General features: G+C 32.9%; 8 protein-coding genes across 26 annotated transcripts in view; 5 read left to right on the forward strand and 3 right to left on the reverse strand.

Moving 5' to 3' along the window:
- Window positions 1-258: 258 nt before the first annotated feature.
- LOC110621026 (protein prenyltransferase alpha subunit repeat-containing protein 1) lies at window positions 259-8,444 on the reverse strand. 5 transcript variants are annotated; one of them, XM_043959123.1, is made up of 12 exons: window positions 8,257-8,444; window positions 7,417-7,537; window positions 6,517-6,614; window positions 6,048-6,413; window positions 5,786-5,896; window positions 3,549-3,639; window positions 3,089-3,157; window positions 2,746-2,823; window positions 2,120-2,209; window positions 1,634-1,684; window positions 990-1,226; window positions 259-896 (listed from the first exon to the last, which is right to left on the reverse strand). In XM_043959123.1, exons 3-12 carry the CDS (start codon window positions 6,600-6,602, stop codon window positions 768-770), a joined length of 1,308 nt encoding a protein of 435 aa, XP_043815058.1. In that variant the 5' UTR covers window positions 6,603-6,614; window positions 7,417-7,537; window positions 8,257-8,444; the 3' UTR covers window positions 259-767. The 5 variants fall into 5 exon arrangements, with proteins under 5 accessions (XP_043815058.1, XP_021620728.1, XP_021620724.1 ...); XM_021765036.2 differs by lacking the exon at window positions 7,417-7,537; XM_021765032.2 differs by having other exon boundaries at window positions 6,517-8,083.
- A 678-nt stretch (window positions 8,445-9,122) lies between these two features.
- On the forward strand, window positions 9,123-15,651 carry LOC110621161 (casein kinase 1-like protein 10). Of its 4 annotated transcripts, none has more exons than XM_021765284.2 (14): window positions 9,123-9,844; window positions 9,942-9,982; window positions 11,007-11,076; window positions 11,193-11,341; window positions 11,438-11,533; window positions 12,432-12,502; window positions 13,034-13,095; window positions 13,204-13,267; window positions 13,406-13,490; window positions 13,640-13,766; window positions 14,065-14,138; window positions 14,226-14,289; window positions 14,705-14,841; window positions 14,945-15,651. In XM_021765284.2, the coding sequence occupies exons 1-14, from the start codon at window positions 9,769-9,771 to the stop codon at window positions 15,212-15,214; spliced, it is 1,386 nt and encodes a 461-aa protein (XP_021620976.1). In that variant the 5' UTR covers window positions 9,123-9,768; the 3' UTR covers window positions 15,215-15,651. The 4 variants fall into 4 exon arrangements, with proteins under 4 accessions (XP_021620976.1, XP_021620978.1, XP_021620979.1 ...); XM_021765286.2 differs by having other exon boundaries at window positions 14,229-14,289; XM_021765287.2 differs by having other exon boundaries at window positions 14,229-14,289; window positions 14,708-14,841.
- Window positions 15,652-22,925: 7,274 nt separating this feature from the next.
- Window positions 22,926-36,813, forward strand: LOC110621654 (probable serine/threonine protein phosphatase 2A regulatory subunit B''gamma). Of its 2 annotated transcripts, none has more exons than XM_021765922.2 (13): window positions 22,926-23,486; window positions 30,729-30,971; window positions 31,117-31,222; window positions 31,299-31,398; window positions 31,867-31,972; window positions 32,139-32,229; window positions 32,708-32,849; window positions 33,098-33,245; window positions 33,419-33,528; window positions 34,111-34,267; window positions 34,626-34,751; window positions 34,865-35,014; window positions 35,641-36,813. In XM_021765922.2, exons 1-12 carry the CDS (start codon window positions 23,343-23,345, stop codon window positions 35,003-35,005), a joined length of 1,614 nt encoding a protein of 537 aa, XP_021621614.1. In that variant the 5' UTR covers window positions 22,926-23,342; the 3' UTR covers window positions 35,006-35,014; window positions 35,641-36,813. The 2 variants fall into 2 exon arrangements, with proteins under 2 accessions (XP_021621614.1, XP_021621615.1); XM_021765923.2 differs by lacking the exon at window positions 22,926-23,486 and adding an exon at window positions 23,499-30,097.
- Window positions 36,814-39,218: 2,405 nt separating this feature from the next.
- Window positions 39,219-44,245, forward strand: LOC110621217 (diphthine--ammonia ligase). 3 transcript variants are annotated; one of them, XM_021765403.2, is made up of 12 exons: window positions 39,219-39,457; window positions 39,566-39,637; window positions 39,838-39,917; window positions 40,261-40,486; window positions 40,572-40,604; window positions 41,034-41,116; window positions 41,209-41,281; window positions 41,422-41,767; window positions 41,884-42,215; window positions 42,568-42,905; window positions 43,238-43,586; window positions 43,891-44,245. In XM_021765403.2, exons 1-12 carry the CDS (start codon window positions 39,380-39,382, stop codon window positions 44,098-44,100), a joined length of 2,220 nt encoding a protein of 739 aa, XP_021621095.1. In that variant the 5' UTR covers window positions 39,219-39,379; the 3' UTR covers window positions 44,101-44,245. The 3 variants fall into 3 exon arrangements, with proteins under 3 accessions (XP_021621095.1, XP_021621096.1, XP_043815204.1); XM_021765404.2 differs by having other exon boundaries at window positions 39,386-39,457; window positions 39,838-39,927; XM_043959269.1 differs by lacking the exons at window positions 39,219-39,457; window positions 39,566-39,637; window positions 39,838-39,917 and adding an exon at window positions 39,967-40,120.
- A 6,530-nt stretch (window positions 44,246-50,775) lies between these two features.
- LOC110620684 lies at window positions 50,776-57,090 on the forward strand. The gene is made up of 3 exons (XM_021764496.2): window positions 50,776-51,117; window positions 51,491-53,448; window positions 56,328-57,090. The coding sequence occupies exons 2-3, from the start codon at window positions 51,853-51,855 to the stop codon at window positions 56,709-56,711; spliced, it is 1,980 nt and encodes a 659-aa protein (XP_021620188.1). The 5' UTR covers window positions 50,776-51,117; window positions 51,491-51,852; the 3' UTR covers window positions 56,712-57,090.
- Window positions 57,091-57,325: 235 nt separating this feature from the next.
- On the reverse strand, window positions 57,326-62,187 carry LOC110620685. Of its 8 annotated transcripts, none has more exons than XM_021764497.2 (11): window positions 62,099-62,181; window positions 61,849-61,921; window positions 61,377-61,477; window positions 60,920-61,177; window positions 59,498-59,871; window positions 59,140-59,389; window positions 58,650-58,815; window positions 58,464-58,566; window positions 58,171-58,299; window positions 57,827-58,042; window positions 57,326-57,738 (listed from the first exon to the last, which is right to left on the reverse strand). In XM_021764497.2, exons 4-11 carry the CDS (start codon window positions 61,152-61,154, stop codon window positions 57,460-57,462), a joined length of 1,752 nt encoding a protein of 583 aa, XP_021620189.1. In that variant the 5' UTR covers window positions 61,155-61,177; window positions 61,377-61,477; window positions 61,849-61,921; window positions 62,099-62,181; the 3' UTR covers window positions 57,326-57,459. The 8 variants fall into 8 exon arrangements, with proteins under 8 accessions (XP_021620189.1, XP_021620190.1, XP_043815035.1 ...); XM_021764498.2 differs by having other exon boundaries at window positions 61,377-61,471; window positions 62,099-62,166; XM_043959100.1 differs by having other exon boundaries at window positions 60,920-61,173; window positions 61,377-61,471; window positions 61,849-62,187.
- Window positions 62,188-65,428: 3,241 nt separating this feature from the next.
- Window positions 65,429-67,278, forward strand: LOC110620687. The gene is made up of 4 exons (XM_021764508.2): window positions 65,429-65,627; window positions 65,714-65,802; window positions 65,930-66,961; window positions 67,035-67,278. Exons 1-3 carry the CDS (start codon window positions 65,544-65,546, stop codon window positions 66,945-66,947), a joined length of 1,191 nt encoding a protein of 396 aa, XP_021620200.1. The 5' UTR covers window positions 65,429-65,543; the 3' UTR covers window positions 66,948-66,961; window positions 67,035-67,278.
- Window positions 67,279-67,490: 212 nt separating this feature from the next.
- Window positions 67,491-68,410, reverse strand: part of LOC110620686 (peroxisome biogenesis protein 12) — a 7,286-nt gene continuing 6,366 nt past the window's right edge. Inside the window, exons 8-10 of one of the 2 annotated variants that reach the window (XM_021764507.2) lie at window positions 68,371-68,410; window positions 67,877-68,014; window positions 67,491-67,794 (exon numbers count right to left, since the gene is read on the reverse strand). The exon at window positions 68,371-68,410 is cut by the window's right edge and continues 47 nt beyond it. In XM_021764507.2, coding sequence (XP_021620199.1) covers window positions 67,723-67,794; window positions 67,877-68,014; window positions 68,371-68,410 — 250 coding nt within the window. In that variant the 3' untranslated portion in view covers window positions 67,491-67,722. Of the gene's footprint in view, window positions 68,015-68,370 lie in introns of both variants that reach the window. The other variant, XM_021764506.1, reaches the window with a different exon arrangement.

Consider the following 68,410-nt stretch of genomic DNA (forward strand, 5'->3'; position numbering starts at 1 on the left):
TTTGAGGCGCTATTAAAAAGGTCTTGTGATATTTTTGCGTTGACGTCTCACCGTGTGCAACTGTTAACATTTGCAATTTTTTATGTTAATTTTTAACTCTAATTTTTATAAAAATATAATTATTTAATATTTAAATTTTATAAATTATAACTATTGAACCTTTAAATTTCATAAAATATAACTATTTAATTATTAAAAATTTAAAACATACACACATAAAAATTATTTAAATAATTATATTTTTATAAAAATTAAGTATTAAAAAAATTAAAATACCATTAAACCTTTTGAACAAAAGTTAAAAGTTAAATTATATATTCAGTTAATCTAATTATTTTGATAAATACAAGTACATCGAGAAACCAGAATTCATAAGCCTTCAACACGTGATCTTTCCTTTATGCCTTTTAGCTGCCTACTCTAATTCACAGCGATGCTGGTTCAACAACAAAGACATTCATATGCTCTATAACGCTTCCTATATTCGCTGAAATTACTAAGGCAATACTAGCTCAACAACACGAGTGACATAGGACACGAAACATCCTACATTTGTGAGCTTTAGAGAGGATATGTGGAGCCTTGTTCTTGGTTTGCAGGGAAACTATGTTCACGGCTCGAACACGAGCCCGTGTCATCCAAATTCCGAATGGAGTAATTTCAATGTGACACCCAATCTATCCTCTAACTTAATAACGCAAAATTCAACAACAGAAAAACTTTGACACTGGTATCTAAGTTATTATTTGTTCTCGTTCAGCCACCAGTTAGATGCTTCCATGTAGGCAGTTGCTCCAGAGTGGGGATCGTTCAGGACAAGCTTCATTCATCATGGTCAACAAGCTTCCAGCATTTAGCTTCTTTTTCAGTTCAATCTCCTGGGATTTGGGAAGTTGCTGATGCACAAAACCAGTGGCATAAGCATTCAACTAATGAATTAAGAAAAGAAAGTCTTGCAACATTAGATATTTGAAGAGAAACATTACAACCTTTGTCAACCATAATATGTAAGTAGCAGCATGTATTGATTGTGCATGAAAATCCTCAAACTTGTTGTCAGGTATAGTTGAGCAAGAATTTACAAGACGCAGCTCATTATCTAAAAAGATATTGACATCATCAGCTACACACGAAGTGTGCCTGGATTGATGGGTTGCATCACCAACATTAGTTGCGAAATGCCTTGTCCAATACAGGGAAAGGAACCGGCGATACAGCCACAGAGCCTGCAATTCAAGGATAAGTGAAATTCAGTTTGAAGTTGACTATGGTGGCTTAAAGACCATTTGCGAATTCCCCAGAAAACTCTCTCTCTCTCTCTCTCTCTCTCCCCCTTTTACGAGAGAAACAGAGGGAAAACAATTTATCTAAAACCAGCGAATCAATAATATACTGTCACAACATGACGCTGTTGTAAATTGTAATGATGAATTGAAATGTTAGAATGCCAGAATTCCTTCCTGGATCTATGAAATAATACCAAACATAACAATGAAGGTGTTCTTGCCTATAAAGGGTACTTTGGATAAGTCATGAATATTCTGTTCATCCTGCATATCTCACCACAGAGAGGGAGAGGGATAGAGAGAGAGAGAGAGAGAAAATAAGCTCTGGGTCTGAGAGCAAGAGTTACCTCTCTTCCTACATAACGTTTGATTAAATCTTCATTCCAGAGAAGCTCTTCCTGTCATGTATCCAGGTTATCAAGAAGTCAAATAAACCAAGTCAAAGTATGGGCATGCAACTATTTTCTTAATTGGTTGCACTATGATTTTCACACAACTGAACGGGACAAGCAACAAACAATTTTTGTCTTGCTTACTTATTAAAACACAGATCAACACGAGGAAAAAAAATCATAAACACAAGGACAACTATCAACTAGAGCTTGACGAATGACTAGCAACATAAATTAACATGTGTACAACTGTACATATAGGGCCCAACGTGTATATGCACATATCTGTTAACTTGATAAATGACAATTACGAGATGTTGTACCTGGGAAGGCATCAAGAGTTTAGCTACATGCATACACACGATGTACAAGTTGGAAGACTAGCTTTCAAAAGAAGAGATAAATGATGATAATTACATCATAGTATGGAAAACCATTTACCTTCCATATTTGATAAACCTCAACATCGTGATCAGAAGTTTCATCTTCTTGTTTGTGCCAGGACAGGTCTAAAATCGTGAGCATCAGTTGCTGCAATTTGACAAGAATTCAAATGATGGAAACAAATTTTATAAACTTGTTAAGCAATATATAGAATTTTGCAAAGTTATTAATGTTTCACACATCATGTCTAACTTTGTAGAAAGAGCTATTCTACTCCAGCAAAATTCAGCTGCTGCTACCATCAATAGGGAAGTCGTGCTATATTAAAATATCCAAGCCCCACCGACGAGTGTTGGATGAGTGGTAAGGCACTCTTCTCCCTTAAGTGTCGAGGGTTCGATCCTCATGAATGGAGGAATGGAGCAAATTCTCGCTAGGAGCACTTTAGCCCTTAAATGGGCCAATGCGATGCGAATAGGATTTAGTTCTAGTCTAATGGATTTTGGAGATACCTGTGGTTATACCCAAAAAAGAAAAAAAAAAAATCCAAGTCCCCATGCAAGATGTCCTCAAGCCACTACATAGTGCTGCAATTCTTCTTCTTTCTAAATTGAATTCATTTTTGTTTTTATCCTGCTCTACATGATTCAATAGAAGTTTCAGAATTTAAGGTGAGAACTCACTGCGCGATAATGGAAGCAAGAATTGTCAGCAACATGTAACCCAGCCCATTTTCTGGATTTGTTCAACTCAAGTAGCACCTGAAGGCAGATATTTGGATTATATAGTTTAGAAGAACCATGAAGAAGTTAAAAATGATAATTTCTAAAATAGTAAGAACCTCATTAAAAGGGAAACTGATCAGAACCAGAAAATACAGGCAATAGGTTTTTCTAGAGTCAGTCTGAGAGTGAATCTAACATACAATTGCAAAAAAATCTGACCTTCCATGCACACTAAGGGAGAGAATGGAGAAAAAAAGATATAATAACACTCTAAAAACATTCATACAATCTGAACACTAACCTGTTCTCTTGTCATGTAAAAAACTAACCAGCAGCGGTGATTCCATGCTCTGTAGTTCATTTTTGATCTCTGCAAAAGGTGAACATCAAGTTAACGGTACACTCTCTATGCCAACATTTGCTTATAGAGAATGTCCCCAAAAACTGAGGTGCCAAAAGTTATTAGTTTGCTGGGAAAAGACAAAATGGTTCCAAAAATAAAAAAAGAGCAAGATGGCTTGCACAGTTATAACTTCTATGGTCATAGTACACTCCGATTTGAAGATATGCTTCTAAAAATTTGTTTGCAAAACCACTATCATCGATTTAGCTTCAATTAAAATAACTGGCATGTCCTTGCAAAGGGTAATGAGAAATTAACTCAAAATGCAACTGCAAAAGAAAATTATAGTTTATCACTACGAAAAGTTTATGAACCTTCATTAATTAATAGTATCCAATTCCTTGAACTGAATTTAAACCTCGGCTATCTTTTCCACTAGATCAGATTCTTTCCCAACAATCTCTTGCACAGCTGAATATTGCCCAGCAATCATCTTGATCACCCACCGCCTGTCAATTTAATATGAGCATAAAAATTAGGTTCTTTATTGGGCTTTTTGCAAAATAAAGTTAAAAAAAAAAATATTTCCTAAATCCTGGTTTGTGGAAAAAATTTTCCCAAATCAAGGTAAATCAAGGCTTTACCGCATTTTATAAGTGCGGTAGTCTTTACCGCACTTATAAAATGCGGTAGAGAGTAAAATTATTATTTTTTTTAAATAAAAAATTTCTACCGCACTTTAAGTAAAATTATTATTTTTTTTAAATAAAAAATTTCTACCGCACTTTTAAAGTGCGGTAGAATTTTTAATAATTTTTTAAAAAAATCTACCGCACTTTAAAAGTGCGGTAAAGAGGTGAGTGATATAAAAATAATTTTTTTTTAAAAAATAAAATTCTACCGCACTTTTGAAGTGCGGTAAAATTTTATTTAAATTTATTTTTAATAATTAAAATATTACCGCAATCTTAAATAAATTGCGGTTGGAACGGAGAACGTATTACCGCACTTTAAAAGTGTGGTAATACGTTCACTTTACACATTACCGCACTTTTGAAGAGCGGTAATGTGTAAAGTTTATTTAATATATATTATATTAATTATATTTATTTATTTATAAAATTTATAGGTAATTATAAAAATTATATTAATATTAATTATTTAATATAATTAAAATTTAATATAATAATCATCATATATAAATTTATTTTAATAATTAAAATTATATATATAATATTATAATTATATTTATTTAAATATAATTTAATATAATTAAAATTTATTTTAATTATATTCCTTCATCTAGTCTAGGCACACAACCATTCTCTGGCAATTTTGTACAGTACACATCGGGGCAGCAGTACTCCACTTTTGCATCTGATGATATCTATTTACCATCGCATTATACTGCAACACGAGATCCGAGCTCGGTAGCTCCTGATCTTAATATTAATCCTGCTGCTGCTGAAGGTGAGGGTACAAGTGGTGACCGTCGGCCATATAGAACTCGACGTCCACATGAACGAAAGGGACGTCCATGTGGCACGGGAGGACATTTGGGACATCATTAGCATTATTTTTTTTATTTTATCATTTATAATTATATTGTTCTATTTTTATTACATTCTATAATTTTAATTATTTATATATTTTTTTAAATTTTTATGATTCTTAAATATTTAAATATTATTTATAAATATAATTTTAATAAAAATAATAAATTCTATGAATAAATAAAATATATGATATTATTTATAAAATAAATATAATTATGATATTATATTTAAATAAATATAATTATAATGTTATATATATAATTTTAATTATTAAAATAAATTTATATATGATTATTATTATATTAAATTTTAATTATATTAAATAATATTTAAATAAATATAATTATAATATTATATATATAATTTTAATTATTAAAATAAATTTATATATGATCATTATTATATTAAATTTTAATTATATTAAATAATTAATATTAATATAATTTTTATAATTATCTATAAATTTTATAAATAAATAAATATAATTAAATAATATATATTAAATAAACTTTACACATTACCGCACTTCAAAAGTGCGGTAATATGTAAAGTGAACGTATTACCGCACTTTTAAAGTGCGGTAATACGTAATTTATTTAAGATTGCGGTAATATTTTAATTATTAAAAATAAATTTAAATAAAATTCTACCGCACTTTTGAAGTGCGGTAGAATTTTATTTTTTTTAAAAAAATTATTTTTATATCACTCACCCTTTACTGCACTTTTAAAGTGCGGTAGATTTTTTTAAAAAATTATTAAAAATTCTACCGCACTTTAAAAGTGCGGTAGAAATTTTTTATTTAAAAAAAAAAATAATTTTACTCTCTACCGCATTTTATAAGTGCGGTAAAGACTACCGCACTTATAAAATGCGGTAAAGCCCTGATTTACCCTGATTTGGAAAAATTTTTTCCGTAAACCAGGATTTAGGAAATTTTTTTTTTTTTTAACTTTATTTTGCAAAAAGCCCTTCTTTATTATGGGAGAAAAAGTTCCTAATAGTTATATTGGTCAATTATCCAGAAATTTCTAAAAGCTGAGACAATAAAAGTAAGCAACATCAAATTAAGAGCAAGAGAACACATCAGGTATGTTACCTATGGCACCAAGCTTGTTCACTTTTAGGTGAATATGAAAGAACAAGGCCTGAGAAGAGAAGTTCGTCACTAAACAAAGACATGTGTCGCTTCTTTGACAAAATTAACTTCCTGGGAGATGCATACAAGCAACAAGCAAAACAAGCAATATATGTAAAATAGTATTATTTGTATATCCATGCTAAGACAAAAACTGAAAGTAGCCAACTTTCAGATTGTGAAAGATGTTTTAACTAGAACAGATTATAACAAGGAAGAATACCTGGAATTCCATGCAGTGCCAAAGTCACAGCTCAACAATAAGAGCGCCTTGCTATGCTTCATGACCTCACTTTCCATAGCTGAAGACCTAGGTGAATCCATCTCATCCTCAGATGCGCCTGGCAAATTCTCAACTATCTTATATTGTCTAATTGAATCCATAAAAGCATCTTTGGCAGCCTTATACAAAGGAAGAAGTACGTGCGCTGAAATCCCCAACTTATGATCTCTGTTCCAAAAATTGGAATCCTCATGATCCAAGGAATTGTCGGAGCTCCAGATCTCATCTTTTGATTGTTGTTTGCTACTCTCCGCTTCTTTATTTAGAATCACGAATTGGGAAGGGTGAATAAACCCTACTTCATCACTGTACCGGATTAGAAACCCATAATAAAGGATTAACATGCATAATTACAGATCATAATAGGATGCATGGAAAACTGGAAAGAATAAGGACGATAAATGCTTACATCAGAGGATCGGAATCCAATATGTGCTCGAATTGATCCAGCAGATCAAAACCATTTCCTTTCGAAATCAAATCACCTTTGCTCATCCTCGGTTCTAACTGCCACCAAAAAAGTAAAAAGGTGTAATCGAATCGAAACAAACTGAGCCGAATTGGAAAGCTTAGGCTTGATTAGCAAAAGCATTTGGAAGCTCGAGCTCGATTCGTGAAAATTTTATTGAACTAGAACTCAGCTTATAATGAGCTCTTTTAACATATTAACAAGCCTAATTCGAGCTCGGCTTGTTAACATGTTTTTGGGCTTCAGATTAGCTCGTTTAGATGGTAAATGCACTCGTTTAAAAGATAAAGCTTGAGCTCAATTTCAAGCTCAATCAAAGAGCTGGAGCTCGATCTAAGAGATCAAAAAGCTTGAGTTTGAGCTCGAGCTTGAATTTCATATTAAAAACACAATATTTGCAACACATCTTAATCTGTCATTAGTCATTATTGATATAAAAGCAAATTATAGAAAGATTAAATACATACAAACTACAACAATATAAAACAGATAAAAATAAATTTCATCAAACGACACAAATTTGAATATCAAATATATCAAAGCAAACTAAATTTGAAAACATGCTAAATAACCCAATCTTGGATAGTCCTCGCTTGCTCAATTTGAAGTGAGGAAAACAAACTGACCTAATTGCATGAATAAGCATTGAAATAGCAGAAGATGACAACATCTTCTATACCAAGAACTACAATTTAAATGAAACATTTTCTGTTCCTTGGCATTGAGGGCATGTGCATAGTCCATTTTTACCACAGCCATGTGCATTGAGAACATGGTGCCTATACCGATATACACTCAGCAAGAGGACCATATTGATATACAGTGGGTAAGGGGAAATACCCAAAGATGTTCAACTCAGCTGAATAAACTATGTTATTGAGAAAATATTGCATAGAAGCATAGCACATCTTGAAGCCAACAAAAAAAGTGCTTGAATTTCCATTGTATACCCATAAACACCCTGCCGAAATAAATAATAAAGAATTACATTCATGAACTAACAGATAAGAGAAGAACAAAACTACCAATCAGATCTATATTAGGGTTATCATAACAGTTCTAGTATTGCAAAATACTTCCCCATGAAATTATTTTACAAGAAAAAGCAAAAGCAGTTCTTCGAGCATTACCTAACAAATCTGATATAAGATCAAATTATAGTCAAATACATAGGAGAAGAACTTCTCTGATAGTAATCCAAGTCAAGTGGAAATCAGCAATCTAAGAGATTAAATAATAATCGATTTCGTTGAAGCATAAGTTTTATGACAGTAAGCCAAGTACAGTGGTACTAAGTAAGACCATAACCATAACTGCTTGGCTAAAACAGTTGTATCATAATTCTTTCTCAGCAGATGCATCCCTTGTCACTCTTAGGTTCACTTAGAACAAGTGCGCAGCCGTATTGAATTCCCATCTAGGCAATAGACTGTTAGCCAATTACATACCAACAACTTGACTTATCTAGACACATGATCAGCATCTAAAGGCCAAAATTATAACCAGGCTGTGGAGACATCAATTTGAATTTGTGTAAGAAAGATGGTATTTAATCAAAAACAAACGAAGCACATGAAATCCAATAGTGAGGAAGCTGTTGCAGTCAAGATTAGTCAATGGAAATGAACACCATAAACAACTAAAATTTCTCAAAACAACTAATAGATTTAGGATACTAACCCTACTGCCAAAAAATGATAAATAGATATCAAGGTAGCTGAGACGAAGCAACAGATAAATGGAAGAAAAGAGCTGAATCAAATAATGGAAGGTCTTCTCGTTGAATCGGGCTACACGGTGAAGGGAGGCGTGCGGCGCAGCTGGGCTGGAGAATGTGGAGAGCTGCTGAACTCCTCCTCAAAGACGACGTAGTTTTGCTTGATAGGTTTTAAAGATATTTTTCATAATAAATTATTAATATATTATCATTTTATATTGTCATTTAAACACTCATTAAAATACTAATTTTTTCTAATGTGTATTCTTATATATTTATGATTTAATTTTTTTTATATAATTTTTAATTAGATTTTGTAACCAATTAAATATATTACTTCCTTATTATAATATGAAAATCCCATAATTGTGTATTTTGAAAAATCCCACTTTTAATCTTTTATATACTTTTTTATATGATATAAATTATAGATAGATTATTAATTCAAAAAATTATTAAATGTAACACAAATACACCATATTATATGAAATAATTATATAAATATAAATATAATTTATTTTTTTTACTAATTTATTAACAAAACTTAAAAAAAATAGATGAAAGGATTAAGCTGTTGATAAAGTTAAAAATAAAAAATATTTTAATTAATTTAAAAATATATAGAAATTAATTTATAAATAATGATAATATTAGAAATTAAACGGTAAGACTTCCTAAATTTAAAAACATAAAATTAATTTATGATATATTAAGAAAAGCTCACTTTTGTTAATAATGGCATATAATGGAGTTTTTAGTAAATCACCTTTGCCAGGTGAATTCGCACGTGCATTTCGAGCCATCTACTAAACCGCGAATGTGAGAAAGAGATGTTACAGTGTCAAAATGGATAGAAGAAAAAGGAGGAAAATTGAAGGCGGAGAGAGAAAACAATGAAAACTGCTTTCATTGTACTAACAAAACAAAAAAAAATATACTTTTTTTTTTCTTCTTCTTTTTTTCCCTGTTCTCTTTCATTTGAAATCAAAAGCTTCAAATGAAAAACATTTCTGCAAAACTCCTTTTTCTCATATCTTCTATCAGCTGTCCTTTTTTAAAAATCTATTTTCGATTTGATTTAATTTCGTGAAAATTTTATTGAATTTGCGGAAATTTTCCTCTTATTTTTTTACCCCTAGTTCATGATTATTATGAAATGCGGTTTCATGTTCTTATTTATTAGTACTCAGGGTTTTGATCTCCATTTATTTCATCCGTGGGGCAAATCCTTTATTGAGTTTTGATTTTCTTTTTTTATTGATTAATTTGTTTGTATAATCATCAAGTTGGTTTTGAATTCATACTGCATTAGATTTTTTTTTTCGGTTGATTGTTGTTGAAATAGTTAAAGCTGAGATAACTCCAAAATTCTTGCCACTCAAAGAGATTTTGGATTTTGAGTGTTGAAATAATTAGATTTTTTAGAATCCCCCCTCCGCAACCTCCACAATTGGTTATACAAATCAAATTTAGTGATGGATCATATAATTGGGGGTAAATTCAAAATGGGTCGGAAGATCGGTGGTGGATCCTTCGGCGAGCTATTTCTTGGTCAGCTATTTTCTCTTAATGCGTTAACTATTTGCATACGGATGCTTGCAATTTCTTTTGCTACAAAGTAATGTGGTTTGCGGCTTTATTGGTACAGGGGTTAATGTACAGAATGGAGAGGAAGTTGGTATAAAGCTGGTATGAGACCAATTTTCTCTTTGAGTTTTTATTGGTTAACGCTTTCTTGTGTTGGATTACCACTGAAGGGAAAGAAAAAGTCCTTAGCAATAGAAATAAATTTGGCCAAATATTCTCTATTTGTGGCTTTTAATTGGTTTCTTGGTTTATGCAATGTGCTTTGAGTTGGCATATCTTTTGCTTTTTTACTTTAAATTGTTGTATCTGCTTTGCCATTAGCGCATTGCTGCAACTTGAAAGTTATGGCTTAAGCTCTTGGTACCTCAGATGTTGACCAGGGAATTATAAAAAAGTAAAAAAGATGAGCCATTATATTGTTGAGAAAAAGATTTTGACGACATTATAGCATTCAAAGAGCTCTTGGCTACTGACAAGAAATACCTAGCATGATTTGTTTCAGAAAGATTATAGTCCAAACTTTTTCCAGAGTTAAAAGAGGCAGTTAAATCATAATGTTCTGGCACATAGACATTGAACTTATGACAGCACCTATGAGTAGATGTTAGATGGATAATCTGGTTATTTGCTCAGCAATTTATTTGAAAATAAATTTATGGTGAAGTAGGAAGTTGAGGTGGCATCTCAAACTTAAAAGTATCTTCCATAGTAGCTAAACTACTGCACTAATCCTGTGCATATAGGGATATGCATATAGTGAAAGGTTCTACCTGGCCCTGGATCTTGTAGACTATGTTACCCTGTGACAGTGACCTATATATCATTCTGGGGATTGTGGCTCCTCCAACTCACAGTTATTATAAGGTTGAATCAACACTTCTTCCTGAGGGATGGGTGTGACTGATGTTTATTCAGCACTGCTTATTGTCCCTTTCTTATGAAATAATTGTCTTTTTTGTTCTTGGAGCTGTATGTCATTGAAGATTACGTACTTTTAAGTGGTGTGGCACTGATAATAGTGGAAACATATGAGATCAACGGATAATGTATGTACTTTATTATTTTGGAGCATGTTTAATGTTCTCTGTCTCACAACAATACTTCTTTTCTCCTTCTTAATACTCAGGAACCTGCAAAGACCAAGCATCCTCAGCTTCACTATGAATCTAAAATTTATATGCTTCTTCAAGGAGGAAGTAATTTCTCATTCTCATGTTATTTATAACAATGTGCTCTGACTAAGTAATCCTTTAACTGGCATATTTGCACTAAAATTGACCTGAGTGGTTGTCTGTTTTGTTGTTTAATGAAGCGGGAATTCCTCAACTCAAGTGGTATGGTGTTGAGGGCGAGTACAATGTCATGGTCATTGACCTTCTAGGGCCAAGTCTTGAAGACTTGTTCAATTATTGCAATAGGAAGTTTTCCTTGAAAACAGTGTTGATGCTTGCAGATCAGTTGGTTTGTATTCACTTCTCATTGTAGAAAGTAGTTTGCCTGCCTAAATGAATATGTGCTGCTGGAATTTCTTTCACTAATCTTTTGATTGCTTCTCAGATTAACAGAGTCGAGTATATGCACTCAAAGGGTTTTCTTCATCGTGATATAAAGCCTGACAACTTTCTTATGGGTTTAGGACGAAAAGCCAATCAGGTAATATACTTGCAGAGGCTTTTAGTTGATGCAGCACTTGTGCGTTCCAAGGTCCAACTCATGATATTAATTTTTCATGCGTTGTTCATTATGCAAGCCCAACTCTTTCTGAAGTAGCTGTACAGCGGAAAGGATCTGATATCTAGTTAACATTGACCTTTTTCCTGTTTTATTTTTATTATTATTTTTTTCCCTTTTTTTAATTTTGAGATCACTTAGTTCAAAAGTGATACTGTTGGTTATCTCATCATTATTGTTCTAATTCCAGTAAATCTTCTCTGATATGAAATGACAGCCACTAGTTTTGTCCTTGCTATATGTTTTTTAGGGTGTGCATCCCTGCAGGGTGTGAAGTAATGTTCACTCTTTGCAATGTTGTGTGACTTCATTTTATTCCATCCTCTACATTGCCTGTAAATTTTAACAAACAGTATCCATGTGAGGGATGTCTAAACCTCAATACATAAGTACAGCAGTAAATCGTGTTAATTGTATTTACATTCAACAGATACTATTTCATATTGGTAATATAGTTGAATGTGTAACATTTGTAATGAGCACTGGACTCATGATATTAGATCATGGTATAGTTATTTGAATCAGACATGGAAAATAAGCTAATGATATGGTTATTATTATCTATGTTCCTGAAATATGTAAGACAAGTGTGTTACTTGATCAAAGGTGTCAAGTATCAACTGCTGCAATTGCAAAGTTATTATAGTTGCCTTTGTTTTGACTTTGAGAGAGATTTCATGTTACTTGCACCAATAGCTACTAATTAAACCGTTTTGTTTCCCCACTTCCTGGTTAATATTGAAATGAGGACATTTTCTTTTCTTTTCTTTTCTTTTTTCCCATTAAGTTGCTATCTAATAACTGGTTGACTATGCAACAGGTTTACGTCATTGACTATGGGCTTGCAAAAAAGTATAGGGATCTTCAAACACATAAGCACATACCCTACAGGTGTTCTGTGGCTTTTCTTTTTCTTTTGTTTGTTTGCCCTTCTCTAGGGAAGTTTCAGAGTCTGTATCAGCTTGCGTTTTTCCCTTTGTCATCTTATTTCTGTGTGTAGCAATTTATGTGAATTTTTTGATGTTGAAAAAGTTGGAAGAGAATGCTGTAATAGATTGATCTTTCTTGTGTCATTTTGAATAACGCTGATTACTTTCCAGGAAGGTACTATAGGAAAACCTTTATGTGGCATTAGATGAACTATCTTACAAGGGTATCAGTATTGTTAATAACACAGTATTCAAATAATGATAATACTTGGATTTATTTTGCTTACTTCTAATCTCTTTTTAGATGCATAGGCAGTTATCAATTTAATTGAAGCGGGATATAAATTTATGACAATTGGCACTTACCTGAATGTTTTTCTAGAAATATTTAAATGATTTACAAAAATTCTAGCTGGCTTTCCTCTGATTTGGTATTGGGACAGTTCTGGACAATGGACATGTTATGGTTGCTTATGTTGGTTTTGAATTCTAGGGAAAATAAAAATCTCACCGGCACAGCTCGATATGCTAGTGTGAACACTCACCTTGGAGTTGGTGAGTAAACTATTACGTTGGTTATTGAATGTTAATTACCAGGCGAAGAATTTCAGAAATTTTTCTGTGCATCAAGTTCCATTCTTACTGCTTTTTGCTTGTCTGCAGAACAAAGCAGAAGAGACGACTTGGAATCTCTTGGTTATGTACTAATGTATTTCCTAAGGGGAAGGTTGAAAAATATTGTAGCTATTATCCTAGAGTTATTTAATATTTCTTCTGAAGTTTTTCTCTCTTTTTTTTTTTTTAATTTAAGAATGAGAGATTATTTATTTTCTGCATTTCTAAGTTTGTGTACCATTGGTTCCAGCCTTCCCTGGCAGGGTCTTAAAGCAGGGACAAAGAAGCAAAAATATGATAAAATCAGTGAAAAGAAGATGTTGACTCCTGTTGAGGTATTGGAATTTTCAAACCTGACACCTACACGTGGAATCTTGTACCTTAAGTTGTTGTGCAGATTGCATTTCTTTCAATATATAATTCCAGGCTGGTTTGGTGATGCTGTTGTTTTTGTTGGCCTTATCATAGCAAAATTCTTTCCCAGGTTCTCTGCAAATCATATCCACCTGAATTCATATCATACTTCCACTACTGTCGAGCAATGCGTTTTGAAGACAAGCCCGATTATTCCTATTTGAAAAGGCTTTTCCGCGATTTATTTGTTAGAGAAGGTAAATAAAAGAAGGTTATATTTGTTAAATTTGGGTTTTGTTCATGTAATGTCAGAATGTTACAAGCTAATGATCTTTTCATTGGAAAAGTTATTTGCTATTTATTACTTCTGCCTCTTTTTAATAGCTACAACTGCAAGCTTGCGTTTTTATGACTGTTGTACTCTTGATGATGTCTAGTTGAGAGCAAAATGTTACTTCTTCCTCTCTAGCCTATTGTGTGAGAACAACACACGTTATCTAGGCTATAGCAAATTGCATGGTCTAGTCTGGTTATTAACATGGGTTACCTATTCAGGTTATCAGTTTGACTTTATCTTTGACTGGACTATATTAAAGTATCCTCAGATTGGTTCCAGCTCCAGACAGCGGGTTAGCTCTTGTCGCTTTTCTGTACTGTGGATTTCTTCTTTGCCTTTTGTTTTGTATTCATTATTCTGTTTCTTCTTTCATATTCAGCAGTCTAGTGGGAAAGCTGGTACTAAACCACGGCAATCTGTTGAACAAACAGAAAAGGCTCCAGGTTTGTTTTGTTCCTTCTCAAAATATAGGAAGGTATAGAGGGACTGCTAAGAGTGTTTATTGATATGTCCAACTCTGTTAAAGTAACATAAACTTGTTTCTTGAGCTGACTTCTAACAAACAGCTGCTAGATTAACATTTGTGGTAATGGCCATTTAATATTTCCCCCCCCATCCCCAAAATTCTATGTTGCTTGGACTCGTGTATGAGTATCTGATGTGGGTATGTGGTCAGATGCACCTGTTTTCCTCTCTTTTTGAAGTGTCCAAGTATACTTATTCAGCTCGGATACCTAAGGGTTTATTAACATCAAACTTTGCATGCATAATTTTTTTCCCTCTGTTAATTTGTCAAGCTATTTTGCTTCTCTCCTCTCAGACTTTTAAACGCCTTCCTGTTTATGTTTGTGTTTTAAGTAGTAAAACAAGAGACTCGTGATAGATCTTCAGGTGCACTTGAAGCATTCGGTAGAAGAACTGCTTCTGGTGCCATACAGCAGGGCGACCGCTTGAAGCATAGGACATCAGAGGATGCATCAGCATCCAAGGATGCCGTAAGTAATGAAAAGCAAAAACTGCATCACTTTTGTGCTTGCACACCTCCTAAATTCCTCTCCTGTAATGCTAAACTCAAATGTGAACGTCCATCTTTTTCAGCGATCTCATACAGAAAGAGCTCGAAATACTCGTAATGGCAGTGTGTCGAAGAAGGCTGTTGCTTCGAGCAGCAGGCTTTCTACTGTTGCTGGCAGTGAGAGTAGATCAAGTTGGCTGTTCTCAAATAATAGTCGTCTGTCTACCACCCACAGAATTCATTCGAGACCCGAGTCCAAAGTCTCCCAAGCCGCTGCCACAAAAGACACTCCTGACAATCTGCTTAGGAGCTTTGAGAAGCTCAACACTGGCATGGATAAGAGCAAGCGATGAACATTGATGCAATACATTTAGTTAAAAAATGATGCTGCTTTATTCAGGGCAAGTGTTCGTTTTCCACTCTGATTCGAGTAATCATAAATAAAATTTATATAGCTAAATTACGGTACACTTTGCCATTTTACGAAAGTAATATTCACCGGCATTCCCTATGAGCTGTTCTGATGTAGTTCTGTAAATTGACCACGAAGAAGACACAAATTTACCCAGAAACTGTTGCACATTTGAGGCTTAGTCATATAATGTTGCAACTATGGGTAGAATACTGAGTCTGCAATCTGCTTGTAGCATTTCTGTAGCACTCATCAGATTAAACTGTTCACAATTGACTCTTTATGATCATTATCTGTGTAAATAAGTGTACCTCAAGGGAAGCAAAATGGCTTCAAACCTATCAGATTTGAATAAGAATTAAGAAATGTCTTACTTAATTTATTTCATTTTGACTTAAATTGGTCAAAATTGTCAGCTTGAATAATAAAAAGGGTCTGGGACCTGGTGGATACCTAAATTAATTGAGAAAAACAAATTATAAATATTTATTTGAAATGAAGAATTTAATTCAATTTTTTTTTTTTACTTTTTATCAATTCTCTTATTTGAAATGAACATATTTAATTTTTTTTAATTTAAAAAAGTTCATTTAAAAAGGCATGACAGCACATAAAAGCTGCCAATATACTAACTAAATTGAACTAAGAACGTATTGATTATAATTGAATTAACATAAAATATTATACATTTTTAGATGAATAACTATTAATAAAAATACACTTATAATTACTAACTTATTTTTAGTAAAATAATGAATATAAATTAAATATTATTTTTAAAAATAATAATTATAAACTAACATTTTATAATATATTATAATTATCATATTCTTAAAACAAAACTTAATTATTTGATTGCTTTCATTACGTAAGTAAAGATAATTTATGTAAAAACTATTGGTAAAATATTTTAATTAATGCAATTTAATCATTTAATTATAACTAAATCATTGGGAAGAATAATTCGGGTTCATAAGAAGGATTATTAAACTAAACACTTCTTCAAAAAGATTATGATAATAAAATGAATAAATCAATTAGCATAATTTTCTTTTTTTTAGATTTTACAGGAGAGATGATAAATTTTATTGAAATTGCATATTGATATGAGGCTCAAGGTTCACATCTCTATTACTACATGCTCTTACAAAGGATTTGAGAAGTTTTTTTAAAATTATTTTAATACTTTTATTTTTTTTATTAGTCCACTTATATATTTTATATTTATTGTTGGTGAGTTATTATTTTCATAATCTTGTTCGTTTAATTTATTTTTTGAATTTTTTTTATACTTTTTCAGTTTGTTTAATTTGTTTTTTAACTTTTTTATATAATCTAAATTTGTTTAATTTATCTTTTGAATTTTTTTGCATAATTTAGGTTCGTTTAATTTGTCAATTAAATTTTTTTATATAATCTAAGTTCATTTGATCTATCTTTTAGATTTTTTTATAGTTCGTTTAATTTGTCTTTTAAATTTTTAATAAAAAATAATTTGTATTTATATATTTATTTTGTTATATATATATATATATACTGAATTACCGTCATTTTGAAGTGCTATATTTTTTTTAAAAAAAATAAAAATTCATTTATTTATAAAAAAAATATAACATTTAAATTGCATAACAAACCTATAAATAGGGGTGAGCAGTATTCAGTTCAAATTGAAAAAATCGATCGAACCGAATCGATTTAAAAATTTAGTTCGGTTTTTTATATATTTCGGTTTGGTTCGGTTTTTAATTTCAAAAATTTTAGTTATTTCGGTTCGGTTCGGTTCGGTTTTGATCAGAAAAAACCAAAAAAATCGAACTGAATCGATTAGTGATAATAATATATTTTTTTAATAATATAGAGAAATTAAATCATATTAAAATTAAAATATTTTAATTAAATTTTAAAATATTAAAAAAATGTAAAAAATAAAAAAAAATTATTAAAAATCGAAACCGAACCGAATCGAACCGAATCGAACCGAATCATACCGGTTCAGTTCGATTCGGTTTCTGATCAAAATCGGTTCGGTTCAGTTTTCATAAATACTAAAATTTCGATTTTTGGTTTATTTGGTTCGGTTCGGTTTTGAACCGAACCGACCGAATGCTCACCACTACCTATAAATATTAAAACTTAAGAACATATCAAATATTTTTTAATTAAAAATTACTATTATATAATTATAAAAATAATTATATTATATATCATTTTTTAATAAATAAACTAGTTTAGCACCATTTAAGGAATTAGAAGTACTTTATGAATCTAAGTGATTTAATTGGTAATAAAATTTATCTGTACTGTTATTCAAAATAAATGTAAAAGAAATAATTTTAAAATAATAATTAAAAAAATTTACATTTAAAATTATTTATACATTACAAAATTTAATAACTTTGTAGCACATTTGACTGAAAATTTTGATTTTAAATTTTGTAAAAGAAATTTGGGGTTTTGTTTATCCTTACTGCAATTTCGATCGTTATGAACAAATTAAAGATGATGTATACTGTTTAATCATAAAAAAAATTTATTTTTTATTATTTATCAATAAAATTAATAGCTATATAATTAAAGTTCGTGCAAAATGCAAATGCAGACTAATTAAAAATTAAAGGTTTTTAGATGTCGATAGCTAAAGTCAATTAAATTATAGAGATTGAGAAAAATCTCCTGCTAAAAATAGATATTTTTAATTATAAAAAACTCGCTAAAAATTGAAGAAAAAAAAAAAAAGAATGTCTATATCAAAATAAGATACGAAGAGACTGATGTACAACAAGAAAACAAACTCCTAGATAAAGAGGCTTTATTGAAAGAAAATTCTCTTATCTAATTATCTAAAGAAAAAAGATCCATAAGTGTAGCATAATTTTTTTGCCTAGATTTAGCATAAGAATTTACTGCAAAATACATATGAAATCTACATTAGTCAATTATTATAAGAGGTAATTATGTCTTCTCTTTCTCTATCTATGGGAATTTTCTCTTTTTTTGAGGTTCTTATCTCTTTTTTGTTAGAATATGTAATACCCGGCTAGATTCCGGTATCGGAATCCCTACCTTCCGGCGGAATCTTCGTTGGAATCTGAAATTTCTGAAGATGCCAGAGGCTTTTAGAGGGGTAAAATGTGTTTTCTAAAAGGTTTTTACTGATTTCATGGTTTTAAATGAAAAAGAATTGAGTTTTAAAAAGAAAAGACCAAGGAGGCGTTTGCCAGGTTCGGCCGCCGAAAGTGAAGTTCGGTCGCCGAACATGGAAAGGCTTCAAGAGCGCCTTTGGCCTCCGAAAGTCTTGTTTGAACGAGCCAAGGTTCGGCCGCCGAACATGCATGAGTTTAGGGGACACGTTAGGCTGCTGAAGGTGGTTCAGCAGGCCACCTATAAAGGGCCATCAGATCGGAAATGGGCGAGTTTTCTCCCCATTCTCGAGCTCAGGTGAGTTTTTGTCTTCCCTTGGCCGTTTTTATGTTTTTCTTCATCTCCTTCATGTTTTCATGAGTTCCATGGTTATTTTGAAGAGTTTTCAAGCTTAGATCAAGTTTTGGGAACTTGGAGACCTAAGGAGTTGATTTCTCCCATCTCCAAGTTAGAGCTCGCACAAACCCTCGATCTTCAAGAGGTAAGTGTGGATCTATGCTTTCTTTTACGTTTCATGAAGTTTTAAGTAAGTTTTAAGAAGTCTTGATGGTTGAGTATGGGTAGATATGCATGTTAGGGTCTATGTGGGTTTTATGCCCATTGTATGTTATGTGATGATATGTTGGAAGTTTATGCTCCTCTATGCATGTGGGAGTGAGTATGCATGATGGGGAGAGAGAGCATGTGAGAATTTTGGTTGTTTCCGGTTTATGTTACCCTTTATGTAAATGTGTGTTTTTACATGATAAATGTAATGTTGTTGGGGGTTTAGGATAGTTTGGGGACCCCTATGTGCTTGGTTGCATGTTGTAGAATAGTTAATGCATGTTTTAGGAGGTTGGATGCTTGTTTTGGGGTGTTTGGAAGGTTTGGGAGGCTTGAATACATGGGAAGCTGAGTTCTGCCCTTCTAGGAAGAACTCAGGTTCGGCCGCCGAAAGTAGTTTCGGCCGCCGAACCTGCCTTTGGGTGCATGGATTGGCCGCCTAACCTTGCCCCCGAAAGTTGAGTTTTGGCTTGAAAGCAGACTTTCGGCCGCCGAAGGAAGGATTCGGCCGCCGAAAGTGCCTAACTTTCGTCTCTGGAGTGGGACTTTCGGCCGCCGAAGGTGCAGCCGAAAGTGCCCGAGTTTCGTCTCTGGAGGAAGGGTTCGGCCGCCGAAAGTGCCCTGTCCAGCCTTTTCAAGGTTGTTTTCTATGCATGTTTAAGTGATGTTTTAAGGGGTTTTTGGGTAGTTGTTTATGAGTTGTTTAGAGTGTGTTGGCACCTCATTCGAGTCCACCTGTGTAGGATCGGACCCGAGGGATCGAGGAGGCCATCAGTATTAGCAGTTGCAGAGTCAGTTCAGCGTCTGCCAGAGGTGAGTAGAACTAAACTTAATCTTTTATTTTACGAAATCAAATGCCTAAAGCATGTTCACGCATCATGTTTATATGTAATAGGTTGATTGCACTAGTTACACGAATATGACGCCTTGCATTATTTATTGTTGATGTGGATGGACCAAGGCAACCCCAATAGCCCATGTTATGTATGAAAGACCTGGGTAAGTCCCTTCGTGGGCCAGACACTATGTTATGTATGAAAGACCTGGGTAAGTCCCTTCATGGGCCAGGCACTATGCAGAGGGAGTTTTGGTGGTCATGTCCGTCTGTTATGTGGAATGTTTGTGCTGTGACGCATTTCATGAAAGCATGTAGTTAATGAACTGTTTTCTTTGTTTCTACTCACTGGCCTTTTTAGCTCACCCCTCTCCCTTAACCCCAGTGTTGCAGGTATGAGGTCGATCGGGAAGTCTCAAGAGCAAAGGTTTTGCTTATGTAATAGTATTAGATTAGTACTTTTAGTGTGGACATGTATTGTAAATTGAGATAATGGATTGTAAGATAATAAGATGTAATGTAAGGCAAGTATAGTAGAGTATTGGATTAGTACTGTGCTTGGTCCTAAGACTTGGTTAGTCCCTGTTTAATACATGATGTATGTTATGTTTAGTGTTGAGTTATGTTTGAACTAAACTGGTGGCATGTGTTGTTTACCATGCTAGTGTTTGATGAGGACCCTAGTGGAGGTCTTATGTTTGTGGTTTGATGCATGCACAGGTTAGGTTCTAGTCCTTTGGATGTAATCCCAGCTTGATGTATGTTATGTTGACCCAGCTAGAGTTTTGATGAGGGCTCTAGTAGGGGGTTCTTTATGTTTTCAGTTTTTGCATACAGGTCAAGCTCGGTATTTACATTAGATGTTCCAGTTTTTACGTTAAAGTTTTGATCATGTATGGGATTTGACCAGGTGATAGGATGTATGTTTGGCTTGCTACGGGTCCCGGCTGCCTTAAGCCGATCTGGATCCTAGCGCCGGTAGCGGGTTCGGACCGTTACAGAGGGGTATCGGTTTCGGGTCGTTACAGAATAGCCTGTTTTTCTTACCTCAGATGTAAGTCTTCCTCTATCCTTTGAGTCATTGCCGCTGGAGAAGTGTATATATTTTTTTTGTTCTTACAGAGACACAGTGGTGCGTTTGATTTTTTTATATATGTCACCTTTTTGTTCATCCTTTGTATTTTCTTTTTAGGTTAGAAGCTCTATAGATTTGAGTTACAAAAGTTATTCTAAATATAGAGAGACCATGGTGGTTCACGGAACTGAAACTTCTTAAGCGCGAATAGGTCTCCTTCTCAATATTGTTGTATGATAGAATTAGGGCAATTTTCTTTCTTTAGCCTAAGCGATGAGGATCCCAATGACACATTTTCAATGTGTTCTTTTGCCGGTGGAGAGTAATGAAGATTCATTTTCTGCAATCTCTCTTAGTGTCTTTATTATAGGTTCTCCTTTTTTGATTTGAGGAGTGGTGAGTAAATTTAATGGCAGAAGTCATTCTTTTATTTTTTTATTTTGGTCATTCATTTTTCAATCTTTCTTGATGATGCATATGCTACTTTTTTTATTTTTGATTATCAGAGTTTAATTAGAATGATTTTTTATTTTTTTAATATATATTTTAAGATTATTCAAGACTACTAAAAAAAAAAAACTTTATGCTTCTCACATTGATAACCGTAGTAGAGCTTTTGAAAAGAAGTAAACATTACTACTCATTTACAATTGAGACAAGGTCTGAATTGTTGAGTTTTAGAATTTCTATGGTACATGAATAGTATTCTGTTGAGCTCTATAATTCCTTTGTTGTTTTATCAAGTTTTTGGCTTTGGATGCAATATTTAAGTCTTGTATTTCTCATTAATAACCTTACTGGCTTTGACAAAAAAACAGAGCATTAAATATTCAAATTCAAATAATATAAAAGTATTAAATATATTCAATACCTAATTCTGGAATTTAAGTCATATTGTCAAATAAAAAATGCCATTACTGTTATAAATGTTTATTTTCTCGTCGTGATGATCTATTATTATTTAATTATTAAAAATAAATTAAAAATTAGTAAGGAGAAGAGTTAAAGTAAAAAAAGTTTGTACTTTTTATTTTATTATAATTATGTATTGTATTTTTTTATTAATTAAAATATGATTTTTAAAATTATTTTTAATTGTATTTATTATTGTTTATACGTTAAGAAAATTGATAAATTATCATACCACTTTTCACGCCAATGTCATCATTACGTTATATTAATAAAATTTAAAATTAATCGTAAAAAAACTCATATACTATATTTTTATTATAATTTCATTCTATAATTTTATTTTTCGTCAATAATTTTATTTTTTTAATATATTAAAGATTTACAAAATTATTAAATTAATCTTTTTCACTGTTAAATATATTTAAAAATTATTATTATTATTATTTATTTTTTAAAATTTCTATCAATAATTTTATAATAATAATAATTTATTTTAATTTTATTTTAATTAAAATCATTATCAATCAATTTTTTTTTAAATCTATCTAATATATTAACTATTTAACATTACTTTTAAAATTATCGTAAAAAAATAATTCTATTAAATACACTAGTTATAAAATATTAAAAAATAATTTAAAATAATATTATAATATTTAAACTGATTCATTTGAAAATATTACAAATAAAAATAATTTTTTAAAATTATTTTTTTAACTATCAAGTGTAATATTAATTTTTTTTTAAAATTATCTTAATATTTAAAGTAAATTTAAAAAATATTAAAAAAATGTTATATTTTAAATTTTATTATAAAATTTTAAATTATTATTAATTTTAATTATAAAACTTTAAATTATTATTAATTTTAATTTAAAATTTATTGAGGTGATATATTAATTTATTAATTTATGAGTGATGTGATAATTTTATTAATTTTTAATGATATAAATAAAGATGTATAATTAAAAAATTTTAAAAAGTAAAATTTTATTTGATAAAAAATATAAGATATAATTATAATAAAATAAAAAATGCAGGCTAAGAGAATTGACTAAAATTGTGATCACAAGTCACATGTTTTTGCACGTGACCAATAATTGCCCCCGTCCCATCTCTTTTAGTTCAACCATTTCAAATGTTATTTTACAGAATCACCCTCACACATTACACTCTCTCTGTCTCTCCTTTACTCAAATCTCTGCATTTTCATAGCTAATTCTCCCATTGAATCGCATCCATCTCCATCGTCACTTGTACAGTAGTTTTCCCCTACTTTCCATCGTTTTCCTTTGTTTTCTCTTCTCCCAATCGCCTCTTATTCTCAAAAGAGAAGGAACAAGAAGGAAACAATTGTTTTATTTTGTAAAGATCTAGGGTTGCTTAGACTCTTAGACCGCCAAATCCGAGTTTTTTGAGCTTGTTTCTCTATACGTCTATCAAATTTAGATTAATTTCAGATTTGTAAATCCATTGGAACGTGAAAACTTGGAGAGCTCTGTTTTGGTATTTAGGGTTCGGCGATCTTTATGTTTGGTCTGATTCGATTTGATATAAATTATGGATACTGTTGGCGATGTGGCGATGCTGGACGCAGAGTTGTTACAATTGCCGGAGGTGGCTCCTTTGTCCTTGAAATCGTACCCGGACTTTGCACAGAAGCTTTTCGAGCAGTGGCTCGCGCTCCCTGACGCTAACCGGCTGGTACCTTTTTATTGTTATCCACAAATTACCTTGAACAGCTTGATAAGATGTTGCAGTGGTTTAGATTTGTTAATCAATTACCATTGCTTTCATTATTAATGCCTGGTAGAGTTATTGTATTCTTTTTTGGTAGTTTAGTTAGGTAGTCTATGGCGTGGACTAATCTGAAGGAATTGAATAAGGAAGGATAAAATTACGAAAGAGGAATGATAAGGTTTGGATAAACTTACCTGTGAGGTTGTTGAGGTTTGTCAGGAAGGAGATTGCTATTGTGACAATGAAGCAAGTCTGAGGAATGTTATGGTTATGGTATATGGGTTCTTTTGTAACTCTTTGTCCCATGTGTGCCCCATATTGCAAATAAACAGGCTTCATCAATTTCTTGTCATGTTTGATGTTAAGATGGAGATGCGGTAGTCTTTCTTGATTTGGCTGTGGATTAATTCCAATAGGCTGCTTTTGATATGTGGTAGTCATGAATTCTGTTGTTGATACCATTTCTGCTTAAAATGTTGGGTTGTGATACAGATTGTTACTACAATGGGCTTCCAGGGGCTGGCATGTGGACCTTGCTGATATTTTTGTGATTATTATGAAAGGAATTCTTCTTATTCTCTTTATTCTGTTAACAACAGTTTCTTACTTAGCAAGGTGGCATTGTGGAGGAAGTTGACGTGGCATGTTTATTCTGCATGAATATTTCATAATGATAATCAGGATTAGTGTTAAATTGGTTATATGATAGTTAAAGGTTGGTGTGTTGCCTTGCTGATACAATTGTGATTTTTTGTGATAGCAATTCTTCTTCTTCTTCTTGGTGGCATTTTAGAGGAAGTTGATGTACGATGTATCTGAAGTTTTGCATGGAAATTCTATGATGATCAGGGTTGTGTTAAATTGGTCATATAATGGTTAAAGGATTGAGTAAGGGTTTTACTTAAATCAGTGAAACAGTGATCACAAGAGATTTAGAGGGAGACCAATAATAGGAAGAAATTAGGTAGTTGAAGAGAGTGTTTGATATTATGTTGCCACTTTTGTGTTTAACGTTACTTTCCTGGTATATGCTGTGTGGTGGATTCTGAATTGTTCGCTAGTGGGGGCAATATGTATATATATATATATATGAGCAGTTGTATATGTTCAAATGATAATAATTACTTTGGCAACCACTTACTATTGAAGTGAAATGTCTAAAAAATGGATGGAGTCATTAGAAATAAGATGACTTCGGGAGCAATTGGGGCAATTTTAATATTTAGTGGGACAAGAGACTAGTAAAGTGAAAAATCCAAAGAAATGGGTGGTGGCAGTGAAATAAGATTATTTTAGGGGCAAATTTAAAAATCCAGTTGGGGCTAACCTAATGTATATGTGTATATATATAAAGGGATAAGTGGGTCAATGGGGGCACTTGCCCCAACAGTAGATCCATCAGTGTATACTGATAGCAACGTTGAAAGCACCTACCTTGTCCTGTGTCTAGCTAGTTTGCGTTCATTGTAATTGTAGCAACGTGGTTTAAATACCTTATGCTTTTTCTCCTTTTGTCAGTTTAACAAGCAGTTATTATAGCCTGGATGATTCTGCAAATTGTGGAATTGATGATGGCATGAATGGTTCTAGGTTGAATCTTGTATCCATAGTTGTGAAAGGCTCAAGGCGCACCAAAGAACAAGGCGCAGGTGCGCGCCCGAGCAACTTGAGGCGCAAAAAATTAAAAAGTAAAAAATACATTAAAATTCAAGTAACATAAAGCTAAATGCAATAAAATCAAATACCAAACATCAAATGCAATATAATCTTTGTTTGCTACTTTCACAATCACAAATCACATTATCACAATCCACAATCCACAATTCACAATTCTCAATTCACAATTCAGATTCACAGTAAACTCTAAATTATTGTTTGCTAACTATATTCACAAATCTCAATTTACTTGATTAATTAACATGATAATAATATAAAGAGATAATTAACATAAAGTTAAAAAATCATAGCAGGGTGGTTGGCAATGGCAGAGCAGCATGCTGGCAGTATGACAACCATGGGGAGAGTAAGAGTAAAGAAAAAGAGAAAGAATAAAGAAAGGAAGGAGAATGATAAACTCAAATAAAACAGAATTTTATGTTGAGAATGAACTGAAGAGATGAAATCTAGGTATGTTGAAGTCTTTGAAGAATTTTGGGAGGAATTTTTATTTTATTCCAATTGAATTAATTTTTACAAGGTTTGAGTATAAGAATTAATCTAAATTAGGAATATTTACAATAAGAATAAAATCTCTTAAATTAAGCCTAATTAGGATTCCAAAAATTTGAATCCTCCTACTTAGGAACTTCTATGTTGGTCAACACTCCCCTCAAGTTTGGTGCATAGATATCACACATGCCTAACTTGCAAACCAAGATATGATAGGTCTTGTTGCTGAGCCCTTTGGTAAACACATCAGCTAGTTGTTCATCGGAATTCATATGATCTAACCTCAAGACACTATTTATTAACTTTTCTTTAATGAAGTATCGATCAATCTCTATGTGCTTCGTTCAGTCATGTTGAACCGGATTTTGAGCTATATTGATGGCAACTTTGTTGTCACAGTACCCTCTCCAATAGTTTCAATTCCTCCAAACACCTTATGCCATCGCTCTATATTCCATCTCAGCACTTGATCGAGCAACAAAATTTTGCTTTTTGCTTCTCCAAGTGATAAAGGTTTCCTCCCATAATTTTACAACAACCACTAGTCGACCTTTTATCATCAAGGGATCCAGTCCAATCTGCATCTGTGAATAAATATATGCGAAGATGACCATATTTAGAGAACAAGAGACTTTTTTCAGGAGCAGACTTCAATATCACAAAATGCGAAAAACAGCTTGCATGTGAGACTCACGAGGATCATGTATAAACTGACTGACTAAGCTGACTGTATATGCTATGTCCAGTCGAGTATGTGAAAGATAAATCAATCTGTCTACCAACCTCCTTGATATCTGCCCATATCCACTGATTCACCAATCCCTGCTTGTAGCTTGTGATTGCTCTCAATGGGAATTTCTGCTGGTTTGCAACCTAACATACCATTTTCTTCTAAAAGATCCAAAATGTATTTTCTCTGAGAAATAAAGATTTCTTGTTTTGACCTGGCAACCTCGATTTCTAGGAAATATTGCATTTTTCCTAGATTTTTAATTTTGAATTCCTGAGCTAAAAGCTTTTTCAGTCGAGTCATCTCTTCAGTGTTATCCTTGTCATTACTGTATCATCAACATAGACTATAAGAAGAATAATTTTACCCTTTTGATGTCTGATAAACAGGATATGGTTAGCATTGCTCTGTTAGTCAAAGGAAATCATAGCTCTACTCAATTGGTCAAACTAAGCTCTGGGTGACTGCTTCAATCCATACAAAGCCTTCTTTAGTCTATATACCTTTCCTTGTGTTTTTCCATCAGCAAATCTAGGAGGGGTTTCTATATACACTTCATCCTCCAAGTTTCTGTGGAGAAATGCATTTTTCATGTCAAATTATTGTAGATTCCATTCAAGGTTGACAACACAAGATAGCAATACTCTGATTGAGTTCATTTTGGGAACAATGACAAATTTCTCCTAGTAATCCACTCCATAGGTTTGAGTGTATCTCTTGACGAATAGTCTAGTCTTGAATCTTTCAATCGATCCATCTGCTTTGTGTTTTATAGTGAACACCCATTTGCAGTTAACAAGTTTATTTCCAGTGGGAGAGTGATAAGCTCCCAGGTCTCATTTTTGGTTAGTGTTTTCACCTCTTCAATCATTGCTCCTTCCATTTAGGATCTGCAAGAGCTTCCTTCCAACCCTGTGAAACAAACATGTAGGAAATAGACAAGGCAAAAACTCTATAGAATGGAGACAAAGAATTATAAGAGAGAAAGTTAGAAATAGAGTGCTCTGTACAAGATCTAACTCATTTTCTTTGAGCAATTGGTTTATTTAGATCATTAAAGGGCTAAAGTTTAGGGATGACTCACCAGATGGAGGGGAGGAAGGTTTATGACACTGAGTAGACTGCACAGTGGCTTTTTCTGCTTCTGTTTTGTCTCTTCTTGAGTATCTCCTTCAATCTGGTTTATCTAAACTCCAAATTTGGTCACCAATAGTCTTCCCCTATATAATAGTCTCTTGATCACCAATAGTCTCCCCTTGTATAGTAGTCTCCTCTAGAGTTGAACGTTCTAGAATTATGGGATTATGAATCATCTCTTTTCTGTCATTGTCCTCCCTCCGAAAAGGTGATGGGGTAGTATTGAAATAAGGTTCAATATCTCTAAATGTAATATCCATATTGATAAAGTATTTTCTAGATAGAGGGTGGTAATACTTGTAACCCTTCTATGTGGGAGAGTATCCAACAAACGTACATTTAATAGATCCACACATTTAATAGCTCTCGGATCGAGCTTCTCACCTGTCCTAGTATGAACAAAACACGTGCACTCAAATATCTTTGGTGGAACAATATAAGTATTTTTCCCTTGTAGCACCTCTAAAGGGCTTTTAAAGGTAAGAGTTTTGAGAGGCATTTTATTGACGAGATAAGTTGTGGCTAAAGCTGCATCTCCTCAATAGGTTTTTGGAAGGTTTATGGTGAAAAGGAAAGATTGGGTTACTCCCAAAAGATGTCTATTTTTTCTTTCAGCAACACTTTTTGGACACTAATGTAAGGACAACTAGTTTGATGTAGTATCCCATTAGACTCTAGACAAGCAAAAAAAGGCCATCCATGTACTTTGTACCATTTTCAGTTCTCAAAACTTTTATCATAGCATCAAATTGAGTATAAATCATCTTGTGAAAAGATTGAAAGCAAGAAGTTACATCACTCTTTGCCTTTATCAAATAAATCCAAGTCATGCGAGTGCAGCAATTAATAAAAGTAACAAACCAACGATTACCAAATAGTGAGACTGTTTGAGTAGGTCCCCAAACGTCAGAATGGATGGTCACAAAAGGGATCGTACTCCTATTGTTACTTGAGGGATAAGAAGTTCTTATATGCTTAGCATACTCACAAGAATCACAAATTAGAACCGCATTGAGCCTTGGAAAATAAATTAAGATAAAGTTTCTCTAAGACAAAGAAGGATGAATGTTCTAACCGTCGATGCCACTGTATGATTTCCTGGTTGACATCTTGATTTCTTTCAAAAAGAGCCCAAGGTGAATTCAAACTTAGATTCCTTTCTAAGATATTTAAGCTATCGTGCAGTCTACTATTGTCAATCATCTTCTCAGTTTGAAGGGTCTGAATAACACAATCAGGAAAAAATTCAATTTTACAGTTAAGTGTTTTGGTGGGAGCACTAACAGATAAAAAAAACAAGGAACATGAAGAGTAGAGGATATCTTGATATTTGAAGTACAAATAATAGAATTGGTTCCAAATATAAGAGTGGAAGAACTATATGCGATTTTGACAGTTTTTTTTTGTAGACATGGAAGATAATTAAGGAAGCCTTCAGAGAAGTCTGTTACATGTCTATTTGTACTAGAATCAATAATCCATGGAGCAAAATCAAGAGACTAAATAAAAGAATTATCAGAAGTCCTTACATTACACACACAAGTCATTGCCATTTCAAGAAAAAACCACAAATTTTCTGCTAAAAAGTGGAAAATTATTGTTACTGAAGAAAGAATTACCTTTCCCAATGAAAAAGGCACGAGTTCAGCAGATCAGAAGCGTGACTTAAAGGCGAGTCTGCCGAAAAGGATTATTTCCTGAAAAATCACCGAAAAATGTCTCCCTCGCCGGAAAAAGGTAAACCAAGTCACGGGTCCACACAAGTCAGAGGCGCGACTTGAAGGCGAGTCTGCCGGAAAGGATCGCCATCGAAAAAGACCACCGAAAAATGTCACACGTGCCGGCGCATGATCTTGCGAGGGCGCGTGAGCTTCACGTGCGTGGCTTTCCAACATCGGAGCTGACCAGCGACGGTCCGGCGACCCTGCTGGTGCCGGCGGTGAGATGAAAAAAAGGTTCATAGACAAGGTAGTATCAAAAAGGTATATGTAGGGTTTTAGAAACCCTAAGAAAAAAAATGAATTTAAACCCTAAAATCATGAAAAAAAACTCTAATAACATGAAGAATTTTGAGAAATTTTTTTGATTTTATTTCAATTAAATTGATCTTTACAAGGTTTGAGTATTTATCCACAAGAATCAACCTAAACTAGGAATATTTACAATAAGAATAAAATCTTTTAAATCAAGTTTAATTAGGATTCCAAAAATTTAAATCCTTCTGATTAGAAACCTTCTATGTTGGTCAACAGTCTTGAATGTTGATTTTTTCTTTTCCTCTCCTTCCTCTTTTTCTCTTCTGTTTTTTTCCCTCTTTTTCCTTCTCTCTCCTACGGCTGCTGCTGGCTGCTGAGATTGTTGTTAAAGTCTAGGGCAAATTTTGAAGCCCTTTTATGGAGGGCGCTTGAAAGGACACGGGTGCACCTGAGGGCGCCTCAGGCACAATGCTCGCCTGGTGCCACCCTAGATGCTAGGCATTGCGCCTTTCATAACACTGCTTGTACCTTATCTGGAAAATATGTATAAATGCATCAATATGGTACTATTCATGCCTATGTTATTGTGCCCTAATTTTATATTTATCTATGTGTTTGTGTGCGTTTAGCTAGGTAGGTTTACATGAATATAATTTAGGAAGAAAGTTACAGAATATCATCTCTTTTTCCCCTGTATCAGATGATCTATAGTCTAATGGGAGTATGGAAGAATAATTCTACTAGCTTAAGTAGGAAGATGACAACTTGTTTATCAGGCCCTTAGGCTTAATTTTTACCCTTCATCAGTCTCCTCACTCCAATGGGTATGAATATGAGGAATACCACATTGATGGAACTTTATATTCTCTTCCCTGTTGTGGATGGAAAGTTGTTGCCTTTTCTGGACTTACCAATTGCAGCTGGCCATGCAATTTATGAAAGCAGTTTTGGACCACAGAATTTTTCTTCATCTGATGAAAATTTTCTATAAAAAAAAAAAATAGAGCTTAATCCAGTACTGTTGCTGGAAGTATTAAACCCCTGGATCTATTGCCTAAATCCCTTTTCCTTTTTAGGGAGAGGCTATCTTACTTTGTCTTATTTCTTGCATTTCTAATTTGTTGAATCAGTTGTGGTCAATGTCTAGGAGTATGGATATGATTTCTGATCTTATTTTCCATCCTTTCTGTCTAGGTGACATCATTGCTTAGTGATGCAAAGGCAGGCGTTCCCTTGAATGTCTCTGGAAACTCTCCTAAAGCGAATACTACCACAAGCAGTTCTTTACCTTCCATGTTTCCTGGAGGAAGTACTCCGCCTCTTTCTCCTAGAAGTACATCTGGGTCCCCTCGTATAATGAAACAGAGAGCTGGCCCTTCTAATTTAGGTTCTCCTCTGAAGGTAGTTAGTGAGCCAGTGAGGGAGTTCATACCTCAGGTTCGTAAACATTGTGTATGATTTTTTAAAATAGTTATAATTGCAGTGGTCCTATATTCTCTTGCTGGTTGCTGTCTTTGAATTTTCTTTGCTAATATTGTTTCCCACTTAAATTAGCTGATCTATTTAATATAAAATCTTGCAGTTTTACTTCCAAAATGGTCGTCCACCTCCAAATGAACTAAGGGAACAATGTTTGTTCAGGATCAGTCACTTTTTCTATGGCCGTTCAGATGGGCTGCAGTTACATGGTGAGATATGCTCGAAAATTGTCAACCTGCTATATATCTAGGGCTGATATTTCCATTGTTTCTTTTGCATGTACAGAATTCAAATCTGTCACCAAGGAAATTTGCAAGCTGCCCTCATTCTTCTCTGCAGTTCTTTTCAGGAAGATTGATGTCAATGGCACTGGTTTTGTGACAAGGTATGTGCTTCTTGTGTTAGTAGCACATGTGATCTTGGAGAGGAATGACTTGTATCTTAACTGCTGTTTATTTGATCTCCAATCATTTTCCTGATATTTCATGTTGTAAATACTTGAGATATCTTGCTCATTTCAGTTACTATTTTATTGGAATCAATTTATTATTGAATACGTGAAGTTACCTCTCTGCTTTTGGCAAATTGAAGGTTTTTCTTAACTTCCCTTTTGGAACTAGAGTGTTATTATCTTCAATAATAGTTAGAGGTTGTTGGTGAAAGTATTATGGAAATTGGAGCCTATGGTGATGAAAAAAATGTCATCATTTTGAGCAACTTGAGAATTTTTTCATCGACTGGACAAATTAGAAATAAATGAATAGTATCACTTTCTATTTGTGCCAGTCTTCTACTCTTTGCAAACAGTACATCTGATTGTTCAACTGAAGGTTATTTGTCACCTGTGTTATAGGGATGCCTTCGTTAATTATTGGATAAATGGCAACATGCTGACGATGGATACAGCAACTCAAATGTTTAAAATTCTAAAGCAACCAGATCTCAAATACCTCACTCAGGTTTCTATTTTTGTTTGTATAAGTTTATATTTATATGATGCTGCTCATTATAAATTGCAACGATTCCTTTTCTTAATCTATATTGTTATGGAACCATTGACAGTTTTGGATGTCATCATCATAATTTGTGTTGTTTAATGTTTAGAATGTTTGAAATTGATAACAGGAAGACTTCAAACCTATTCTTCGAGAACTATTGGCAACTCATCCAGGGTTGGAATTCTTACAGAGCACACCAGAGTTTCAGGAAAGATATGGTTTGTGCTCTGATCATCTTTTGACTGTGCATTCAACTGCATATTATAGACGTAGTTGATTTAATTGGTAGTTGGTAGTTGGTAGTATTTACATAGACATACACATGAATATTTTCAAATTAGTGAGGTGTTGGTTAGAGCTGCATCCTAAGTGGTTTTGCGTCGCATTTCTGGCTAACCACCATGGTGAAGTACCTTAATGTAGGCATATTATGATGGGAATCTGTTCTTGGTATTTTTGATATTACATGGCCAAATATATAAATCATCCCTACTAATTGATAAAACTCTGTTGCACCCTTGTGTCTATTGTTATTATTATTATTACTATTTTGTCTATGATGCCCTTCATTTTTTATTTTTGAAGAATTAGGCATGATTTCCCAACTTATCACTAGATGTAGCATTATTATGGATACTATACCTTTTAAATGATGTACTTCAATAACTTGAATTCTTCCTCTTCACAATTTTCCAGCTGAAACTGTAATCTACAGAATATTTTACTACATAAATAGATCTGGGAATGGTCATCTTACCCTCAGGGAGCTGAAACGTGGAAACTTGATTGATGCAATGCAGCATGCAGATGAAGAAGAGGACATAAATAAAGTTTTAAGGTAGGAATCCTGCTGTCAACTTTTTATAGATTTTCTTCAACCAAACTCAGACTCAATTTTTGAGCTTATGGTGAGTTGAATTGTAAGGAACTTTTCTTGCCTATACTTTTAAACTAGGAAATGTTCCAGTTATCATATGATGTGAATTGCATTTGTGAATCATGAAACATATGGTGAGAAACATGTCCATGTATTATTGAATTCCCAATGATAATTCTTTTTTGTTTTCCAATGCATTCTGTGTACAGGTACTTCTCTTATGAACATTTTTATGTGATATACTGCAAGTTTTGGGAACTGGATATGGATCATGATTTTCTGATCGACAAAGAGAACCTGATCAGATATGGTAACCATGCGCTTACGTACCGGATTGTTGATAGGATCTTTTCCCAGGTTTGTGCCAGAGATGATACTTTTGTAATTCAAGCCCAGTCACCTGCTACCTGCACAAAGAAATTCTCTTATTCAACATTTGCATATTTCAGTCATCCCCTCATCTTCACTCATAACTTTATCATTATTAAGTTCAAGATCAAAGATCTGATTGTGTTTAATATCAATTCCAGGTCGCAAGAAAGTTTACTTGTAAGGTTGAAGGGAAGATGGGATATGAAGATTTTGTCTACTTCATACTGTCAGAGGAGGATAAGTCGTCTGAACCAAGTCTTGAGTACTGGTATATTTGCATCTCATATTCTGTAGATTTAGGAGTGCTATTGTAAAATGTATACATCAATAACAGTTCTGTTCACCTATTATTTATAGGAATAACATTGATTAGATTACTTTGTGAGTTGTTATATTTTAGTCATGAATTCATTGTTGAGTATGAATTAAGATTTATAAAACTGAACTAATCATATTTGTGATGTCCATAATTATACTAGGTAAATGAGTTTGGTCCAATCCATGGTAACTGTACAGTAAAAATAGAACAGCTAACATTTGGGGGATGTTTCTGGAAAACAAAGAAATGTGATTTTTTATTCTGTTATCAATAGGGGATGGTAGTAGGTAGGGTGAAAGGGTGTTGGATAGATTAATAAGTTCCTTTTGGTCGTTGTTTCTAATTTTTCACACTTGCTAAATACAGTATGCAAGTATTATTCTTCTTGTTCCATTTTCTTAATGTAACATGGCCATGTTGCTTTGCTTATTGAGGAAGTTTACTTTTGTATCACGTCATGCATGCCTATTTTGCTTTTTCAAATAGCTGAGGAGATGAATTGCATATTTTTTCTGTCAATTTTCTTCTTAGGTTCAAGTGCATAGATTTGGATGGAAATGGAGTTTTGACACGAAATGAAATGCAATTCTTTTATGAAGAGCAGTTGCATCGAATGGAATGCATGGCCCAAGAGCCTGTGCTGTTTGAAGACATATTATGCCAGATAATTGACATGATTGGACCAGAGGTTTGCTAGTTCACTCTTCTGTAATATTGGGTAGTTCCTTATTTGATGCATTTCAGATGCTCAAGGGAGCCTGTTAAGGGGAAAAAACTGAAATATTGGTAATTGTAGATTGTTAACTTCTGTTATTGGAACAATTTAGAAACGAGGTTGCTTGCAATCTCCGGCATGGATTTTAAAGTTTCACTTATAGAAGCCAAGGCTCTAAGCAAACTCAATCACTTATTGTTCCTTGTTTTCCAAGAAGATAATGTAATGCACATAGCTAGCCACTAGGTCTACGATCTCATTTCCAGGATTATTTTTCTAAACGCACCATTTTTGTATATGTTATGAACCCTTGACTCTTTCTTGCGTGCAGAATGAGAGCTATATCACATTAAGTGACCTGAAAGGTTGTAAACTTTCAGGAAGTGTGTTCAATATCCTTTTCAACCTTAACAAGTTTATGGCCTTTGAAACTCGTGATCCGTTTCTGATTCGCCAGGTCTGTACAGCTCAATATTATATTTATTACTCAAAAAATTAATTTAGAAACATTATAGCAGTCTAGTGCTGGGAGACTGTTGGTAATAGACTTGGTGACATTGAAACAAACAGGAGCGTGAGAATCCAACATTGACAGAGTGGGATCGGTTTGCACATAGGGAATATATTAGGCTTTCGATGGAGGAAGACGTTGAAGATGCCTCTAATGGAAGTGCAGATGTCTGGGATGAATCACTTGAGGCTCCATTTTGAGGTTAACTGGTAAACCACTTTGATCTATGCAGTGATGATGTTTTTTATTGGTGGCATAGAATTTTATTCAATGTTTCTGCTCCACACTCTTTCCCCTCTGAGTTATAATCCGGCACTTATCTTATGAGGTAGAGAAATTTGAGTTTTCAAGTCAGCAATTCACTGCTCTTATTGATCTATTAGCAACAAGTAGATCTAGCCCAGGGGAATTAGTAATGCCTTATGAACTTTATGTGCTGTGTTCATCTCTCGGAATAGTTTCTGCTGTCTGATATGAGTCGCTGAAGGAATATGTTATTTTCACTGATTGTGGCAGTATGTATTTTGGATAAGACGACAATTTTGTCTTCAAAACGTACATTATGTCAACCTTCATTGATGCTGTGTTCTTTGGTAATACCACTAGCATTGCTGCTATTATACACCCAGCTTCTGATTCTTGGTGTTCCGTTTTTCCTCTATATGTTTTCAGGCCAAGCCCTGATTGCTTTTGTTACTAGAAATCTTCATATCTTATTTAGCATGGTGCTGATTTGCCTCCATCATGTGAAACATTTTTCCTTTTTTCCTTTTTGGTTAGATTCATTTTCTTTCAATTGTTTCTACTTGATTTACTGGTTTGTTTTTTGCCACAGGTTCCTGCATGAGCACTCTAAATTCTTCTATGGAGATTTGAGTCACGGGAACAGTAAAAGGATCATTCTTTCAATGGGATGTGGCAGCTGTTACCTGTGATCTTTTTTAAGGGAAAGTCCAAGCTTGGTGGGGTGGGAATGTATCTTTTTCCAATTACCAGCAGACAAATTATCACACCTTTGTGTGCATACTGACAAACAATGAGGAAAAATACAATGAAAGCAGTGGTTCGTGATGCTAAAGCTACTGTAAAGGAGAGGTAGTTGCCCAGAGGTGAGATTTTGATTGTCCAGGTTGAAGTAGCTCCGAACATCTAGTGCAATTTTTTATTTATCAATTTGTAAGTTATAAATCTATTGTCAAAGTCTTTCTCCTTTTAATTTAGCAGTTGGTTCTTTTGATAGTTTTTGTCTGTACGGTAACATCACGGGTGCTGGTTAGGCTTTGTTATCAATTTTTTGGATTGTCAGAGATATCGATTACTGGTTTCATAGGGTCCCCCTTTCCTTTCCCCACTTGATGTATACAGAACTGTAGCATCATGTTTTCCGCACTGTAGCATCATGTTGTCTGTGGAAAACGTAAAAATTTCTATTCAAAATTTTCAGAAGAGTTACCTTTTCACAAATGCACTGTGAAGTATTTGTGTGTAGGGACATGAAACTCAGAGTTGGTTAGTATTTGTGTAGAAATGGAACTTCTATGGTTGAAAAAAGCTCAGACTGAGATTCTGTCTATGCGGATATTAGCCTTCCCATCCACTTTCAATGTTCTCTTTGGAGCTTCATGATGTTTGGTTAAATGATGTGTGACGCTCTTTTTGAAATATGTTTGTAGTATTTCAGAATTTACTTGTTTGTAAATTTTGGAGAAGCTGTGGGGCTTTCAAGCATTTTAATGGTTATTGTATTTGTTCGAGTTGTTGGATGTTGGACCGAGTTGTGAATTTTTATTATCATGTAATTTCTACAGTTTGATTTTCTTTTTCTTTTTCCTGATTATTTGTGATGCACAATGGGGAAACGAAAAGCGTCCATGTGTCAAATGCATAAGCTAGTGCTAGTTTCCTTGTCAATATACAAAGAGAATGGACCATGTTGTAGCTGTGAATCTTTGTAATAGCTTAATTTCTTTGAATTCTGTATGTTCTCTTCTGATTCACCCGTTGTTTTGAGTTCTGTTTAGCTACTAATCATATATGTTTGGAATGCCTTTTTGAAATTGGGATAATAGGTTTACGGAAAGGAAAACCAATCATTTAGGATTCGTCTTGGCAGTTCATGCATGCATCATGTTGGAGAAAATTCTCATTATTCAATTGTAATATTGAAAATTATTTTCTAATATTTGAAGGGCACTAAAAATATTAATTTTCTTTGCACATACGAAGATGTTTTTGGGGAAGCTGGTTCTTCAACTTTTGATGAAAAGTGGTGCCTCTTTCGCGAACCAATGTCCCTCTGTTTCTCTCTCCTATCACTAGGGGAAAGGTGGCAGCAGCCATGGTATTAAAAAATAATAAAAAAAAAATACTCGTTCAAACTTGAATCCATTAGTAATTTTAATATCTGAACTCTGTTTAATGTCATTCATATTAGAAAATTAGCTAACCAATGGGCAAATTGAGTGGCAAAAAATAATAATAATAATATAAATTGAGTCTCTGAGTCTCCAAGTGTCCGACAGCCTTGCGCATTTGTCTAATCTGTTAGCTTTATTACGATTTGAACTGTAGTTTTATACATTTTAATTAACGATCAATACAAAAATATATTTACTAATTATTTATATTTTGAAATTTAATATTATGTAATCACATTTAAATTTTATTTATTTAAATTACTATTATTAAATTTATTGTTGATATGATTATATTTAAATAATATAATTCAAATTAAACACAAGTATTAAATTTAAACTTTTTCCTCAATATGATTTTATATTATGCGAGTTTTTTTCAATAAAATTTGATAAAATCAAATATCTAAAAAATACTTTATTTTTTGACATTCCTACTTATGAATTGAATTGTGAATTTGTGATTTGATTTGTGATCGGTTAATAGAAGAAATTATAGTTAAGAAAAAAAAATAAATTAATACAATATCTATATACATAAAAGAAGTTGTTAGATTGGAAATTTTTTAAATTTTGGGAGCTGCTTGTTATTGCTATTTGAGCTATGAAAAATATTATTTTTAATATAGTGTAAAAAATTATCAAAATTAAAAGGAAATTAATATATTTCAATAATATAAACTTCACGCATATTATTATTATAAAATTTGTTGTCTTTTATGAAAAAAAGTATTGTTTTAAAAATATTACGCATTTTAGTTAATGTAAAGTAGTTTCTTATTAAAGAGAAAATTGTCAAGGGAATGAAAAAGTAAATTAGAAAAGGGGAGAGTGGAGAGAGAAGTGAGAGAAAAAAAGAAAAGGGAGAAAGTCAGGAGTTTGATTCTTGTTTTTGTTTTGGTGGGTTTTTAGTTTTTTTAATTTTGATGATTTAGTTAATTCTCCGGTTGTCCTTCTCCTATTCGAAAAGGCTAGGTTGTTTTCGTTTTGGCTTTATTATCGTCTCTATCGTCTAGTTTTTCTTGCGGACTTAGTGGATAATTTCTTTATTTTTCTTTTGTTTATATTATCCTTATTTTTCTTTTGTTTATTTGAGTTTGCAGGTTTTTTTATGTTGAATAATTTTTTATAAACCTAGGTTTATCGATAGTTCTAGCTTACTGTCGATAAGAGCTCACTTTACGTTGATATCTTAAAATTACACCGTTACATACGATAATTTTCACTTTCACATGTCATTAACTTTACAATGTCTTTTTTATTTTAATCGCTTAATAAATAGTTGATTTAAAGATTATGTTGAGTTTGTATATTGCTTTTCTCTTATTTTTTATTCATTTTAGTTTGTTGATTTTGTCTTTAACGATACTTCGATGAGTCTATAAATATGGTGAAGTCTTCTGTATTGAGCGTTGAAATCAGTATAGTCAATTTAGTGATAATGTTTATTAAGTGTAATTTTATTTATTTTCATTGTCTATTTAACTGGCCGTGGTGGTGATTTGAGGTCAAATTCTAGCAAATCTAAGTGTAATTAATGAATTTTATTTAATTGTGTAATTGGATGGATTTAGTTTAATTTAATTTAATTTGATTTGAATCCATTTAATTTGTTTATTTAATTCTTTTAAATTCTATCATATATAATTTTTTAGTTAAATTAAATATTAATATTAAAAAAAGAAAATTGTCACTTTTAGGAAAGATTATTTCTTTTGTTTTTGTTTTAAAAAAAATAAAATCATAAAAGAAAAAGCTATATTTTAAAATTAAAATATAATTGGAAATAAAATATGTTTTATTTTTTAATGTATACGTGCATTTTATTATATAAAAAAAACATACATTAACATCATAACTAATATGATTATTTCCGTAATATTTATATTTATTTTATATATATAATTAATAATTATTTTAAAAATTTATAATTAATAAATAGCTTACCAAAAATATAAATTAATTGTTTAAAAGCTAAACCGAACACTTTTACCAAGGAAAACTGAAATGTTAACACTGGAAAGTGGAAACTGGCTAGTAAAAGGCCGGCATTGTGTTTTAAGACACAAGTCACGCGCTTCAAATCTAAAACCCTAACAGGGAAAGCTCGTACGCTGTAAATTGGTTCTTCCCCGGGAGCGATTTTTATAAGTGAAAACGATGAAGGTGGTGGCTCTGATAAGCGGCGGCAAGGACAGCAGTTATGCCATGATGAAATGCATCCAGTACGGCCACCAGGTTCGTGTTTATATTCCAGAAAAAATGTAATACTGGAAAATCAAACCTTTTTCGGTTCACTATCTTGTACTTTTTTCTCAATGGTAATGTTCAGTTTCTGTTCGATAGATTGTTGCATTGGCAAATCTGTTGCCTGCTGATGACTCGGTGGATGAGTTAGATAGCTACATGTACCAAACTGTAAGTCTCTTCTTTTTCCATATGTAGTTCCAATCAAGCTTTCTTTTTAATGTATTAATTCCTGTCTGTTTATCTGTCAATTTTTTTCAAGTTCTATAGGTAAAGAACCAAGGAAGCTGGAATTGAATGAATACTTGGTTTTTCTTTTTCTTTTTTTTTATCTTTTTAATGTTATTTATTCAACTTTTGAGCTTTCACAGGTCGGGCACCAAATAATTGTCAGCTATGCGGAATGCATGGGATTGCCATTGTTCAGAAGGAGAATACAAGGATCCACAAGGCAAGCTCATGTAATTGGTAAAATCAATTTTATTGTTTTGGGTTGGCAAATAAGATCTCAAGAATCGGTTGCAACTTTAACATCTTCTGAAGTGGAGTGAAATCTGTGTTCAATTGTTAACTGCATGAAATATGTGAGATATTATATCTTGGAAGAATCATACTCTTGTTTGAAGTTTGTATAGTTATTTTATACTGACAAAGGTAAACATTACAGTGAGAAAACTAAATATCGTATTTTCCTTGGAAATTGATGTTTGAGTGGGGAAAAGTATGGTTCAGCAAAATAAGTGAATGCAGTTATATCATGTCAAAGTTTCTAACAATATTTGTGCATTATACAGGCATCAAAAGCTTAACTACAGAGTAACAACGGGTGATGAAGTCGAAGATATGTTTATTTTGTTAAATGAAGTTAAAAGACAGATACCCTCTGTCACAGCAGTATCTTCTGGTGCTATTGCATCTGACTATCAAAGGTTAAGAGTTGAAAGTGTTTGTTCAAGGTTAGGGCTTGTTTCTTTAGCATATTTATGGAAACAAGATCAGTCAGTGCTTCTTCAAGAAATGGTAAATCGTATTTGTTCAATATAAATAGTCAATCCAGAGTCTCTTCCTGTTTTCTCATTGGATGATTTGTTCACTTTTGGAACAGATAACAAATGGGATTGTGGCTATCACTGTAAAGGTACAAGTTGTTTATACTTTGCTTGTAATTTGGGATTTTAGACCTCCACAATATTTACCTCTTATTTTCATTCTCACCTTATCATCAATGCAGTGGCATCTGATATCCTCTTGAATCCCGACTTTTTGAATAAAAAATAGTGAATATTTGATGTAGAATAATGAAAAGATGGAATTTTATGTTGTAAAGAGTTATGTAGTCAAGGAGGCAAGTAAATGAAATGAGAAGCATCCTAATTTTATGCACATATCATGTGCCTTAAGATTTTCCATGCATTATTAGTTTTATTTCAGATTTTGAATCAGCAGATCATTTTACTATAAGAATGTCTACAACTCTCTCTCTCTATATATGAAATAAAACATCTTATTGAAGTTGTATGAAGAGTTTGTGGAATCTATGAAAGAGGGTGCTCTTTTAATTCAATAGGTTGCAGCCATGGGATTGGACCCAGCAAAGCACTTGGGGAAAGAATTAACCTTTTTGAAGTCCCATCTGCATAAGTTGAAAGAGTATGTCATTTTCCTTTCCTCTTGCCGAAGCTGGTCTATTCTTGAAGTATAATTTTACACCTGTATAATTCACTCCGTTATCCTTTTGGCAGGTTATACGGGATTAATGTATGTGGTGAAGGAGGGGAGTATGAAACTTTGACTCTTGACTGCCCACTCTTTGTTGTAAGTTTATCATTTCATTCCTTTTCCTGTAACTTGTATGTTATATTTTAGCACTGCTTTTGTAATCAAAGTTACAAGTGCTCGATTCATTTGTTTTTCTCCCAAATTGTTGTCTTCTTCATAACATTTTAAATTTTTAGAATGCCAGAATTGTGCTCGATGAGTTTAGAATTGTACTGCACTCTTCAGATTCTATAGCACCAGTTGGGGTAATTCATCCTTTAGCATTTCATTTAGAAAATAAGGAAAAGGATACCCTATCTAGTGGTAATGAAAAAGTCAATGATTTAATCCATGAAAAAGTGGGTTCTGTGATTGAAGTGGAAGGAGATTGCTTGAAAAGAAATGAGACTACTTCTCAGTCTACTACTGAAATCACTGATTTGGTTGAAGTTAAACATGGTGGTCTTCACATCTCAAGAACAAAAAATGATAATACATTTTCCATTTCGTGCTGGTTGCAAGAATCATGCAAAACTTGCACAGGTAGGCATTAAAATCATGAATCATTTGTTTTCTGCTTATTCCTGAAGCATATTTCTTCATCCATTCTATTTCATCATTCCACCTGATACTCTGTTTTTGAGTGTTTTAATTGGCAGCTCTGCATGAAGATCTAGAGGTTGTTCTGAAGCACATTGAATCACAGCTTGCAAGATGCAGCTTTGGTTGGGAGCATGTCCTCTATATTCATCTGTATATTGCTGATATGAATGAGTTTGCTGTAGCAAATGAGATGTATGTTAGGTTCATTACACAGGATAAATGCCCTTTTGGTGTTCCATCCCGCAGTACGATAGAACTGCCTTTGTTGCAAGCGGGTTTGGGAAGGGCTTATATTGAGGTTCTAGTGGCAAATGACCAAAGCAAAAATGTCTTGCATGTCCAGAGTATTTCCTCATGGGCACCTAGTTGCATTGGACCATATAGCCAGGTAATTTAATTTTTTGAGTATATTTGCATTTGACCAAATACTGTCCTTAGGTGAATGCTAAACTTGCTGCACTGGTTTTTGTTTTGTTCGATGATCTTCTTGACTAGGGGATGGAATTTGTTCTTGTGTGTCTTGAGAATTTAAGATTATGCAAAATCTCCTAGTTTAATAATAAGAAAATAACTGCACTGCTTTGCTTAGCTTTTGGCTGGATTGTTGCGAAGTTCATCAAACTTATGACTTCCTTGGGCATCTACAGTTGCATGTGCCTGTGCTGTCACTTGCATGAGATAGCAGTACAAGCACACAGGAATCTGAATCTCTTCTCTTTTGTTGAATTGTTTACTTGTAGGCGACTTTGCATAAGGAGATGCTTCACATGGCTGGACAATTGGGTCTTGATCCTCCCACAATGACCATATGCAGTGGAGGCCCTGCTGCTGAGCTGGAACAGGCACTAGAAAACAGTGAAGCGGTGGCAAAATGCTTTGACTGTTCTATATGTACGTCTGCTATCCTCTTTACCATTTACTGTTCAAAACATATTCCTTTGTCCGAGAGACATAAGGTTCAGGACAAGCAGGAGTCTTTTCTTAAGCAGATGAGGGTGCTTGAACTAGATAAAGCAAGTAAATGTAAAGTTCTTGATCCCATATTTCTGTACGTCCTTGTGCCTGATTTACCAAAAAGGTATTCCTTTATCCATCTTATCTTAGTCTTTTTTTTCTTTTCTTTTTTCGTACTTGTGGATTCATTATTGTATTGTTTTAAGCAGTGATGTGATGTTTAGAGTTTTGTTTGATTTCTTTATGAGAATTATTATAGAAAATAAAAATTATCTTAGACCATCCATCTTCTCCTCTTTCATTATGTGCTTCTAGTTGCTGCAAGAAGCTCATTATTGATGTCGCATTACTTAATTATGTTGACATACCAAACATGCTGCATGCTACATTCACCTGGTTGGTCCGTTCCTTGAAGTGGCTACTTAACTGCATTTCTGACCTTACTGGTTATTGCAGAGCGTTCGTTGAAGTAAAGCCTCTACTTTTTGTCTCAAGTAACACAGACATGGCAAATGTAACTGATCATAACCTGTCTTCTAAAATGCTGCCTAATTGTTGGGGTTTTCAGAAGGCGCATTGGCATGATTCTTGCATTCAGAAATGTGTTGTTAGAGGGAAGATATTTGCTGTCATTTTGTCTATTACAAATGATGTTATTGCAAAAATATGTTCAGAGTCTCTTGGTGCCAATGAGGATCACCAAAATTCTATCAAGAAGGGGCACATGGAAAGAGTTGCAAGATTTTGCATTTACCTCCTTGATGAAGTGGTTATGGAGAATGGTTTTTCTTGGGAAGATGCAATGGTTAGTTTCTTAGACTGTATTTTCCTGATCATAAATTTCTTTTCTCAGATCCATCATGACTATTTGATATTTTGATCATTTGCATCCAATTATATTCTTCACAACAGGTATATATGCGTGTGTTTAATTTGTATTACTACTATCCTGCCATTCCCCTAATCATATAGAAGAATCACATTTAGGTTTCTGACACCCATTGAATTTACAGTTGACATCTAAAGGGACTCTTTTACATTTCTTTTCCTCGTTACTTTTAATTTACCGTTTAACTGATAAATTTTTACCTATTATTGGCGTTGCGTAGACATTGAGGTTCTACTTCACGAGCCATGACATGACCCTGGAGACATTGTCACCCATGTTCACTAGTGCTTTCAAAGAACTTACTGAAATGGGCAGGAGGGTTCAAATTGGATCAGAGCCCATGTTCAATATTATTCCGGTCTTGGGGGCTGGCAGGTCTGCATCAATGGATGATGTAATTACCTGTGAATTATTGGCTCAGAAACACTGATTATTTATGTTTCATGAATCTTGTAAAAATCTATTTCTTTTCATGTCAGAAATTCATGAAATTTAACATTATACATACATTGAACTGTTTGGAAAGGTAAAATAATCCGACAAATAGACGGGCTTCTCTTGATTGATTGCTTTCACTGAAATTGCAACTTTCTTTATCCTTATTAATACTATGTTATTGTTCGCCGATGTTAATGTCTTTTTATTTTCATGTCTTACATGAGAAAGAAATACGTTAGCTGCTTTTTATAATCGGGTAATACCTACAAAATTATTTATCATAATAATAATACTAATCAATGAAGGTCTTACGATCGTGTGTCAATGGGTGTGTGTGGAGTTTTGTCAAAATTATTATGATTTTTTATTTAAATTCAGAATTTAAAAAAAAAAAAGGAATTTTCAATTCCCATCTAGTTTGCTGCCTTCTCCTAGGCCTAAGGGCGAAATCAGGAAGCAACTGTTTTAATCTTTTTCCATCAAATGTGCGTCTGGTCCAGCCTACTGCCCTACATGACCCCATTTTTGGAATAAGGCTTGGGCCAAACCTCCAAACTCACTCAATTATTAATGTCAGTTTTTTGTGCAGGGCTAAAGTTGAAGAAATGGACCATTCCCATTATAGCTTTTTCGTCCATTATTCTTTTTCCCCTCCATGGATTAGGTTGTCAGCATAACACTAAATTCATTCTTGGGTCATAGTAAAGCTAAGTGATTTATGGGAAAAGAATAGAAAATATCATTTCTACTTTCTAGCTCTAAGAGTAAATAATCATGAGTTCACGACACATCAAACAAAATTAATTCTCATCTTTCTTATTTTTCTTCAATGCTAAGTCATTACTATAATCCATGCTAGCTTCTAGCTATTGATGCAAATTAAATCCCATAGCAAATTTAGAAACCACAATTAATGTTTGGCCACTAAAGATTTAGTGTTTTTTTTTCATGTATAACAGAAAAGTACAAAAATGATGGTTCCTCTCTTTCTTTCTGCCTTAAAGAAAGAGTTATCTCTTCATTATTACCACAATCCATTATACTCCATATATACATACAAAAATGAGTCAGTTACCTTGCGTACAAGGCTGGTTTTTTTATGATACCCAATGTCCATATCATTATTGCTACTGCACCAACAAGGTAAGTAGTTGTCTTACTTGACCTGGTTCAGTGGGTTTTTAGTCTTTATATCTCTAATCTCCTGCTAAAAGATAAATAATCTAATAAACTAAGGGTTGAATTCTATACTTTTCAAAACTGTGATATTTGTGAGATATTTTGTGAAAGTGAAAATCCAAGAGCTGTACACATTTTAACAAGAAAATGTTGCCACTTGCAAAATGTAACTCAATCCACCAAAGTAAAGTGAGATATTTGTGAACCCACATCAAGGTCCATAGAGAATACAAGTGCCAAGGTTTTATTTATATCCGTGGCCAAGTGCTGGGGCTTTCACAAGCTAAAAGGTTGTGACTTTATTGAGCCATGGCCACATGGGTATGAGGGGACCATTTCACAAACTACTAATAACACAGCATGTGTGGGTTGTGCAACACAGACCACTCTATATCAATGAAACCATATGGGTCCTCTACTGAGGTGAGACTTCTTCTCTACAGATTAAGTTTTCGTTTGAAACGGATTTTTGACCTATTAATTAAAAAAAAGCAAAAATATTAAATTTCTCCGAATTAAAAATTGTCAAAATTCATCTTTTAAATTAAAATTACCTTTAAATTATTGTTAAAATATCAAATAAATTAAAATTAAATTAAACTGACCGAGTAAAGTGTCATTCATACTTTTAAATTTTTATAAATGATGACTTCATTTAATATTTTTGATGATAATTTAAGAAAAAATTTGGGTCTAAAAATAAATAAATTTAAATTAGAAAAAAAAACATATGGGTCTTGGCTGTGGCCCACCATGCCCATGGGCTATTTGGAGAATATAATGGTTAGATGTTAAACATAAAATTTAAAATCTTTCTTAAAAATAATTTAAAATTTTTCTTTCATCAATAAAATATTCTTCTGTTAATAATTTTTTATTCCAAATGTAAAAGAAAATAAAGAGTAATATTTGGCTGCTTAATCCTTTAGAATAAATGCTTGACCAATTTCATGATGAGCTAAATAATTATGTAAGAAGTTGTCGATTTTGTTTTCTAATAACATAAAATTATATTAATTAATAATTTAAAATATTAAATACTTAAATTAATAATACAACACTCTGAGATATAAAATTCTTCAAAATCTATAGCCTAACAAACTGAAGTTGATGAAGCAAAAGAAATCATTTTATATATATTATTCCTAATTGGATTAATTCAAATTTGCATCCTATAAATACCCTTTAAAATAATTTTATATTTAACAGTAAATTTTCATCTGTGATCTCTTTATGGCTTAATACTCTCGCATTTTTCTCTTTCTTAAACTTAATTTTTTTTCCGTTTTTATGGAATACGATCTGCGTCAATTGACTATCGATAAAAAATAAGATCTTATTATCTCTATTAAGAGTTTCAAAAATATTTGGATCATCACTTATAATTTTTGTATGGTATGGATATTTCTCACATATAATTTAATCAATTTTCAGAATATGCAGATCTCTTTAATAGATTTATGGCGGCAATCCTCGGACAGTTATTGTATTTAAGGATTTGGTTCCTAGTTACAAGCCGGATATTTTATTTTTGATGAAAATAAAAGTTCTTAGTTCTCATATAAAATTTTTTCATAGTTTTTACATTTTGATGGTTGTTTCTCAGTCAATAAACAAGGATTGAGAGAAGATTTTTTATTAATGTGGAAGAGTCATGAGTCTTTTCTGTTATTGACTTTTTTTTTAAATTTTATTAATTTGATTGTTTCGAAATATAATGTTCAATGGAGGTTTACTAATTATTATGGATTTCCAGAATCGCAATGACGATATCAGTCTTGAAACCTTATTCAAACTTTATCTTGTAAAAATTCTCTTCCGTGATTTTGTTTGAGAGATTTTAATAATTTATTCTCGAGAGATAAGAAAGAAGAAAGAGTATATTTGCCAAATTATCTTATGTAGGAGTTTAAATAAACACTTTGAGAAGTACTTTTGCCAAATTATTTTATGCAGAGTTTGATTTTGAATGATTGTAAATCTTTGTTAGACTTGATATTTTTGTTAGATAGATTCGTCATAATACTACTCTAACTGCTCATATTTTAGTTAAAGAATCTATCAGGAATCTATAAGGTATAATCATCTCTCTATTTGAAATGATATATTTTTTTTTTTGATAAAATTTTATTAATATAACTAATAGATATACTTTAAAAAATATATTTTATATTTAAAACTTAAATTTGAGATTTTTATTAAAAAATAATAAATTTATATTATTCCATCTCATTTTTAGAGATTTCTACTATTAATTATATATGATAATAAATACATCTACAGTTTATGTATAAATTTAGAATTTATTTTTTAAAAATTTATTTCTCTATATAAATTATATACCTTAAATTTTATATTATAAATTAAGTTTCACATTCTTTTCAAAAAAAAAAAAAAAATTAAGTTTCACATATTTTTATAAATTAATATAATTAATAATATAATTAATAAACCTATAATAAGTGAGATAAAATTGTATAATATATTTTCTATATAAGAAGAGGTGCTTTATCTCTTTAATAAATATATTTAAATATAAATTAATAAATTTATAATTTTTTTTATTTTTTTAATTACATTTTATTTTTTATATCTTATTAATTAAATTAGATTTTTCATTAGAAACTAATAAAATTACCTCATCATTCTGCCATAAGAAAATTTAGAATACAATTTGTTATAATTTAAAAGATCAGAATTTAATTGATAAAATTTTTTAAAAGTTAAAATTTGTTTAGTTATTTTTTTTTTAAATTAAAATTGATAATATTAAAAAATAATTTATAATATTATTATAAATTTTTTCTTTTGTCTCTGTCGCCTCTCCTTCAATCCTCCGTATGCTTTCTCATCCGAAGACTCCAACATTGCAGTAGTAATGTAGCTCCAGACCGCCTCCCAGCGTCGTAGGGGCCTCCAGCTTCATCGGCGTTGTAGCTCTAGCATCGTCAATGTGCAGCCTCCAACGTCGCAGCTCCATCGTTCTCCAGCGTCGTGGCTCTAGCGTAACATTGCAGTAGCGACGTAGCTCCAGGCCGCCTCTCAGCATCGCAGCAAGCGACCTCCAGCTTTGTCGCTGTTGCAGCTCCAACGTCGTCAGCGTGCAGCCTCCACCGTCATCAGCATTGCGCCTCCATCTTCATCAGCGTTGTAGCTCTACCATTCTCCAGTGTCGCGGCTCCAGCGTCACAGAAGCAGCGTTGTAGCTTCAATTGATAAATCTTGTGTTAGTTATTTATGTTTCTTGTATTATGTTCTATCTAATTCTAAGATGGGTTTGTAATATAAGTATTGTGTTGATTTGTATTTTTACTGTGTAAATTTTCTTTCTTTCCATTTAGATTGTGTTTGACTTGAGAGAAACTGAAATAATCATAGGAGAAGAGAGAAAGTTTAAAACTGAAAATAGAATAAATTTCAAATTAAAAAAATTTATTCAGTTTAATTTTTTTTAATTATATCGATTTGATTCAAATTTTATATTTTTAAAATTTAATTTTTAAATTTTTTAATTTAATTCTATTTTTAATTGAATTAACTAATTACTCGTACTATTAATAATTTTATTTTATTTATATATATATTGGAGATGTAGAATTCATTTGTTTGTGAATTTTTTAAAAGTTATATATAAATTTAATTTTTTAAAATAATTTTATTTTAAAAATAAATACTCTGATTTTAATTAAAAAATTAATAAAAAAATAAATCAGTTTAATAAAATTTTAATTAGAAAGAAGGAATAGAGTTTTGATCTTTGAACTGCCACATCGACAGTTTTGATAAGCAGCAATGGGCTCTCCTTGCATAACTAACTACATTTTTCGATGAAGAGGGCTCAATTTGATAGAGAAGAAATTTTATATAAAATTTGATAAAATAATAATGATAATTTATAATTTTCAATATCAAAAAATAAAGCATGCATCACCGGTTTTGTTTAGTATAAATATGATGTGGAGAATTTAATAATTATATTTTATAAAATTTTGGATATCTAATAATATGTATTTTTTATTTAAAATTAATAATTTTGTAAAAATTTAGTTAATTAATTTTTTATTATTTCTTATTTAAAATAAAAAAAATTAAATTTTTTTATCATACATAAAAATAAAATTTTATATAATTTTATTATGCATCAAAATAAATTTATATATATATATATGATAAAAAAAATTATATATAATTAATCTCAATTATCAAAATTTATTATTCTTTAATAGTTTTATTTTTTTTATTGTAAATCTTTTATTTTAAAAATAATTTATATTTTCATTAATTTTATTTATAAATTTATTAATAGTATATCTCATATACTTATTTAAATTAATTATAATATTTCAAATTTAATTAAAATTTTTTTTATCTTTTGATTATATTTCACTTTTAATTATATTTTTGAGTTTATCGTATTTAAAACCTAACAAAATTTAAGTTTTATTTAAAGGAAAATTATATTAGTATAAAAGAAATAATATTCACTGTAGTCAGGCTGTCCCATACTGTTGTGTCAGTATCAGGCATCATTGGATCTCTCACTGCGGCTTACAACAACGTATTTATCCACTAAATGGCACTAAGTGTAATTTGTTGATAAAATAAAGGGTAATTGTACGATTAGTAACGGGATGATGCGGTCTGAGTCCGCCTCCTTCGTAGCGTTCGCAATATTCGGATCCGGTTTAATCTTCAAAATTTCTTAAAATAATTAAATTTAAAGTTATCGAGTAAATAATTACTAATAAAAATAAATTTATTTTTATAAATAAACTCCCTCAAAGAGGCATTTCAATTTTGTTACTGTTTTTACTTAAATATAGATATAAGTTATTGAGAAAATTTAATTTAACTTAAATTAAATTTAATTTATGTAAATTTATAGTGTAAATATTAGAGTTTAATGTAGATTTTACTTTTATTTTATGTTATAAATTTATATAAATACATTTTATGTAAAAAATTTTCCAAGTTATATAATTATTGCGATTGAAAGTAATTTTTTCAGAAAAAAATTGAAAATAATTTATTTTGACATTATTATTGATGTAATAGTTAAATACTTATTTTTGAAAACTAGGGTTTTAGTTGGATTAAAAAATTACTATTTAAATAATTAATTTTATTATTAAATATTTTATTATTTAATTTTTATAATTTTAAAAATTTATTAATTAATTTTTAAAATGTTAAAAATTTTATTATTATTCTTTCTGCATTAAAAATATTTTAAATTTTTTATAATATTTAATAATTTAATCTAATAAAAAAAATTAATCAATACATTTTTTAAAATATTAAAAATATTTTAATATATTTTTTAAAATTAAAAATTAAAAATTAAAAAATAAATTTATCTATAGTAATTTTTTTTATTAAGAAATAGAAAAGCAAAATGATTGTGATTAGCGTAGTTGCAACTTTAAATAAATTAAAGGGCATTTGAACAATAAAGCTATTAAATGGCAAAGGGGAAAATAGCGCAAATGGAAAATTAAAAAATAAAAAGGAAAAAAAAAATTGCAGAAAGCCAGAGACTAAAAAACTGCTAAAAGAACCAAAACAAAAGAGCGGAGACGGGGAGAGATCTGAGTTGGGGACCGAGTCAAGCCCGAGTTAGGTCACGTCACGCTATCGTCTTGTCAGCATTAATTGGCAGTGACGATCCTGACCGTTAGATCTCATTGCTGTCAACCTTCTCTCTCTCTCTCGCACGCTGCCCCTAAGAATTTGAATCGAACAATCTCAGGAAAAAAGCTGCAACTAAGAAGCGGAACGATCGGGTCGAGTTTCGGGGATTGTTTTATTGTACGACTCGGTGCTTTCCCAGGTAATTGGTAGCAGACATATTGTAATTTTCAATTTGGTTGATGAGAAAATCGAGGGATAGAAAGGAAGAGGAAAATAGATACTTTGGGATCGTATACTTTAGTTTAGTTTTATTTTGTTTGGGAGAGAAATGGAAATTAGGTCGGTTAAAGTTAGTTACTTGTGTTGGGATTCAGCTTAGTACTGGCTTGTTTGTTTTGGTTACAAGGTGTGGAGAAAAAGTTTATTTTTTCTTGAGTGAAATTTTATTTTATTTTCTCATTATGGAATAATGCACAAAGATATGTTCATTGTTGAGGTGGTAAGCTTGACATGTTTTTGATAATTTCGTAGTTCTCTTAAAAGGACTTTTTGTTATGTTCTTATCATTTCAGATTTGAACTTTGTGGAAGCTTGTTTCTGTCTTGTGGGGCTCAAGTTCAATCGATTAAAGTGCGTTTGGAAACTGAGAAATATGGGAGAAGTTTGGGCGATATTGAGGGATTTAAATAATAATTATCTTATGTAGTTTATACACAAAAGCGTTGATGTTAATTGATCTCTTTCATTTGGGTATGATTTGGACTCTCAGAAATACCTAAAGTTGATTTGGCAGTACAGGGCTGAATAGTAGAAGCCCTAATCTACTGGGTCTTCTCTACTAAGTGAAGCCCTAGAAATTTTGTGAACTATAATTGCCGGAAAATGGAAAAGAATCCATAGCTTAGAAATAGAAAAGTATAGAAGTATAGAACCAATGGAAGATATCTCCAAGTATTCCCACAGTCCTGCTCACCTTGCAGTTGCACGCCGTGATTATGCAGCCCTCAGGCGTATCATCTCAACCTTACCATCTCTTGCCAAGGCTGGTGAAGTTAATACGGAAGAAGAGTCTCTTGCTGCTGAGAAACGAGCTGATGCTCTTTCTGCTGTCATTGATCGTCGAGATGTTCCTGGCCGTGAGACTCCTTTGCATCTTGCTGTTAAATTGCGAGACCCAGTCTCTGCAGAGATTTTGATGGTATCTGGTGCAGATTGGAGCCTGCAGAATGAAAATGGTTGGAGTGCTCTTCAAGAAGCAGTTTGCACAAGGGAGGAACAGATTGCTATGATAATTGCTCGGCATTACCAGCCTCATGCTTGGGGAAAATGGTGCCGTAGGCTTCCACGAATTGTTGCTTCAGCAGCTCGTATTCGTGACTTTTACATGGAGATAACATTTCATTTTGAGAGTTCAGTTATCCCATTTATTGGTCGCATTGCCCCCTCAGATACTTATCGCATTTGGAAGCGTGGCTCTAACCTTCGTGCTGACATGACCCTTGCTGGGTTTGATGGTTTTCGCATCCAAAGGTCAGATCAAACATTTCTCTTCTTGGGAGAGGGGTATTCTTCAGAGGATAGTAATATATCTTTGTCACCAGGTTCTTTGATTGTTCTTTCTCACAAGGAAAAAGAAGTTGTTAATGCTTTGGAGGGGGCTGGTGCTCTACCAACAGAAGCAGAAATTGCCCATGAAGTGGCTTTAACGTCTCAAACTAATATGTATAGGCCAGGCATTGATGTCACTCAGGCAGAGCTTGTTCCTCATTTGAATTGGAGGCGACAAGAGAGAACAGAGATGGTCGGAAATTGGAAGGCCAAAGTTTATGATATGCTTCATGTAATGGTTAGTGTGAAGTCAAGGCGGGTTCCAGGTGCAATGACTGATGAGGAGCTTTTTGCTGTTGATGATGAAGAAAGGTTGGTAAATGGTGTTGACAATGATGAGTTTGATGATGTATTGACAGCTGAGGAGAGGGAGCAGTTGGATACTGCACTTCGAATGGGGAATTCAGATGGCCTTTGTGAGGATGAGGAACCTGGGGTCCTTGAGTACCAAGAAAATGGATCTGCTGGTTCTTATGAAAATGGGGAATCTAATGGTACCATTAAAGAGAAGAAGAGTTGGTTTGGTTGGAAAAACAAAGGTTCAAAGAACAATATTGATGATCTGGAAGATTCAAAGATCTTGAAGAAGTTTTCTAAGTTGGCACCTGAAGGTGGGAACCAAAAATCCATTGACAATCAAAAATCATCATCTGAATTGGCTAGGGAGGACTTGGGGGATGCCAAGAAGGGAAAGGATAAAGGCAACAAGAAGAAAAAGAAGAAAGGGGTCAGCAGTGAGCCTAAGCATGAGAGTGAGTACAAGAAGGGTTTAAGGCCTGTCTTGTGGCTGACACCAGATTTTCCATTGAAAACTGAGGAGCTTCTGCCATTACTTGATATATTAGCCAACAAGGTCAAAGCTGTTAGGAGGCTTAGGGAGCTTTTGACGACTAAATTACCTCAAGGGACTTTTCCTGTGAAGGTAACCATATATGTTTCTTGTATTATTTTGTTCTTCCACAGCCTGAACTGTTATTTGCATATGTTTCATCAGTTGCTAATTTTACATTCATTTTCTGAGATGTATGCTTATATTATATTTTGCTTGTAATATGATAGTCCACATATTACTTTCTATTTGGTAGACTTTTTTCCAGTTGGCTTTGGTGCATTTTCTTCCTTTGGCCCATTTTCTTCATTGTGGACACATCTTTTTTCCTTTATTTTTTTTTTGTTGGGTTTGAGGGGGGAGAAGGTAGGAAAATTCGAGAACATTTAGATTCTTGATCTTGAAATCTTTTTGTTGTCTTTTATAACTTTCTTGTGAAGGGGAAAATTTTTTTAGGGTTCATTATAAATATCATCAAAGGATTGTTTCTCAGGAACTTAAAAAAAAAAGTTATTAGAGTAACCTTTTTAAGGATATCTTGATATGTGAAGGTTCTTGTTGAGGAGTTTCATGGCTTCCTCAAGGATTTTGGATTTGGATTGTGTGTATCAACTGTGTTCATGTAGAATCTGCCATTTATTTATTTAATTTTAGATCACTGATTTATCACTTGAGTCAGGGTGGTCCTTACACTTTCAAGCTCAAGCAATCTTCTGAGTAGGATTTCAACATGTTGAAAGATGATCGCATGTGCGGTTTTTCTGTTACTGGACATTGAGGAAAAACCTATCATAACCAAGTCTCTCGCTTGATTATAATAATCTTCTTGGAGTACAAGGCCCCTAGCATTCTTGATAAGTTTTACAACTTTGGATTCATAACATATTTAGCTTATAAAATTAAACTTACTGCTACCATAACTGTGGCTGTCAAACTTGGACATGACCAGATTAGACTGGAAGTCGGACTGGTTTTGTTGGGAACCAGAGCTAGTCCGTTCTGGTTTACTCAAAATCCTGAATTTATTAAACTTCTGTGAACTGTCATAAATTGGCTGACCAGTCGATTGGGTAATCTCACCAAGAGAAAGAAAATCCACTTTGCTAACTTGTGGCTTGAATGACTAATGGTGCTAATAATTTATGTCATTAGTGCGTTAACATAAATTATTAAATTATTTTTCTGTCTTATTATATTTTTTTTATCAAATAGTATATTATTTTTTTTTCTATTTACATATTAAAATGTATTTTTTAAAAAGTATTTCTTTTATTGTAGAATATTATTATTTAAATTTAAAATTCTAATTAAAAATTTTATTTTTTTGAATAACATATCGAAAGTTTGCTAAAATTTGTTTTAATACTTATTTATAAAATATTTCAAACAATTAATTATAATAGTACATTTTTTAAATAATTTGTTTTGTAATATATTTAATAATATAACAATTAAATGTCAGTTTGACTCCTATTGGACCATAAATTTTTAATCTCATTTACTGGTTCAATGCTCGAACCGGGTTTGAAAAAATTGATTGTAATAGTGAAGAAAAGGAAGAAGTTTAATGGAGGAAATCATGGAGAAAAAGTAATGATTGTGAATTTGAGGAACAAATGGTTGGATGGGAAGAGATTTTTTTTTTTCTTTTTTTGGGGAGAGGGAGAGGGAGAGAGAGAGGGAGAGGAAGAGGAAGAAGAGTCAGAGTTTCATATAAGAGAGAAGAGAGAAGCACGAGTAAGTTTTTATTAGTTTAAAATTGCTAGATCAGTTTTGTAACCGGAAAAGTTGAGAGTGAATTATGTTACAACTTGAAGTTTAGAGATGACGATATTACAACACCCTAAGTTTAAGAACGATGGGTGTAATTTACCGGTGTTACAAACTCAAGAATGGTGTTGTTTACAATATTCTAAGTTCAAGAACAATAAGTGTAATTTACCCAGGTCTAGAAAGTAGAGAGAATATGGAGGAAGGAAAAGGAGAGAAGGAAAGGAAAGAGGAGAGATCCACAAAGGCTACATCTTCACTCACTTCTTCTCTTTTTCATAATACATAGAACTCCATATTTATGATGGAGGCTTGTGTTTACCTGTGTTTTGGAGAATCACATCATTTTTCGCGTACCCATTATCTATAGTACCACGAGTAGTACCCAACAGAAGTGCATTATATCAGTAGGCAAATTGATGAATACAACACATCAGTTGTGCTCATGTAGTGTGCACATGCTGAGAACTTACTGAAGTTCAATAATATCAGTGAAAAAAAAATGCACTATTTCTGTCACAAGTACCGGTTTTGTGCTGCTTGCTAGTGTCATGATATTTTTGTTGCTTCAAAAATTGCGTTTGAATGTAGGTGCATTATTTTTCAGGCTCAAAATGTGCAGTGCTCTGATAGTTAGCAGGATGTGAAAGTGAAATATGGCTCATATCTAGAAAGCATATCGCTAGAGACTGGGCGTAATTGGCATGAATACTAGGGCATGATTTGCAACATGTGCAAACTGTTATTTTTAGGGTCAAGGACTGTGTCTGGACTTGAAAGCATATAGACTGATGTAGTCGGAATTCAAGGGTTGCAGAATTAATCAGATTAGAATATGTCCGAGTTGTGAGGTGTTATCTGCATCCTGGCTCTTTATCTGATAATGTCCTTGTTCTCATTTTTTGGAAAAAAAAAATGGAATTTCCAGTTGGTGAAACTATTGCATGTGTGCAAAATCAGTTTTGCATCAGGCATATTTTTGTTGGAAAATTTTTTGCGCAACTTCAGAATAGATTATACACCACATTGATTATTCATTAGTAATAAATAGCTTCACCAGCCAGAAAAATTGGTATGATGCAAATTTCAGTTTCTGGTCAATAACAGCTCTCCAAATAGGATTTTGCATGTGGTACGGATATCTAACACTGCATTCTGAGTACTGAGCTATGAAGCATGATATCTTATTTCTTTAATTGCAGGTTGCCATCCCAATTGTCCCAACTATTAGGGTGGTAGTTACATTTACAAAATTTGAGGAGCTTCAGCCAGTGGAGGAGTTCTCAACTCCCCTTTCCAGCCCAGTACATTTCGAAGATGCCAAATCCAAGGAAGCAGAGGGGTCCACGTCGTGGATTTCATGGATGAGAGGGAGTCATGGTGGACAATCAAGTGATAGTGATAGTCACAGATATAAGGATGAGGTTGATCCATTCCACATACCATCTGACTACACTTGGGTTGACGCCAATGAGAAGAAACGCCGGATGAAGGCCAAGAAATCAAAGAGTAAGAAACACAGGAAACAGGCCCCAGCCAGGGGTGGCGATGGTGGAGCACATACGAGTGAAGATGTGGAGGAATAACTGAATAAACCATCCCATGGACCTTTGCCGGTTGAAAATGCCATGCAAGGGGAAAGACATCTCACATTAATCCTTCTTTTGGATTCATGCTTGGATGAGTTGCGAAAGATATATCGGGCAATCACTTCTTGTTGATTACGAAGACTGTTGTCTTCTTTAGTTGAATTGTTATGTGATGAAATTGAAGAGGAGCAGGGAGCGAAATCTCCCTTTTCCCCCACCTTTAATATCTTATTTTTCATTCCTTTTTTAGACGTTAATCTTTGTATCAAAATCAGCTGATTATCGATCTTACACTTTGTGATGGGTGTTTGGTCATTTTGACCTGCACTGTTCATTTGTTTTGAAATGGTAAAATGATGCAATTTCTCGATTTTCACAGGACATTGTAATGGCTTGCTTTAGTCTCGCAGTGAAACGAGCATATTTACATGTGAACTTCACTTGAATATCTAATGGCACTCTGTTCACCATTTTCACAGCAACCTGTGTAGCGAGTTGATCTTCAATACAAGTGGATGATGGTGATCAGCTGGAAGGCGCTACTAAACAAACCTTCATTTCCTACAGAGGTCCGTACACTAAATTTCCTTATTCCAAAGGATCTCACATCATTTTGGTATTAAGCTTTGCGTCCATTGAAAGAATGCATCAGAGATACATGAGTACAAAATTGGATTGCTTATTTACACAGCTACAATCATATTCCGATTTACATGCGTATTTACTTGAAATTTGTGACAGAACTCTACCAGAATCTATCTTTGTTAACACTCAGGTAACCAGCCATTACTTTCCCTCCAGTATTTCTCATGCCATCTATGAGAAAGCACCATGTCGAACCCAAAGCTCCTATGAAAAAATCAGCTTCTGTGGCCATCAAGAAATTAACAAGTGGATAGTTTGTGCTGGTTTGCCTACCTAGACTCGCCTCGTATGCGGCCATTGTCATGTTTCCTACTTGGCGCGTCACATTGGTGTAATAGAACTTCCAGTTGCTGTAGAGTTTTGATTTATTGATAACCTCCTGAAAATAAAATACATCATTAATATAATCATAGTATTAAATGATGATTGAAATGAGAAAATTGAATTATCAAGGATCAAGCTCTAACCAGCATTTCAGTTGATAGCCAAATGCTATTGAGATGTGGAAAACGTCGTCTGATACTGTCCGCAAGCTGCATGTACTCTTCAAATTCAACCACCTTCATTTCACATGCCTTGTCTCCCATTCTTACATGCATGCTTAGCATTGGCCTAGGAATCCATGGTTTGTGGTTTGACCACACAAATTCTTGAATATCTGACCTTGGCTTGTTCCTGACTTCCTGTCATGAGAGTCAAAAAACACTGGTCATTTGGAAAGAAAAGTATTTAGAACTGCAATGAAGAATATTGAAAATTAGCAAGGCTGACCACTTGGACTTGATTTGATCCTATTTCTTTATTTGAATACCTTTCGCCATTCGTCGCCAAGACTTTCAAGAACCATCTTCGCAACTTCCCTCCCGAATGCAGCATTACGGGCAACATTCATCAAGCCACATGTATACTCGGTTTGAAATCTCATCAAGTATCGTATTGCCTGAATAATATCATCGTCAAATTAGGACTAGCATGTGATTGCAGATGTCTCTGTTAAAAATACAAGCATGTCGACATTTCTTACAAACAAAAAGCAATGACTGATTGGAGAATGATAGCCACACATCAGATTTCTCTCATTGATGGATCAATTTAACTTTTTACCTGTGCTCTCCACCACCTACGGTCCATCTTACGATGAAAAGTGAGCAAACTTCCATTTATTTCTGTTGTTGGCTGCAAATAACTCCAAGGATCACCCCATATCCTGTATGAGGAAACAATGTCGTGAAAATTAGCATGAAAGTGCCTCCCCTACAGTGTGAATTAATTACACGTGAAATCGCTTGCCTGGGAGTTCGTCCAGCCCATATTTCCTTTGAATTATAGTTGTCTTTTGTAGTTATGGTTCCATTTCCCAACGCTTCTTCATTGCTAATAAGCTCAAAAGCACGATCTCGGCATTCCTGGGATGTTTCTGGAAGGAAGTAGCAGGACCAACTAGACCGAGCAGAACCTACAAAACATACTTCACATGTTATTTGAGCAATGTAGTGGTGTGACTTGTAAGTTGAATCCATATCTTCAACCCAAACAATTGATTTTCCACCGAGTATTCAAGTCCAGGTAAATGAGATGACTAGAATCCATATGATGAACTTTACTTGTCAATTAAAACATTATTAAAAAAGGACAAGTCCTTAATTGGATAAATTTTACTATGATCCACAAAAAATGCATAAAAAGGAAAATTTTATAACAAAGAAGACATCAAATTATTAACTATTCAGAAGAATAATTGTCACGACATCCCATTGACCTTTTTTAATTTTGTTCATACCCTTACAGCCATCATGGTCGGCCCGATTATAGTAGTTCGTAACAAGGACTCTTTTCTCTTTTATTGCAATAGCAAGAAGTCCACACATTCCAGCTAGCTGAGCTCCAATGCCAAAGCCAGGTAACCTTTCCCAGTCAGCAGCAAGAAATCTTACATTAGGATCCCTGCAGTTTAGTGGATGCTGATGGATCCATATGTCACGTTGCACTTTCCTAGTAAGCGGGTAATTGTCTTCATCTGATCCTGTAATCTGAGCAAAAGAATATTGATAAATGAATATCGGTTTGTCAAACATACCCAAAGAATACAAATCTACAAGTTCTCTAAGCTCATATTCAACTGAAAGACATCGACATACCCAGGGAGGATAAGCACCTTCTGATATAGCTTGATGCCTAAAGTGCCTTAGCTGCTCATTGGCTGTGGATGCTGGGTGCACGTCTAGTAACCCCTTCCATGTCGTCCAAGGAGGGAAGGTCTCATTCCCCTCTCGCTTGTCAAGCCGATGATTTATTTTTGCATTCAATTTACAATTCTCTAAATGAGGGGCATTAGGTACAGAAGACCTGCTCAGTCCGAGCCTCTGCAAGAGTTCACTTTCTCCATCTACTGTTTCAGATAATGATGCACTCCAAGCTGAATGCAAAAATGAAACACTCTCATCATTGACCCCATTTGTACTTCTTTGCGGATCATCAATTCTCTCGGTTTCCATTACTTCGAGTTTAGAGTCTGTACTTGTAACCACATGTATACTTCATACATTAAAATGCTTTTCAAGTATAAACTTACAACAATATGAACTAATTAAGAAAGATTGGCTTCAAGAATCAATTCATTTTACATAAACCAATATCAATGACCAATCCATAATTGCTACTGGTTAGGGATGCAGTTGAAGCAGTTCCATTCCCTCTGATGAATTACTTAAAGGAAACGGTAAGGTTTTACAAAACCCACAACTTAATCCCTGCCACTTCAATGAGAGACAATTTAGTCCTTCGAATTTTGCCTTCTATAACAGTTTAATCCCTTTATTTGAGTTGATTTCTTCAGTTTACAGTTGATTAACAGAATAACAATTTAGTCCCTTAATTTGACTATTTTGTTAACAAAACAAAAACTCAGATAAATTACTCTAAACTTCTTTGTACATGCTAATTTTTCCAGCCTATGATTTTTTTGAACCTTCAACACTACTTGTCAATCATTGGCTTCAATTTGAAGTGTATTACATAAACCCTAGTCAAAATCAAGTGGCTAAATGTTCCTTGAAATTTACTTAAGGTTCACCAGCTCAAAAAGAAGGGATTATTAGCTTCAATATGAAGGATATTAGAGAAGTAAAATAGAATAATTAATCATTTCAAACAGTGATCTAGAAACTTTTGTCAAAATTAATCTACTAACTAACTAGATAATTCTATTTAATAATAGATTCCTTTAACCACACTCTTCAATCATTTATATTATCAAAAAATAAAAATTAAAAAAAAAAAGATTTTTACCAAACATTCAGTACTGCATATTAAAAATGGGTTGGTATTAACTTCAACAAATTCTCAAAATTCAAGGAAGTTTAATATCATTAGTCCTTAAAATTCTATCTGCTAAATTCCTCTCTTAAAGATTTTCTTACTTCAGTCAACTTCAGGTGAAAAAAAAAAAAAAGTTTTCTGAAGCAGAAAATCAAACTGGATAAGAAAAAGATGGGAAATAAGAACAAAGAAAATCGTTGAGAAAAGAATAAATAGAGAAGAAAGAAACAAATTCAACTCACTGATAGTTTCATGACTTGAATTCCTTGGTAGTGAATTTCCCAGTGAAATGGCAGAAAATGAAATCCCACTAAACTCAAAAGTCCCAATTGAAGTAAGAGCAGCAAGAAACAAAGAGGTGAGACAGACTCCACAGAGAAAACCCACCACACAAATTTGGCATGGAAAAGAACTACCCATTTGCAGAGCTCTCTGTGACACCACCTTCTCCAGAGATTTCTGCCCAAATGGTTCCATATTCTTCTCTTCAATTTCACTAACTTCAACAAGCCAAAATCAAAAAACCCAAATATCAATAAAGCAATCTCCTCCAGCACAAGGATATTATGAAATGCCAACCAACTTGCAACAGCCAGCAATCACATTAAAGTAAGTTGCTGAACCAACTTTCTCTGAAAATATCATGTAAATTGCATTGTTTCTTTATCAGGAAAGAAATTAATATTGTTATGGGCTTACCTGAAAGTTCTCCAAATTTACAAAAATTGTCAGTCTCAAGTCTCAACCATTCGTTTTCATATCTGATAACTTCTTTCCATTAATGTGGTCCACTTCTATCTCTTCCAAATGCAAAAATAAATAAGATTTCTCATTAGAATTTGCACAAAAATACAAGGAAAATATGACAAACAAAAACGTCAAATGATAAATATTGATGGATTCTTCTTTTTTTCCAAAAAAAATCAGCTTACAGGCATGAATTAGAATATCCAAATAAATGATTACATTTGAATAAAAGAAACAAAAAGAGGGATTGATCACTGATAATAATGAATCCATTTGGTGGATTGATGATTAAAAGTTAAAAAATTATAAGGAAATTAACAGGCGGCAAAGAAAGCCATTAGAGAGAGCATGCAGAAAGACACATGCCAACCCAAGCCAAAACCCAACAACTTCCACAAGAAAAGCATCTAAAATAGCAACTTACCTGCACAAAAATCCCAAAGCAGATAATTTTATTAGTTTTTTTACAGTGTGTAAATGCACCATCCAGAGTTTTCCTGAATCAAAACCACAGAAAGTGAAAAAGAAATGTAATTTTTACCCACCCAAAAGGGCAGAAAAGGAAGAATAGTCAGACATGAAGAAGAAGGAGAGAATTTCAAAGGGAACATTGGGAAGCTAAAACCAAAAATTATTCAAGTTTCAGCTTCACAAGAATCAAAAAACCCAGAGACCACGAATGTGTTTGGTTGCATTTTTATTCCATCATTGTCTTTGTCTAGATAGAGTGAAGCAAAGCTTGCAACAAAAACTGAAGAACATTTCATTTGGTCCAGGGCAGAATATATATATTCTTTTTTATCTTGGCTCACTCTTTGTAGGGACCCACTTCTTCTATCATCATGGTCCTTCATCAACAGCTGTGCTTTTTAACTCTAAATTTAGAAATTTGAAAGAAGAAAAAATAAAAATCTAATCTTTAGCCTTTGTTTGGATAAGTCATGAGAGAGAAAGTAAATTAATAAGAAAGAAAATAGTTTTTAGTTTTTTCTTCTTTATTTTTTTTTTTTATCATCATACTTAAATGGGTGATAAAAAAATACATTTGTTCTTTATTTATTAAAAAAATATTATTTTCTTGAAATTACTATCTTGTCTTTTGTATCTTAATAAAAAAAATTAAAAGAGATGCATATAATTTTTTATAAGAAATTATATTTTTCTTTATTTTCTCTCTAAAATTTGAGATAAAATAAGGTTAAAATTTCAGCCAATTACCCTATAATTTATTTATTTCTAAATTAACGAAAATAAACAATAGGAAATTATACATTAAAATATATAAAATTATATATACAATTTATGTACTTAAGTAAAAAAGTTAATACTTTTGTATCCTATCAATGTGAATTTGTCTTATTTTTTATTGGTTATTTTTATTTTTAAAATTATGATTATTTATTAAATTCCTCCCAAATATATTAATAAAGATTGTATAAGATTTATTAATTTACTATATTAATAAATCTTTTAAATAAATATGAAAATAATTAGGGTGTAATGTTTGTTGATGGAGAGTGTATAACTTGCAGAGAAAAATAAAATAATATTGTAATTTTCTTTTTTAATTCCTGTTAGAAAAGAATAATATATTTATTTATTTATTTATATTTTGTACTTAATCAAATGCATTTAGGTAAGTGAACAAAAACAAAAAGAGAAGAAGTTTTTTATTAACAAAGAGAGAGGTACAGTGGAGCGGAGAAGCATGCTTGGCGATGTGACCTCTCCTGTGAATGATAGACACGTCACATAAAAGGTACTGATCTGATTGCGTATCATGACAGCTAATTAGTCCTTAATTTAGGGTAATTTACGTAAGAATCCACCATCCAATCAATCATTAACGAGCATTTATTAAAGTCCATGGAGTTGTCTTCTTTATTTGTTGAAGAAGCAAAGCAGCCATTTTTGTATTGTCTTTACTTTACGTGTGATTGATTATGGCTTTAAAAATGATTTTGCAATTAAAAAAAGTGAGATTATCTCTTAATCAGAGCCATTGAAAAAAAAAAAAAAAGATTGTGGGACCATGTTAGTGGGTGTGGATTCCAGCATATTCCCTCCTAAACCTTTAGCTTTTGAGCATTTTGTTTTTTTATAAAAAAAATTAAATATATATTCAAATTTAAAGATATAATATCTATGCAATCGGGCTGTTTACAGTATCAAATCTTTAGATCCGAATGCTTGGGTTTCGTCAACTTATTATGTACATAGTCTCTCTCTTTGGTTCGATTCGATTTATAAATAATCGATTTTTGAAGAATAGACTGTATTTTCTTGATTTTTGAAGAATCCCTGAAGTGGTCTTTTTCGGGAGTGGTTAACTCATGATGTGAAAGATTTGTCGCCTACTACAGGTTTAGGCTCTTGTTTTGTGAAACGATAGCTTAAAAAGCCTTTGTAAATTTTACAAATTAATTATATATTAATTTAATTATTAAATAATTATATACTTAGAAGTTTGATGTCCAGCCTAATAAATTTGGCAAGTAAAACTATGTGTCACAGCCATCCTTAGCATTGCATCTATACGGTACTTAATAAATTTCAATGAAATTACAGCTTATTAAGTTTAATTTATTGAGAAATCTTAACGACTGATTTTGCTCCACGTTAAGCTCGTTAGGAAAATTTATTCGTTAGGAAAATTTATACAGTAAATAAATTTCAATAAAATTACAGTTTATTATGTTTAGTTTGTCAAAAAATTTTACCAATTGATTTCGCCCTGTGTTAAATTCATTAGGGGTTGGAGTATTACAAGCATTCTTAAACACTACGTCATTCAACGAGGTTATAATTATTCAAGTTTAGTCTATTGAAAAAATCTTATTACACTGACTAACTACACTGTTTTGTCTTGAACTCATAGAGGAGCGGCTACAACTCTCGAATTGACCCTTAATCATGTTGATTGGTCTAAACTTCCGAATTTCCATCACATCAAAACAACTCCAAAAATGGCTCCCAAACATTTACAATGTCTAAAATCAAAGGGTGTAACATTCTCTCTATTCAATCCGCACAACGCCTTCGTTGTGTCTTGCTCGTACAAGCAGCAGTTTAAGTGGGCAATAGTCATTCCAGCAAGAAGAGGGTGGTGAGCTGTGAGAGCCATTTTCTAAAAGTGTACCTATATAACTCTCTTTAGATATAGAGTTTGAATTGTATTTTGAATGATTGTTTGAGGGAATAAAGCTTTTAATTTTTCCATTTACCATTCTGTTTTTATTGCTTCCGTTCTGCCACAATAATTAGTAAGTTCCAATTGTGCCGCTCTATGGTACTGAATGTTTAGTTTGTCATGGGACTATCGATGAAGAGAAAGGCTGACTTAGTTTTGAAAAAGGTTAAATGCGACAAAAATCATTGGAGTTGGACAAGCCCACTTGTAAGGGACTTGACACATATCAGTGCATAAATAATTCTTAAATCAACTTCTACATTGACCCATGTGAGGCCTTGGGCCTCTGTAAGATTCCATTTGTTTAGAATTCAATGTTTTTTTTCTCTTTTGAAAGACATGAAATTTCGTCGTTAATTTTAAGGTTTCCATGTATTATCCAAGTCAGTAATCCTGATATTTAGGTGCAAATTATTGTTTAAAATTATTAAGATTTTAATATTTAATTTAATGTAAATCACTCAAATTAAAACATGTTTTTATTTATAATTTTATATTTTTACAATTTAATAATTCTATAAATATTTATTTATTTGAATATAATAATAAAAATTATGAATATTATTGTAATATATTTATATATAACTCATGAATAAATAAAAATCCAACTCAAATATGTATATTAATTTTTAAATCCCAATCTATTTTAAATTCAATTTTCTATTACCTGAAACTGATTTGAATCGGTCAGCGAAAATACCCAACTCCTTAATCCTAACGGTCATATTTTGAAGCCCCTAGATTCTCTCTTGTTTTCTTGATCGTTTCATCCTCCATTTCATAACTTCACTCTCCAAACTCATTCTCGCTCGTTCTCTCTCTCTCTCTCTCTCTCTCTCTCTCTCTCTCTCTCTCCCTCTCTCTTCTCTTTTAACCAAAAAAGGCACTTTACATTCAAGTCAACATTAATTGCTAATAATAAATCAATAATGGGGTGCCTTTTCGCTTGTTTCAGTGCTTCTAAGTTTCGAAAACGCAGGCATTTCCGGAATGCAGCTTCCTGTGAACCCATTGTAAGTCCATTTTCAAGTTTCATTCTTCACGGGTTTTCTCCATTAGAGTTGTTGAACTTTAGCATGTGTGGGTTGATTTTTTACAGAGAGATGGAGCCGGTGAAGCTCAGGAACTTGATGTTACTACAGATCAACAAGTCACAGAAGAACCCATTAAGCCCATTATAGAATCCAAGTAAGCTATTCGATATTATGCCTTGAAAGTCTGGATTTTGCTGCGCTTAAAAGGAGATTGGTCTTTGGCTTTGTTTAAATTAAGTTGTTTGTTTGTATGTGAGTGTTTATTTTGTTAATGTTCTTAGAGAGAAGCTTGAAGAACAATTGAGCAGCAATGCGAAAAGGAAGATGACCTTTGATTTGAATGCCAAGACCCACGAGTGTTTGTCTACTGGGGAAGTTACTGAAGATATAGTAGAAAATAATGAGAAGAAAGGGAGTGAAAACAAAGATGAAGAACCATCAGATGAAAGCAAATCAAATCCTAATTTGATTTCATCAGATGGAACAGCTTACCCTCCAAACCATAGATATCAAAATTATAGGAAGGAAGAATCTGAAGATTTAGATTTGGAAGATAGTGAGTTTGATGATGTTAGAGATAATGTGGGTGTTGATGGTAAGATTTTGGTTCAAGAAGAGTCGTCTGAATCATTGTTTTCATTATCAATTGATTCAAGAAAATATGTGAGTGAAGCTGAAGTAGGTGAAAAGGAGGTCTGTAGTCCAATGCCAAAGTGTGATTCACCTCAGGATGAACTTAAGTCAATTGGGTGCAATCCAAATGTTCGAGATAGGACTCAGTATGTTGATCCTGTGTTGAATCCAGTAGAAAGTTTTACTAAGTGGAAGGCAGTCAAAGGAGCAACCTTAACACTTCACCATCATGACAAGGAAAACGTCAATATAGAGCAACATTTTGGCATGCACATTAGTCCAGAGCCTAGTTTTAAGCTACCCACAAACAATGCAAAAGAAAATGCTGATCACAAGAAGCCTTTAGACAAAGAAATTGCTGTGGATACTAGCCTATCTAGTTGGTTGGTCAAGTCCGAAACGACACCCTTGTCCAAGGGAAGTGCTACTTCTGTTGGGAATACACCAGCTGAGAGGGCAAGTTCTCCCAGAAGCTGCGAAGATAGGCCTATTTTAGGAGAACTGCCAATGAACTCACTCAAGCAAGTTTCTTCATCTACTTCTTCTAGACGAGGAAGGAGTCAGAGCCTTGATGAAATACCGATAATAGGGACCATTGGGAGCTACTGGCGTCATATTGGACGTATAGTGGATTCAGATTCAGGCTCTTCTAGCAAAGGAATATGAACAGAACAATTGAGGTACAATTGAAATTTTTCATGGTTGCCTAGTCTACTTGATGAAGTAATGCTAATTTTGTTTTTGATTGCGTAGGATGAGAGAGTAAAGTGGAACTCTTCTACCCCATTTGAAGGAAAGCTGGAGAGGGCCTTCGACAAGGTCAGCAGCCAAGTTCAGCAAGTGTCTCAGTAGGGTTTTGCGGCTTAGTAATGGCGGAGTTCTTTGTGCAGTTCTGTGAATATCCATGAGTGCTTTCTTTCTTTCTTCGCTAATATTACAGTGAACTGGTAACTCTACGAGATGGTTAATGGAACGAATTGCTTTTTTTCTTCACCAATCCTTTTGCAGATTTCATTGATTGCATTCAGTTTCATGAGCTAGATTGGCTAATGACAGGAAACTACTAGTAGGCACCCACATGATAGAGTAAACAAACTAAACCATATGCTCAAAATTTATCTTCATATCTCATTTTGATAATGGGAAATTTCCTTTTAAAAGTTCTAAAGGACAGCCAAGAAACATTTTCAAATGTAAAACAAAGAAGAATGCAAGGGACAAAATTGCTAGGATACAATTCAAATAAGTGAACATCAGATGGGTACAATTATTGCTCAGAGGGGCTGTCGAATGTCGTATGCTACTGGTATTAATATGATTCGATTTCAAATTGAAGTTTACATTATTTAGACAATCTAGCAAAGTCGTTGCTTGTGTCTCAGCATGTCATTGAATTCTTCGTAGCAAGGATGCTATACATCTATGATCTCTAACAAGATACCTAGACATCATGGAAGAGCCTCCTTAGCTGGTCAACTGTCGCTGGCATCAACGTGACAGGGCAGCGATTATACTGTTGCAATAACATAAGAAAGAGTGACGTAATGATATGGAGTATAAATCGGTTCATTGGAACGGTCAAATAGAGGCCTTACCTGAGAAACATATTTGAATATGCAAGCATAACAGAACACGAACCCCGATACTGTAACTACAGAAGGATTTGCACGTTTTTGTGTGCACAAGGGGCATATTGTTCTATCAGGTGGCAGAGGAATCCCCTCTTTTGCTACCTGTTTACATCACAAATAAAACACGACATATTTATACAACTTGGCAACAAAATTTAAACTTTCTGGCTTTTGAAATTTGGCATGATCTACTACAAAACTCAGTAATAGCTGAATGTGTCGGATAATTGTTATTTTATCCAGTGAAAGAAAATTCAAAGAATGTAGATGTTGGCTTCAATATCCAGGTTGAGACATAATCTGTTACATATTTTCCACTGCTCAAATGACATGCGTCCAAGAAATCAGTGTAATAATAAGAAAGAAGCCATGGAAACATTTTAATGTGCACATATTTAAGAGGGAGAGAGACAAAGATCGATATCAGGGATTCCCAGATTAAAATTTTTGACGTTCACCTTTGGAGGTGGAGGTGGTGGTGGTGGTGGATACACAGTT

This window comes from Manihot esculenta, chromosome 8 (genome assembly GCF_001659605.2).
Source record: "Manihot esculenta cultivar AM560-2 chromosome 8, M.esculenta_v8, whole genome shotgun sequence".
Classification (NCBI taxonomy): domain Eukaryota; kingdom Viridiplantae; phylum Streptophyta; class Magnoliopsida; order Malpighiales; family Euphorbiaceae; genus Manihot; species Manihot esculenta.

What these genes read in the sequence shown, in the direction of transcription:
- LOC110621026 (XM_021765036.2), bottom strand. Translation starts at nt 6,602, where the DNA reads ATGAGCAAAGGTGATTTGATTTCGAAAGGAAATGGTTTTGATCTGCTG. An exon ending in AGGTTTATCAAATATGGAAG is followed by an intron (nt 1,685 to 2,119) that starts GTAAATGGTTTT and finishes GATACATGACAG; the next exon opens with GAAGAGCTTCTCTGGAATGA. An exon ending in AACGTTATGTAGGAAGAGAG is followed by an intron (nt 1,227 to 1,633) that starts GTAACTCTTGCT and finishes CTTGAATTGCAG; the next exon opens with GCTCTGTGGCTGTATCGCCG.
- LOC110621161 (XM_021765284.2), top strand. Translation starts at nt 9,769, where the DNA reads ATGGATCATATAATTGGGGGTAAATTCAAAATGGGTCGGAAGATCGGT. An exon ending in TGATGCTTGCAGATCAGTTG is followed by an intron (nt 11,342 to 11,437) that starts GTTTGTATTCAC and finishes ATTGCTTCTCAG; the next exon opens with ATTAACAGAGTCGAGTATAT. An exon ending in CATAAGCACATACCCTACAG is followed by an intron (nt 12,503 to 13,033) that starts GTGTTCTGTGGC and finishes TTTGAATTCTAG; the next exon opens with GGAAAATAAAAATCTCACCG.
- LOC110621654 (XM_021765922.2), top strand. Translation starts at nt 23,343, where the DNA reads ATGGATACTGTTGGCGATGTGGCGATGCTGGACGCAGAGTTGTTACAA. An exon ending in GACATAAATAAAGTTTTAAG is followed by an intron (nt 32,850 to 33,097) that starts GTAGGAATCCTG and finishes TTCTGTGTACAG; the next exon opens with GTACTTCTCTTATGAACATT. An exon ending in ATCCGTTTCTGATTCGCCAG is followed by an intron (nt 34,752 to 34,864) that starts GTCTGTACAGCT and finishes TGAAACAAACAG; the next exon opens with GAGCGTGAGAATCCAACATT.
- LOC110621217 (XM_021765403.2), top strand. Translation starts at nt 39,380, where the DNA reads ATGAAGGTGGTGGCTCTGATAAGCGGCGGCAAGGACAGCAGTTATGCC. An exon ending in GCATCCAGTACGGCCACCAG is followed by an intron (nt 39,458 to 39,565) that starts GTTCGTGTTTAT and finishes TCTGTTCGATAG; the next exon opens with ATTGTTGCATTGGCAAATCT. An exon ending in TTTCTTGGGAAGATGCAATG is followed by an intron (nt 43,587 to 43,890) that starts GTTAGTTTCTTA and finishes GGCGTTGCGTAG; the next exon opens with ACATTGAGGTTCTACTTCAC.
- LOC110620684 (XM_021764496.2), top strand. Translation starts at nt 51,853, where the DNA reads ATGGAAGATATCTCCAAGTATTCCCACAGTCCTGCTCACCTTGCAGTT. An exon ending in AAGGGACTTTTCCTGTGAAG is followed by an intron (nt 53,449 to 56,327) that starts GTAACCATATAT and finishes CTTTAATTGCAG; the next exon opens with GTTGCCATCCCAATTGTCCC.
- LOC110620685 (XM_043959100.1), bottom strand. Translation starts at nt 61,154, where the DNA reads ATGGAACCATTTGGGCAGAAATCTCTGGAGAAGGTGGTGTCACAGAGA. An exon ending in AAGGTGCTTATCCTCCCTGG is followed by an intron (nt 59,390 to 59,497) that starts GTATGTCGATGT and finishes TCTTTTGCTCAG; the next exon opens with ATTACAGGATCAGATGAAGA. An exon ending in TTGGCGACGAATGGCGAAAG is followed by an intron (nt 58,043 to 58,170) that starts GTATTCAAATAA and finishes CTCTCATGACAG; the next exon opens with GAAGTCAGGAACAAGCCAAG.
- LOC110620687 (XM_021764508.2), top strand. Translation starts at nt 65,544, where the DNA reads ATGGGGTGCCTTTTCGCTTGTTTCAGTGCTTCTAAGTTTCGAAAACGC. An exon ending in CAGCTTCCTGTGAACCCATT is followed by an intron (nt 65,628 to 65,713) that starts GTAAGTCCATTT and finishes GATTTTTTACAG; the next exon opens with AGAGATGGAGCCGGTGAAGC. An exon ending in AAGCCCATTATAGAATCCAA is followed by an intron (nt 65,803 to 65,929) that starts GTAAGCTATTCG and finishes TAATGTTCTTAG; the next exon opens with AGAGAAGCTTGAAGAACAAT.